We start from the raw sequence: 72,089 nt of genomic DNA, 5'->3' as shown, positions 1-72,089 counted from the left end.
ATTACAAGTTTCAGCCAATCAGATTGCAGCTCACGTGATGCGCATGATTTCATGAATTTTTTCTATACCATATTGTAGGATATCCTAATGCATGACTATATTTTATATTTCAAAGAATTTCGTCAAAAAACAAAGGAGATATAGCCATTAAAGCTTCAGCCAATCAGATTGCAGCATGCGCACATGCGCATGCTTTCTTAAAAATTCTTATATATCGAGCGGTAGATCTTCATAATGTAGGACTATGTTCAAAATTTCAAAGGATTATGACAAGAAACAAGAAAGATATTGAGACTTTAGATTCAGCCAATCAGAGCGAAGCGCACGTGCATGCGCGTGAGATCTTGCTATTTTGACCATGCTATCTTGTCTATACTACTAATGTATCCTTGCATTATGAGTTTCAAAAAATTTCATCAAAAAATAGAAAAGTTGCGGCAATATCCATTATATTGGTCATTTCACGTGTTGCACGTGCGCGCTCTTGCAAGCACGTGCGCGCAAAATGACCTTTGTTTGGCAACTCTACATAACATGCCTACTGACCCTAAAAAGGTTTCACCTAAGTTGGATGTGTAGTTTACAAGATCACTCGTGGACAAAATTTTCCCAGGAAGAAGAAAAATAATAATAATAATAACTAGAAAGTCTGCTATTGCAAGCAATAGCATATGTCGCCCCGTATTAGACAAGACTTTCATTTTTATCATCACTAAAACAAAAGTCCATAAGCTAAGTTTGAACAACCATTGAGTTATATCAGTCCTTTCCATTGGAAACGGAAGACCTTAATTCGGTACATCCCACTCATTATTTTTAGAATCGGTAGGAGAAGAAAGTAGTGCAGGAAAAATACAAGTTCATCAATTTGCAGACTTGCATAAAAGAAATCTGGCAGATGTACTGAACTGAGCCTCATACTTGTTAATTGGCAGTATCTTTCCTATGATAAAAGCTTGGGAAATGTAATTTATGAAGAAGATCAGCCGAATTATTTTGTGTATTGTAACGCCAGTGAGAACTCTGAAATTTCCCTCTTTCACTTTCATTTTAGAGGTTCTACCGAAAAACGAATCTGACATGCCACCATCAATTCGAGCATTTCTGCATTGCAGAGAGCTGATGTGTGTTATGAGATGATAAATCATGTGTGAACTTTCTCAGTTTAGCGGAATCATGAACATTTTCGGCGAGATGAATGTTTTGTATACAGTGGTGATCAAGGCTTTGCGAACCATCAGGAGCGGATCAAAGAATTTATGAATGAATAAAAACTATGGAAATGACGTACCAATTTTTTAATTTATACTTGCACTATCTAATGAAATGAATAATATACAAGTGATAGATATACAAGAAAACGCGAAATGATAATAAATGCAGCTGACAATCGTTATTTTTTTTTTATATAGATAAAATAAAATATTTATAAATTCAAGAGACAAAACAGAAGGAGAATGAATGATGGCAAAATATCACATGACGGGAACTGAATTTTATGAATGAAGATTTTAAAAAGTTACTTGTAAGTTGTATATGTTATATCTGTGTATTTTACTTGGCTGTGTGCTTCAAAAAAAAAGGGGGGGGGGTCGTCTTGAACATAGTAAATAGCCATAACGTTTGAACGGTAAGTACTAGGGCTTTCGTATTTCAAATATGTAATCCTTGTGAAAAGAACTTTTATTGGATACGACGAACTTTGACCCTTTGACCTAGACCTTGGAGAACACATGTGTACATCTGAATCTTTTTTTCTGTTTCGTTTCTATGGCAACCGTGAGCGACTCATTACAATTATTTTGAAAGTAGAAATCACTTTGACACATTGCAAGGAATAAACATTGAAAGTTTCAAAACGATTGCCTGAGTAGTTATTGAGAAAATCGAAATTAAAGAATTTTAACTTTCACCTGGTTTCCATGGCAATAATCGATTATATGAAAATTTTAAATACGAGTTGCAGAACTACAGATACTAATCATTAAAATAAGAAAAGTTTCATGACGAACGTTTAAGGGACCAGAGAGAACACTCTCGGACAAAATTTGTCGCTTTTTACAGGTTTCCATGGCAACGGTAGACATATTGGAACTGAACGACCTCACTGCACAACTACAACCAGTGATCGTCCTTTAAGGAAAGTTTCAGGAAGATTGTCCCAGCCATCTCCGAGAAACAGCCTGGATAAAAAAAACATGCGTACAATATCAATATGTCGTCCCCGACTTCGTTCGGGGCGACATAATAACTCCTGAATTTTTCTCATCAATAACTCCTGAATTTTCCCCTTCAATTCGAGCATTTCTGCATTGCAGAGAGCTGATGTGTGTTATGAGATAATAAATCATGTGTGAACTTTCTCAGTTTAGCGGAATCATGAACATTTTCGGCGAGATGAATGTTTTGTATACAGTGGTGATCAAGGCTTTGCGAACCATCAGGAGCGGATCAAAGAATTTATGAATGAATAAAAACTATGGAAATGACGTACCAATTTTTTAATTTATACTTGCACTATCTAATGAAATGAATAATATACAAGTGATAGATATACAAGAAAACGCGAAATGATAATAAATGCAGCTGACAATCGTTATTTTTTTTTATATAGATAAAATAAAATATTTATAAATTCAAGAGACAAAACAGAAGGAGAATGAATGATGGCAAAATATCACATGACGGGAACTGAATTTTATGAATGAAGATTTTAAAAAGTTACTTGTAAGTTGTATATGTTATATCTGTGTATTTTACTTGGCTGTGTGCTTCAAAAAAAAAGGGGGGGGGGGTCGTCTTGAACATAGTAAATAGCCATAACGTTTGAACGGTAAGTACTAGGGCTTTCGTATTTCAAATATGTAATCCTTGTGAAAAGAACTTTTATTGGATACGACGAACTTTGACCCTTTGACCTAGACCTTGGAGAACACATGTGTACATCTGAATCTTTTTTTCTGTTTCGTTTCTATGGCAACCGTGAGCGACTCATTACAATTATTTTGAAAGTAGAAATCACTTTGACACATTGCAAGGAATAAACATTGAAAGTTTCAAAACGATTGCCTGAGTAGTTATTGAGAAAATCGAAATTAAAGAATTTAAACTTTCACCTGGTTTCCATGGCAATAATCGATTATATGAAAATTTTAAATACGAGTTGCAGAACTACAGATACTAATCATTAAAATAAGAAAAGTTTCATGACGAACGTTTAAGGGACCAGAGAGAACACTCTCGGACAAAATTTGTCGCTTTTTACAGGTTTCCATGGCAACGGTAGACATATTGGAACTGAACGACCTCACTGCACAACTACAACCAGTGATCGTCCTTTAAGGAAAGTTTCAGGAAGATTGTCCCAGCCATCTCCGAGAAACAGCCTGGATAAAAAAAACATGCGTACAATATCAATATGTCGTCCCCGACTTCGTTCGGGGCGACATAATAACTCCTGAATTTTTCTCATCAATAACTCCTGAATTTTCCCCTTCAATTCGAGCATTTCTGCATTGCAGAGAGCTGATGTGTGTTATGAGATAATAAATCATGTGTGAACTTTCTCAGTTTAGCGGAATCATGAACATTTTCGGCGAGATGAATGTTTTGTATACAGTGGTGATCAAGGCTTTGCGAACCATCAGGAGCGGATCAAAGAATTTATGAATGAATAAAAACTATGGAAATGACGTACCAATTTTTTAATTTATACTTGCACTATCTAATGAAATGAATAATATACAAGTGATAGATATACAAGAAAACGCGAAATGATAATAAATGCAGCTGACAATCGTTATTTTTTTTTATATAAATAAAATAAAATATTTATAAATTTAAGAGACAAAACAGAAGGAGAATGAATGATGGCAAAATATCACATGACGGGAACTGAATTTTATGAATGAAGATTTTAAAAAGTTACTTGTAAGTTGTATATGTTATATCTGTGTATTGTACTTGGCTGTGTGCTTCAAAAAAAAAAGGGGGGGGGGGTCGTCTTGAACATAGTAAATAGCCATAACGTTTGAACGGTAAGTACTAGGGCTTTCGTATTTCAAATATGTAATCCTTGTGAAAAGAACTTTTATTGGATACGACGAACTTTGACCCTTTGACCTAGACCTTGGAGAACACATGTGTACATCTGAATCTTTTTTTCTGTTTCGTTTCTATGGCAACCGTGAGCGACTCATTACAATTATTTTGAAAGTAGAAATCACTTTGACACATTGCAAGGAATAAACATTGAAAGTTTCAAAACGATTGCCTGAGTAGTTATTGAGAAAATCGAAATTAAAGAATTTTAACTTTCACCTGGTTTCCATGGCAATAATCGATTATATGAAAATTTTAAATACGAGTTGCAGAACTACAGATACTAATCATTAAAATAAGAAAAGTTTCATGACGAACGTTTAAGGGACCAGAGAGAACACTCTCGGACAAAATTTGTCGCTTTTTACAGGTTTCCATGGCAACGGTAGACATATTGGAACTGAACGACCTCACTGCACAACTACAACCAGTGATCGTCCTTTAAGGAAAGTTTCAGGAAGATTGTCCCAGCCATCTCCGAGAAACAGCCTGGATAAAAAAACATGCGTACAATATCAATATGTCGTCCCCGACTTCGTTCGGGGCGACATAATAACTCCTGAATTTTTCTCATCAATAACTCCTGAATTTTCCCCTTCAATTCGAGCATTTCTGCATTGCAGAGAGCTGATGTGTGTTATGAGATAATAAATCATGTGTGAACTTTCTCAGTTTAGCGGAATCATGAACATTTTCGGCGAGATGAATGTTTTGTATACAGTGGTGATCAAGGCTTTGCGAACCATCAGGAGCGGATCAAAGAATTTATGAATGAATAAAAACTATGGAAATGACGTACCAATTTTTTAATTTATACTTGCACTATCTAATGAAATGAATAATATACAAGTGATAAATATACAAGAAAACGCGAAATGATAATAAATGCAGCTGACAATCGTTATTTTTTTTTTATATAAATAAAATAAAATATTTATAAATTTAAGAGACAAAACAGAAGGAGAATGAATGATGGCAAAATATCACATGACGGGAACTGAATTTTATGAATGAAGATTTTAAAAAGTTACTTGTAAGTTGTATATGTTATATCTGTGTATTTTACTTGGCTGTGTGCTTCAAAAAAAAAGGGGGGGTCGTCTTGAACATAGTAAATAGCCATAACGTTTGAACGGTAAGTACTAGGGCTTTCGTATTTCAAATATGTAATCCTTGTGAAAAGAACTTTTATTGGATACGACGAACTTTGACCCTTTGACCTAGACCTTGGAGAACACATGTGTACATCTAAATCTTTTTTTCTGTTTCGTTTCTATGGCAACCGTGAGCGACTCATTACAATTATTTTGAAAGTAGAAATCACTTTGACACATTGCAAGGAATAAACATTGAAAGTTTCAAAACGATTGCCTGAGTAGTTATTGAGAAAATCGAAATTAAAGAATTTAAACTTTCACCTGGTTTCCATGGCAATAATCGATTATATGAAAATTTTAAATACGAGTTGCAGAACTACAGATACTAATCATTAAAATAAGAAAAGTTTCATGACGAACGTTTAAGGGACCAGAGAGAACACTCTCGGACAAAATTTGTCGCTTTTTACAGGTTTCCATGGCAACGGTAGACATATTGGAACTGAACGACCTCACTGCACAACTACAACCAGTGATCGTCCTTTAAGGAAAGTTTCAGGAAGATTGTCCCAGCCATCTCCGAGAAACAGCCTGGATAAAAAAAACATGCGTACAATATCAATATGTCGTCCCCGACTTCGTTCGGGGCGACATAATAACTCCTGAATTTTTCTCATCAATAACTCCCGAATTTTCCCCTTCAATTCGAGCATTTCTGCATTGCAGAGAGCTGATGTGTGTTATGAGATAATAAATCATGTGTGAACTTTCTCAGTTTAGCGGAATCATGAACATTTTCGGCGAGATGAATGTTTTGTATACAGTGGTGATCAAGGCTTTGCGAACCATCAGGAGCGGATCAAAGAATTTATGAATGAATAAAAACTATGGAAATGACGTACCAATTTTTTAATTTATACTTGCACTATCTAATGAAATGAATAATATACAAGTGATAGATATACAAGAAAACGCGAAATGATAATAAATGCAGCTGACAATCGTTATTTTTTTTTTATATAAATAAAATAAAATATTTATAAATTTAAGAGACAAAACAGAAGGAGAATGAATGATGGCAAAATATCACATGACGGGAACTGAATTTTATGAATGAAGATTTTAAAAAGTTACTTGTAAGTTGTATATGTTATATCTGTGTATTTTACTTGGCTGTGTGCTTCAAAAAAAAAGGGGTGGGGGTCGTCTTGAACATAGTAAATAGCCATAACGTTTGAACGGTAAGTACTAGGGCTTTCGTATTTCAAATATGTAATCCTTGTGAAAAGAACTTTTATTGGATACGACGAACTTTGACCCTTTGACCTAGACCTTGGAGAACACATGTGTACATCTAAATCTTTTTTTCTGTTTCGTTTCTATGGCAACCGTGAGCGACTCATTACAATTATTTTGAAAGTAGAAATCACTTTGACACATTGCAAGGAATAAACATTGAAAGTTTCAAAACGATTGCCTGAGTAGTTATTGAGAAAATCGAAATTAAAGAATTTAAACTTTCACCTGGTTTCCATGGCAATAATCGATTATATGAAAATTTTAAATACGAGTTGCAGAACTACAGATACTAATCATTAAAATAAGAACAGTTTCATGACGAACGTTTAAGGGACCAGAGAGAACACTCTCGGACAAAATTTGTCGCTTTTTACAGGTTTCCATGGCAACGGTAGACATATTGGAACTGAACGACCTCACTGCACAACTACAACCAGTGATCGTCCTTTAAGGAAAGTTTCAGGAAGATTGTCCCAGCCATCTCCGAGAAACAGCCTGGATAAAAAAAACATGCGTACAATATCAATATGTCGTCCCCGACTTCGTTCGGGGCGACATAATAACTCCTGAATTTTTCTCATCAATAACTCCTGAATTTTCCCCTTCAATTCGAGCATTTCTGCATTGCAGAGAGCTGATGTGTGTTATGAGATAATAAATCATGTGTGAACTTTCTCAGTTTAGCGGAATCATGAACATTTTCGGCGAGATGAATGTTTTGTATACAGTGGTGATCAAGGCTTTGCGAACCATCAGGAGCGGATCAAAGAATTTATGAATGAATAAAAACTATGGAAATGACGTACCAATTTTTTAATTTATACTTGCACTATCTAATGAAATGAATAATATACAAGTGATAGATATACAAGAAAACGCGAAATGATAATAAATGCAGCTGACAATCGTTATTTTTTTTTTATATAAATAAAATAAAATATTTATAAATTTAAGAGACAAAACAGAAGGAGAATGAATGATGGCAAAATATCACATGACGGGAACTGAATTTTATGAATGAAGATTTTAAAAAGTTACTTGTAAGTTGTATATGTTATATCTGTGTATTGTACTTGGCTGTGTGCTTCAAAAAAAAAAGGGGGGGTCGTCTTGAACATAGTAAATAGCCATAACGTTTGAACGGTAAGTACTAGGGCTTTCGTATTTCAAATATGTAATCCTTGTGAAAAGAACTTTTATTGGATACGACGAACTTTGACCCTTTGACCTAGACCTTGGAGAACACATGTGTACATCTAAATCTTTTTTTCTGTTTCGTTTCTATGGCAACCGTGAGCGACTCATTACAATTATTTTGAAAGTAGAAATCACTTTGACACATTGCAAGGAATAAACATTGAAAGTTTCAAAACGATTGCCTGAGTAGTTATTGAGAAAATCGAAATTAAAGAATTTAAACTTTCACCTGGTTTCCATGGCAATAATCGATTATATGAAAATTTTAAATACGAGTTGCAGAACTACAGATACTAATCATTAAAATAAGAACAGTTTCATGACGAACGTTTAAGGGACCAGAGAGAACACTCTCGGACAAAATTTGTCGCTTTTTACAGGTTTCCATGGCAACGGTAGACATATTGGAACTGAACGACCTCACTGCACAACTACAACCAGTGATCGTCCTTTAAGGAAAGTTTCAGGAAGATTGTCCCAGCCATCTCCGAGAAACAGCCTGGATAAAAAAAAACATGCGTACAATATCAATATGTCGTCCCCGACTTCGTTCGGGGCGACATAATAACTCCTGAATTTTTCTCATCAATAACTCCTTAATTTTCCCCTTCAATTCGAGCATTTCTGCATTGCAGAGAGCTGATGTGTGTTATGAGATAATAAATCATGTGTGAACTTTCTCAGTTTAGCGGAATCATGAACATTTTCGGCGAGATGAATGTTTTGTATACAGTGGTGATCAAGGCTTTGCGAACCATCAGGAGCGGATCAAAGAATTTATGAATGAATAAAAACTATGGAAATGACGTACCAATTTTTTAATTTATACTTGCACTATCTAATGAAATGAATAATATACAAGTGATAGATATACAAGAAAACGCGAAATGATAATAAATGCAGCTGACAATCGTTATTTTTTTTTATATAAATAAAATAAAATATTTATAAATTTAAGAGACAAAACAGAAGGAGAATGAATGATGGCAAAATATCACATGACGGGAACTGAATTTTATGAATGAAGATTTTAAAAAGTTACTTGTAAGTTGTATATGTTATATCTGTGTATTTTACTTGGCTGTGTGCTTCAAAAAAAAAGGGGGGGGGTCGTCTTGAACATAGTAAATAGCCATAACGTTTGAACGGTAAGTACTAGGGCTTTCGTATTTCAAATATGTAATCCTTGTGAAAAGAACTTTTATTGGATACGACGAACTTTGACCCTTTGACCTAGACCTTGGAGAACACATGTGTACATCTGAATCTTTTTTTCTGTTTCGTTTCTATGGCAACCATGAGCGACTCATTACAATTATTTTGAAAGTAGAAATCACTTTGACACATTGCAAGGAATAAACATTGAAAGTTTCAAAACGATTGCCTGAGTAGTTATTGAGAAAATCGAAATTAAAGAATTTAAACTTTCACCTGGTTTCCATGGCAATAATCGATTATATGAAAATTTTAAATACGAGTTGCAGAACTACAGATACTAATCATTAAAATAAGAACAGTTTCATGACGAACGTTTAAGGGACCAGAGAGAACACTCTCGGACAAAATTTGTCGCTTTTTACAGGTTTCCATGGCAACGGTAGACATATTGGAACTGAACGACCTCACTGCACAACTACAACCAGTGATCGTCCTTTAAGGAAAGTTTCAGGAAGATTGTCCCAGCCATCTCCGAGAAACAGCCTGGATAAAAAAAACATGCGTACAATATCAATATGTCGTCCCCGACTTCGTTCGGGGCGACATAATAACTCCTGAATTTTTCTCATCAATAACTCCTGAATTTTCCCCTTCAATTCGAGCATTTCTGCATTGCAGAGAGCTGATGTGTGTTATGAGATAATAAATCATGTGTGAACTTTCTCAGTTTAGCGGAATCATGAACATTTTCGGCGAGATGAATGTTTTGTATACAGTGGTGATCAAGGCTTTGCGAACCATCAGGAGCGGATCAAAGAATTTATGAATGAATAAAAACTATGGAAATGACGTACCAATTTTTTAATTTATACTTGCACTATCTAATGAAATGAATAATATACAAGTGATAGATATACAAGAAAACGCGAAATGATAATAAATGCAGCTGACAATCGTTATTTTTTTTTATATAAATAAAATAAAATATTTATAAATTTAAGAGACAAAACAGAAGGAGAATGAATGATGGCAAAATATCACATGACGGGAACTGAATTTTATGAATGAAGATTTTAAAAAGTTACTTGTAAGTTGTATATGTTATATCTGTGTATTTTACTTGGCTGTGTGCTTCAAAAAAAAAGGGGGGGGTCGTCTTGAACATAGTAAATAGCCATAACGTTTGAACGGTAAGTACTAGGGCTTTCGTATTTCAAATATGTAATCCTTGTGAAAAGAACTTTTATTGGATACGACGAACTTTGACCCTTTGACCTAGACCTTGGAGAACACATGTGTACATCTAAATCTTTTTTTCTGTTTCGTTTCTATGGCAACCGTGAGCGACTCATTACAATTATTTTGAAAGTAGAAATCACTTTGACACATTGCAAGGAATAAACATTGAAAGTTTCAAAACGATTGCCTGAGTAGTTATTGAGAAAATCGAAATTAAAGAATTTAAACTTTCACCTGGTTTCCATGGCAATAATCGATTATATGAAAATTTTAAATACGAGTTGCAGAACTACAGATACTAATCATTAAAATAAGAACAGTTTCATGACGAACGTTTAAGGGACCAGAGAGAACACTCTCGGACAAAATTTGTCGCTTTTTACAGGTTTCCATGGCAACGGTAGACATATTGGAACTGAACGACCTCACTGCACAACTACAACCAGTGATCGTCCTTTAAGGAAAGTTTCAGGAAGATTGTCCCAGCCATCTCCGAGAAACAGCCTGGATAAAAAAAAAACATGCGTACAATATCAATATGTCGTCCCCGACTTCGTTTGGGGCGACATAATAATAATAATAATAACTAGATGAGATCTCGTTGCGAGCAACGAGTAGGTCTTCCGTTGAATTTCTAGATAAGATGAGATGTGATTTTGACTGAGATATTTGTTTAAAGAGAATGATATTGAGTTTTCCCTAGTTAAAGTTAAAGTTTCTCATTTTTATCACGATATTCTGAACATCTTTTGTTTGATAAGGCTTATGAAAATACTCCCCCTTTTCGAGACATAAAGCATAAAAATTATAGCATTTTGGTCCCTTGCGACCCCTAATTACGTAACATATGATAAAAATATATTATTATATATTGTTGCAAATCGTTAAGATGAATAGTTTGGCCTCAGTAATGTATAACAACCTATTGATCATTAGAGAGTTATAGATAAAAGACTTTTGGCCCCTCTGAGCCCCTAATTTGAGGGGTCAACCCCTTTTTCTTGATATTAAATGAAAGGTCTTGTGATTTTGAAGATTTTTTGTTCAACAATTATTCAGAGATTTCTTTTCGTTGTGGAGATATGTTAAGTGGAAATATTTAGGGGCCACTCCTACAAGTCCTTAATGGGGCCGTTTCACAAAAATTCAAAGTATGCATATTGTTAAAAACATTATTCTGACCATCTTTTGTTCAATATTGCTTATCAAAATATTCCCCCTTTTTGAGATATAAAGCGTCAAAGATATGACATTCTGGCCCCTTATGACCCCTAATTACGTAATATATTATTAAAATATCATCATATATTGTTGCAAATCGTTAAGATAAACACTTTTGCTTCAGTAATGTATAACAAAATATTGATCGTTAGAGAGTTATAGATAAAAGACTTTTGGCCCCTCTGAGCCCCTAATTTGAGGGGTCAGCCCCTTTTTCTTGATATCAAATGAAAGGTCTTGTGATTTTAAAGATTTTTTGTTCAACACTTATTCAGGGATTTCTTTTTGTTGTGGAGATATGCTCAATGAAAATATTTAGGGACCACTCCTACAAGTCCTTAATGGGGCCGTTTTACAAAAATTCAAAGTATGCATATTGTTTAGAACATTATTCTGGCCATCTTTTGTTCAATATTGCTTATCAAAATATTCCCCCTTTTTGAGATATAAAGCGCCAAAGATGTGATATTCTGGCCCCTTCTGACCCCTTATTACGCAAGATATGCTTAAAAGTTTATAATATATTGTTCCAATTGGTTTAAAATTTAAAAATATCGAAAAATCGAGCAGAAAAAATGATAAAATTTTTTGGTCACATGGGGGATCGAACCCGGGTCGCCTGCGTGACAATCCAACGCGCTAACCATTTAGCCATTGGGATCGCCGCTTCGCGTTTTCAAATGCATATATCTCGAGATTGGCTTTTTCGATTTTCAAACAAATTACATATTTCGCTTCTGCAAAAGGGTCTCTATTCAATTCTAAAACAAAAATATTAAAAAAGAAAAGTTGAAAAATTGCGTTTCTTAAATTCGTTTCCGGTATCGACCGGAAGTAATGACGACGCACGAAAAGGCGATTCTGCAACGCTATAAGTCATGAACTATCATCTCCAATTAATCTTCAGATCATATCTTAAGCAGTTTTCGCTACTTAATCAAGACAAAATTGCATTTTAAAATCAGGAAATTGTCCATATCTCACGACCGGAAGTGACGGCGTCAACGAAAAAAATTTCCAATAAGGTTCAGATCAGTACCTATCAGATGTGAAAGTTTCATTAGAATCGGCCCAGTAGTTAACGAGAAATCGCGTGCACAAAATCGGTAAGAAAAATAATAATAATAATAACTAGATGAGATCTCGTTGCGAGCAACGAGTAGGTCTTCCGTTGAATTACTCGATAAGATGAGATGTGATTTTGACTGAGATATATGTTTAAAGAGAATGCCATTAAGAAATCCTTCATTAGATTTAAAGTTTCTGATTTTCATCATGTTATTCTGAACATCCTTTGTCCAATATTGCTTATAAAAATGCTCCCTTTTTCGAAACATAAAGCATAGCAAATATAGCATTTTAGTCCCTTGCAACCCTTATTACGTAAAACATGACCAAAATTTTATAATATATTGTTGCAAATCATTAAGATGAATACTTTTGCTTCATTAATGTACAGTAAGATATAGATCATTAGAAAGTTATAGATAAAAGACTTTTTGCCCCTCTGAGCCCCTTATTTTAGGGGTCAGCCCCATTTTCTTGATATCAAATGAAAGGTCTCCTGATTTTGAAGATTTTTCGTTCAACACTTATTCAGAGATTTCTATTTGTTGTGGAGATATGCTAAATCGAAATATTTAGGGGCCACTCCTACAAGTCCTTAACGGGGCCGTTTTACAAAAATTTGAAGTTTGCATGTTGTCTAGATCATCATTCTGACCATATTTTGTTCAATATTGCTTATTAAAATATTCCCCCTTTTTGAGATATAGAGCGTCAAAAATTTGACACTCTGGCCCCTTTTGACCCCTAATTACGTAACATATGATCAAAATCTAATCATATTTTGTTGCAAATTTTTAAGATGACTACTTTTGCTTCAGTAATGTACAACAAAATATTGATCATTAGAAAGTTATAGATAAAAGACCTTTTGCCCCTCTCAGCCCCTAATTTGAGGGGTCAGCCCCATTTTTTTGATATCAAATGAAAGGTCTCGTGATTTTGAAGATTTTTTGTTCAGCACTTATTCAGAGATTTCTATTTGTTATGGAGATATGCTAAATCGAAATATTTAGGGGCCACTCCTACAAGTCCTTAACGGGGCAGTTTTACAAAAATTTGAAGTTTGCATATTGTCTAGATCATCATTCTGACCACATTTTGTTCAATATTGCTTATTAAAATATTCCCCCTTTTTGAGATATAGAGCGTCAAAAATTTTACATTCTGGCCCCTTTTGACCCCTAATTACGTAACATATGATCAAAATCTTATCATATATTGTTGCAAATTTTTAAGATGACTACTTTTGCTTCAGTAATGTATATCAAAATATTGATCATAAGAGAGTTATAGATAAAAGACCTTTTGCCCCTCTGAGCCCCTAATTTGAGGGGTCAGCCCCATTTTTTTGATATCAAATGAAAGGTCTCATGATTTTGAAGATTTTTTGTTCAACACTTATTCAGAGATTTCTATTTGTTGTGGAGATATGCTAAATTGAAAAATTTAGGGGCCACCCCTACAAGTCCTTAACGGGGCCGTTTTACAAAAATTTTAAGTATGCGTATTGTCTAGATCATCATTCTGACCATCTTTTGTTCAATATTGCTTATTAAAATATTTCCCCTTTTTGAGATATAAAGCGTCAAAGATTTGACATTCTGGCCCCTTCTGATCCCTAATTACGTAACATATGATCAAAATCTTATCATATATTGTTGCAAATTGATAAGATAAATACTTTTGCTTCAGTAATGTAAATCAAAATATTGATCATTAGAGAGTTATAGATAAAAGACTTTTGGCCCCTCTGAGCCCCTAATTTGAGAGGTCAGCCCCTTTTTCTTGATATCAAATGAAAGGTCTTGTGATTTTGAAGATTTTTTGTTCAGCACCTATTCAGAGATTTTTATTCGTTGTGGAGATATGCTTAATTGAAATATTTAGGGGCCACCCCTACAAGTCCTTAACGGGGCCGTTTTACAAAAATTCAAAGTATGCATATTGTTAAGAACATTACTCTGAACATTTTTTGTTCAATATTGCTTATCAAAATGTTCCCGCTTTTTGAGATATAAAGCGTCAAAGATGTGATATTCTGGCCCCTTGTGGCCCCTTATTACGCAAGATATGCTTAAAAGTTTATAATATATTGTTCCAAATGGTTTAAAATTTAAAAATATCGAAAAATCTAGCAGAAAAAATGAAAAAAAATTTGGGTCATATGGGGGATCGAACCCGGATCGCCTGCGTGACAATCCAACGCGCTAACCATTCGGCCATTGGGATCGCCGCTTCGCGTTTTCAAATGCTTATATCTCGAGATTGGCTTTTTCGATTTTCAAACAAATTACATATTTGGCTTCTGCAAAAGGGTCTCTATTCAATTCTAAAACAAAAATATTAAAAAAGAAAAGTTGAAAAATTGCGTTTCTTAAATTCACTTCCGGTATCGACCAGAAGTATTGACGACGCACGAAAAGGCGATTCTGCAACGCTATAAGTCACGAACTATCATCTCCAATTAATCTTCAGTTCATATCTTAAGCAGTTTTTGCTATTAAATCAAGACAAAATTGCATTTTAAAATCAGAAAATTGTCCATATCTCACGACCGGAAGTGACGTCATAAAAACGATCAAAAACCTATCAAGATCGATTGATAAGCTATTACATATGAAAATTTCATGTAAATCGGCCGAGCCGTTTCCGAGAAATCGCGTGCACAAAATTGGTTGGAATAATAATAATAATAGAGAAAAAGAAACCGAACGAAAACAATAAGGTCTTCCGTTGGAAACGGAAGACCTTAATAATAATAGGGAAAAAGAAACCGAAGAATAACAAGAAGGTCTTCCGTTGGAGACGGAAGACCTTAATAATAAGAAACAGAGTAAAAACAATATGTTCCCAACTTCGTTTGGGGAACATAATAATAATAGGGAAAAAGAAACCGAACGAAAACAATAAGGTCTTCCGTTGGAGACGGAAGACCTTAATAATAGAGAAAAAGAAACCGAACGAAAACAATAAGGTCTTCCGTTGGAGACGGAAGACCTTAATAATAATAATAATAAGAAACAGAGTAAAAACAATATGTTCCCCAACTTCGTTTGGGGAACATAATAATAATAATAATAATAAGAAACAGAGTAAAAACAATATGTTCCCCAACTTCGTTTGGGGAACATAATAATAAGAAACAGAGTAAAAACAATATGTTCCCAAACTCCGTTTGGGGAACATAACAAGCTAATTCAGAGAATTCGTGTCCCCCGCTTAGGGAAAAAGTCGGCTCCCCGGACTGAATTTGTAGAATTATTAAATGTATACATGTATATTGAAGGAAATAAAATACATGTATGTCAATATGCATATAAAGATTTGATTGCTTATTCTTTATTATGTGTATAGAAGATTTTTTTATATGGAATATTTATCACACTGTAATGATGATTTTATAACCTCATAAATTTTTCATTTCACATGCTGAATACTATCATTTAGTAAAAAAAAAAGTATTTAAAAAAAAAAAGAAAGGTTTGACCGAGATTCGATCCCGGGACTCTCACATTTGGAGCGAGAGACATAACCACTAGACCACGGAGTCGCCTTATACGAAACGAAGTATATGCAGAATTGAAGTCACATACATGTATATATTCATGTTTTCATGTTCGGTATTCTCAAAATTTTACACAATCCATGGTGTTTGATTTATTTAGCCTTTATTAAACAGTTATAATAGATGTAATAAGAACATAAAGTCCGCCGAGAACCTGTTTTATACGCAATAACTCTCCTCATGCCCCTGCGCTAAAAATAGCGACATGTAATACTATAAATACTAATAAAACAAACGGGGCGGGGCACTTTGAGAGGGGCGAGAGACATCCTAGGGAGTTTTGGTATAAAATTACATTGCATAAACTCAAAATCTTCTTGAAATATCGCCCGGAAATGATAGTGTTACACACAGACAGAATGTATAACTTTACGACCTTGAACTTTGACCTTTTGACCTCAAAATCAATAGGGGTCTTCTTTAGGCCACAGGGAGTTGTTATGTAAAATTTCATTGCGATAGCTCAAATGGTTCTAGAGATATCGTGTGGAAACGAAAGTGTCTTAACAGACAGAATTTGCTTATTTATGACCTTGACCTTTGACCTTTTGACCTCAAAATCAATAGGGGTCTTCTTTAGTCCATAGGGAGTTGCTATGCTAAATTTCATTGCAAAAGCTCAAAGGGTTCTCGAGATATCGTGTGGAAACGAAAGCGTTACAGACAGACAGAACGACGGACGGACGGACGGACGGACGGACGGACGGACGGACAAACCCAAATTAATATCCCCCACTTTTCAAGCGGGGGACAAAAACAGTCATAAACCCTCCAATTTTATTCAAAATTTCGCCAAGTGATGTTTCATGAAAACTGTAGCGATGGGCAAAATATCGTTCATCATTTTGCGCTGCAACTGTGCAATTTTTGTCCCCCGCTTGAAAAGTGGGGGATATTAATTTGGGTTTGTCCGTCCGTCCGTCCGTCCGTCTGTTCTCACGAAATAATGGTTAAGTGACAGTTTTTGTGCCCATTTAAGATTTATGTGACTCTTTTGTTTTATGTGACTGTCACATACAAATTTGATTTTTTTTAGCAGAAATGAGTGTTATGTGACTTAAAAAATCATTCTAAAGAAGTGTCACATAAAAAAATACGGACAATATTGTCCGTATATGGACGTCCGTCAAAAGGTTTTGAGATTTACCTCCCTTACCCCATGTATCATGTTTTGCGCCACATAATTTTTTTGGAACAAGCTAATTCAGAGAATTCGTGTCCCCCGCTTAGGGAAAAAGTCGGCTCCCCCTGACTGAATTTGTAGAGTTATTAAATGTATACATGTATACTGAAGGAAATAAAATACATGTATGTCAATATACATATAAAGATTTGATTGCTTATTCTTTATTATGTGTATAGAAGATTTTTTTATATGGAATTTTTATCACACTGTAATGATGATTTTATAACCTCATAAATTTTTCATTTCACATGCTGAATACTATCATTTAGTAAAAAAAAAAGTATTTAAAAAAAAAAAAAAAAAAAAAATGGTTCGACCGAGATTCGATCCCGGGACCTCTCACATTTGAAGCGAGAGACATAACCACTAGACCACATAATCGCTTTACATGAGGTGAAGTATATGCAGAACTGAAGTCACATACATGTATATATTCATGTTTTCATGTTTGGTATTCTCAAAATTTTACACAATCCATGGTGTTTGATTTATTTAGCCTTTATTAAACAGTTCTAATAGATGTAATAAGAACATAAAGTCCGCCGAGAACCTGTTTTATACGCAATAACTCTCCTCATGCCCCTGCGCTAAAAATAGCGACATGTAATACTATAAATACTAATAAAACAAACGGGGCGGGGCACTTTGAGAGGGGCGAGAGACGTCCTAGGGAGTTTTGGTATAAAATTACATTGCATAAGCTCAAAATCTTCTTCAAATATCGCCCGGAAATGATAGTGTTACACACAGACAGAATGTATAAATTTACGACCTTGAACTTTGACCTTTTGACCTCAAAATCAATAGGGGTCTTCTTTAGGCCACAGGGAGTTGTTATGTAAAATTTCATTGCAATAGCTCAAATGGTTCTAGAGATATCGTGTGGAAACGAAAGTGTCTTAACAGACAGAATTTGCTTATTTATGACCTTGACCTTTGACCTTTTGACCTCAAAATCAATAGGGGTCTTCTTTAGTCAATAGGGAGTTGCTATACTAAATTTCATTGCAAAAGCTCAAAGGGTTCTCGAGATATCGTGTGGAAACGAAAGCGTTACAGACAGACAGAAAGACGGACGGACGGACGGACAGACGGACGGACGGACGGACGGACGGACAAACCCAAATTAATATCCCCCACTTTTCAAGCGGGGGACAAAAAGTCACATAAATTTGTCAGTCACATAACCTGCATTTCGTGGGTCCGTCCGTCTTTCTGTCTGTCTGTAACGCTTTCGTTTCCACACGATATCTCGAGAACCCTTTGAGCTTTTGCAAAGAAATTTAGCATAGCAACTCCCTGTGGACTAAAGAAGACCCCTATTGATTTTGAGGTCAAAAGGTCAAAGGTCAAGGTCATAAATAAGCAAATTCTGTCTGTTAAAACACTTTCGTTTCCACACGATATCTCTAGAACCATTTGAGCTATTGCAATGAAATTTTATATAGCAACTCCCTGTGGCCTAATGAAGACCCCTATTGATTTTGAGGTCAAAAGGTCAAAGTTCAAGGTCGTAAATTTATACATTCTGTCTGTGTGAAATACTATTATTTCCGGGCGATATTTCAAGAAGATTTTGAGCTTATGCAATGTAATTTTATATCAAAACTCCCTAGGACGTCTCTCGCCCCTCTCAAAGTGCCCCGCCCCGTTTGTTTTATTAGTATTTATAGTATTACATGTCGCTATTTTTAGCGCAGGGGCATGAGGAGAGTTATTGCGTATAAAACAGGTTCTCGGCGGACTTTATGTTCTTATTACATCTATTAGAACTGTTTAATAAAGGCTAAATAAATCAAACACCATGGATTGTGTAAAATTTTTAGAAAACCGAACATGAAAACATGAATATATACATGTATGTGACTTCACTTCTGCATATACTTCATACCGAGTAAAGCGATTCCGTGGTCTAGTGGTTATGTCTCTCGCTTCCAGTGTGAGAGGTCTCGGGATCAAATCTCGGTCGAATCTTTCTTTTTTTTTTTTTTAAATAATTTTTTTTTAACTAAATGATAGTATTCAGCATGTGAAATGAAAAATTTATGAGGTTATAAAATCATCAATTCAGTGTGATAAAAATTCCATATAAAGAAATCTTCTATACACATAATGAAGAATAAGCAATCAAATCTTTATATGCATATTGACATACATGTATTTTATTTGCTTCAGTATACATGTATACATTTAATAATTCTACAAATTCAGTCAGGGGGAGCCGACTTTTTCCCTAAGCGGGGGACACGAATTCTCTGAATTAGTAGCAATGCCCAAGCAAGGGGGAGATAACTTTCCAGATTTCCTCAGCCTCGTTTTGATTCCGTATCAAAAAAGAGCTTAAAAAGTACGGCTTAATACACTACTTTCCCTCGTGTTTTCAAACGTTTTGATGACCTTTCTATGAAGTTTGAGATGTCCCCTAGCAACATCAACCCTGAATGTTTGAAGTATGGCGCGATTAGTCGTTTTAAAAATAGATTGAAAAATTTAAAAATCTCTAATGTTCATATACGGACGAGTACAGTGTCAAAACATGCAAAAATAACTTCTTCTGATATACCACTACAAATGCATATCACTTACAGGCAAGTATTCAACCGTTCTTGTTCGCCACACGAATTTTCTAAGGCCTACTGGAGCAAATTCGGATTGTAGCAGCCAGCCAACACGTGTGTAGAAAAAATGTACACAACGTGAATTGAACGTCTGATGGTCTGTTTACTTCATTGTCAAGCTGATACAATGTTATATTCTTGTTTTTGAACTATCCTGAAGCATTTTAATAATGAAATTCCGTTCAAAGACTATTTCGTGCGCGAAAACGAAAGTAGGGTTCATCTCAAAGTGAACAAGAATAAATTTCAAGATTGACTTACATTGGTGAAGAAAACAGTGAAAGTCAAATGAAAACTTCATTTAAAATCATACTTTGATTTTTATTGCTAAGTTTATTTCTTTAAATGACAACACAGCATACGAATAATGAGACATAAGCTATTCTGTATAAATAAAGAAAACAAAGGAAGACAACTCTTGCATTTCACATTCTGTGTCATATTTTCTTCTATGTCTCAACAGTGGCACGAGAAAATTATGAAATTTTAGATAAAATTAACAAACTGGTACATAGGTTATATTCTAAAATTGTTTTGATCTAGTATTCCTGCATTATCTGCTTTTAATCTGCTGATGTACACTTTCCAATCATTTTCCTCGGAAAGATGGATAACTCTGTAAGAATTCTGCATTTTTTAAACATTCATTAAAAGCTCAATTTTCACCCGATTTAAGAAATGATTTTTGATATGGAATCAGTGGGTCATACTTTACACAATGGACATAAAAAACTAACAATTTTTTGACTCTTTAAAAATCATTGGGCATTGCTAGAATTAGCTTGTTAATATCAATATAATCATGATAATTACATGTAGATGTAATGTGAACGTACGTGCGAAAACGAAGCATGCTCCGTGAAGCATGTTTTATCAAAATAAAATAGCTACAACTATCTTTTTTAAGGATTACCGGAAAACACCAAATCTTTGTACATTAATTTGAAAATAGGTAAAGTTTACATATGGAGAGTTTTAGTGGTTAGGACTTGTCCGCGAACTTTTCAGATTCTAACAACCCTCGTACATGTACCTTAATGATATGTAAAAAAAAAAATACATATCAATAAGATATATACATGTACATATTTATAATCCAAGAGCCAAGTACCTGTGGACGATTTGAATAACTGAATAAGTTGTCATTTTTGTGCGATTTCTTTCCGGAAAGATTACTTCCGATCGTTTCTGGTAAACTGTTACAATACAGGTAAGTGTTTGAAATATACCGCACAAAACGTAAATAATTCACCTGGGGAGTTCGACGTGTGTACAAATAAACTCAGGATTTTTCTGTCTTTTTTGAACTGAAAGGAAAGAAAAAAGTGAAAAATGTTTATCACATAAACAGGTAAGCTTTTAAAACAAAGTCTTCCATGATTTCTTTTGCCAAAAAAGTCTCTAAATACTGACAAGGGACTGGGAAAAACTGATCTCAAATATGTTTGTCTGGTTGGGACAGAAAAATAGGTCAAATCGTCAAACACATACCTCTGCGTATTGATTGGGTTATATCTTTCTATCTGATAATAACGTTTTTGTAAAATTACTAATGTGCAGGTATATATTCAAACTTGGAATCATAGGATTTCACAAAGAAAGATACGATTATTTGTGTGAGGAAAATATAGTGGCGGATCTTACATTATATACAGTTATGTAGATGGAATGTCAGGTATTTTTCAGGGCGCTTTAATTAATGATTCACTACAGGTGTGACTTACCTGGGAAAAATAGGATCCTCGCTTATTCTATTGAAATTAAATTCCACATGCTTTAATGATCATCATTGTATCTAAAATGTAGTGTGGGAGGTTCACATTATTTATTGAACAGTTGTTGAATACCTACACATGTATACTATATACACATGTTATATATGTACAATGTGTTACACAGAGTGGAATTTGGTCGAGAGAGAGAGAGAGAGAGAGAGAGAGAGAGAGAGATTTGTTCTATTAATCTATTTTATTAGCATGAAAATATAAAATATACTCTAAACATTGACAAAATTATCACCATGATCACCATTAAGATTGAACTAATAAGTTAATTTTAAACCATGCAGTAAATTTGTACTGATTGTTGAAGCAAACCACACAAATTTAATGTTCAGCATATCAGAGATAATTTATGAATATCTTGGAAATAAAGACAAGTAAGAGAGCTAACTGTAGATGTAAATTTTTTAACATTATATATATTTCTACTTTAGAAAATTTGAAGGCATTTATGTTATTTAGTCTGAACCAGTGTAGATGTAATTTGTAAATTTTAGAGCAAAATGGCAATTTAAAGTGTGAAAATGTATTTTGTACTTTAACTAGCGCAAATCGACCCTGTAAAACCTGCTAATCAACTCAAATCTTGATAAATGTTTGTGAAATTGATGTTGACACTACACAATTTGTCTCTTTGTTCAGTTTGGTCAGTTTTCAACCCCCTGGAGACATGACAAATAAAAGACCAGATTTATTGCTGACCTAAAAAAGTGAACCTTTTTTTACCCTATGGGTCAAATAAATACATGTAAATAAACATTTAACAGAATTAGGAAAATGTTATAATGAAACAATATCCCATGGGATATGTTATCAAAATAAAAAAAGAAGACAAACCAGAAAATAAAAAACAATTTTTTCATCATCTTAAGTCATGGTCTGCCCAGTTCCAATTATACAGAGTATCTCCCTACTCTGCCCCCCCCCCCTCCTCTGACCCCCTGCCATTTCCTTCAAACAGTGTCAGAGGTACATTGTACCAAGTGAACATAGGCGTTGGAACTGGGGATGGGGTGGGGGACGACGGGGACTTAGCCCCCCCCCCAACTTTTTTGCAAAGATAAAGAAATTATATAGGCATTGGAAATTGGGGTTTACCTTTTTTTGTTGGGTTAGCCCCCCCCCCCCCCACTTTCAATTAGTCCCACCCCCTCCAACCCGGCCACTTTCAATTTGTTAATTCCGATGCCTATGTTGTATTCATTGGTTATGATGCTAATACTTTATTTTGTTTTACAGCCTCACTATGAATAAACACCAGGAGGCGCTGATCATAGCGCGGGAGGAGGAGGTGATGAGACATGGTAATGTCCTCTACGGATTGGTCAAACCACTCAGGGAGGGGAAGGAACTCCTGCTGGAATCCTCCGCCGCCATGGTCAACGTTCTACCCAGAAAGAGGTAACTTGAAGTCAACCTTCACAAAGCTTATCATTAAAATGATAAATTTGTCAATATCCGAGTATACCCCTGCTTGAAAAGTGAGTGCATGTGTAGACTGCTCTGGATGCTGATCCATTTGTATTTTATATTTTAGGGTACCTATCTTTTAACCACAACTACTCTTTTACCACTGAATGAAACTTAATTGATTAAACCTTTCAAAGAATCTTAGTTACATCGTGCCACTGTGCACCTCCTACTTTACGTTTTGATCCAACACTTATTTCGTGTCTCATTGAGCAAAACATGGACTTTACCATTATAATCATGGGATTCATAATCATATGGGAGGCAGTGTTCACGGTACCTCTAGTTTTGATAGTCATTATAGAAACCCTTATGCTTTAAGTTTCAACAAAAATGTCTGACATGTGCTTGTAATTCCAATGTATTATACCTTTTCTGTTTACTAGGATTTACCGGATGGGTAGTAGTGATGAATTGGAGACCTTCCGAGCTGAACTATTAAAGCGCCCTCTAGTAGTCCAGCCCGTTGTTTTGGCGGGATCCGGATTTCAGTCCATCAACTGCTTCTTCTCAGTGCAGAGAGGTGAGGAATTAAATCAACTAGAATCCATAAACAATGATTGACATTCTGATAAGATACAGTGGAATATTTTTTTTTTATTTTGGGTGTCGGTATTAATACTGGTTTGTCACTTTGTGGGTATGTGATTTTGTGGGTTACTCATTTAGATGGTGGATTCATTGAATCAATATCTTTACAAAATAAATTAATGTTGAACATCATATTCATCAAGATGAACTTGAGACTTTGTAACTAAATAGTAAAATATATATATTTGTGTTTGTAGAGAAATGGACGGTGATGATTAACCAGACCCACCCTAAGATCCTGGGTCGACTTCTGATGGGGATAGATGCGGCCAAGCGGATCATGAGACGAGGGGAACCTTTTGTACTAGAGGTACAGTAGAAAATGTGAAAAACAATCAAACCAGTTGTAGGTGATTTATAAAACACACTTATCCTGAATATGTTATAATGAGAATTATTCACAATACCTGTAATATTGTAAATAAATGTAGTTTACAGTAGCAAACATCTTTTTTCTTGAATGTGCTGGGAAAACTTAATTAATGTTTTGATTTGAAGATTTATCAGATTGAATTATGTCATAAAAATTTGAAAATATGCAAATTATTATTTGATTAGGTAAAACAAGTGAAATTGATATATATATATATATATATATATATATATATATATATCAGAAGTATAATTGTTCAATGAATTTTACATGATTTAATATTGGGGTAATGGCTACATTTATTCATTTTTTTTATCTCTTCCAGTTTATGTTCAGTGATATTGTACGTCGGTTGTACTATGATGTAGTTAGGGGTGGTACCAGTTCTAGATATAAGTACACAGACTGTGAATTCGGAGACCTGGTGATTCGTTACCCAGGAGATTTCAGACATCAAGGAATCAAATGGGAAATGAAGGTAATGTGTATAAAAATTAGAAAAATGATTAAGCCCTTTTATCCCTCCTACCAAATGAAGTCCCTAAGCCCACATACCAAATGAAGTCATTAGCCCACATACCAAATGAAGTCCCTAAGCTTACATACAAATGAAGTCCCTAAGCCCACAAACCAAATGAAGACCTTAAGCCCACATACCAAATGAAGTCCCTAAGTCCACATACAAATGAAGTCCCTAAGTCCACAGTCGTCCCCACATACCAAATGAAGTCCTTAAACCCACATACCAAATAAAGTCACTAACCCCACTTACTAAATGAAGTCCCTAAGCCCACATACAAATGAAGTCACTAAGCCCACAAACAATTGCATTCACTAAGCCCACAAACAAATGAAGTTCCTAAGCCCACAAACAAAAGAAGTCCCTAGGCCCACATACCAAATAAAATCCCTAAGCCCACAAACAAATGAAGTTCTTAAGCCCACAAACAAATGAAGTTCCTAAGCCCACAAACAAATGAAGTTCTTAAGCCCACAAACAAATGAAGTATAATCAGACTACTTGGTATCCCATAGAGAAAATACATGGATATTCTTTAATTTCTTGATTAAAGTATATATTTCACAAAATATCCCTTTGAAAAAAATGTTGGGATACTCCAAATTCCTTAAGGTTTTTCCACCCTCACAATTTGTATGGTTCACAGTATAAAAACTGCATTTATTTTTATTTATTTTATTTATTTTATTTTAATATGACCAATTATTGCAAAAAATATTATGGATCGCCATATTATTTAAGATGGGAGACATAAATAAACAGAAGTGTATATCAACATGAAAACATTAAATTTAAATAATTTTTTTTGAAAATGGTATTGTAAATATAAGGCCATATAAAATTAATCTTTAGATTCTCATCCCCGCCCGCCCCGATGTTTTTTATTTTCATTTTTGGGTATTTTCATGTATTTTTATTCAGTAAGAATTTGGGTCAAAGTTTAAGAGTTATCTCCCGTCTGTATTAAAAGTCGCGTTTCGCCATTTATAGCAAAAACGCCATGTGAAGAATGGAGAAAAATCGGCAATAAAAGCAGTTTAAATGTGTAAGGAAAAGATAATTTGTCAGTATAGAGATGGCAGAGAAGAAAAAATAGCATAAACACATATAGATACCATCACTGGCAGGAGCAAGTATGTAGAGAGATTGTAACTAAGTAAAAATAGACGAGGAAAATGACACCTGGTCAAGTTATATATAACGATCTCCAGCTGTGTGACTTAGCTTTGAAATAAAAAAAAATCTATAACATCTTAGACAGACTTAAGAGAAGGCCAAGATTTTTCAGTAGAATAATTATTAGAACATTTATTTAGATTTTGCAAAATAAGAAGTCACGCATACACAATTTATTGGTATCTCCACCTCATTTTGTTCAGGATGTGCCGTATAATGTGTACTTGATAATTTGTTAATTAACAATAAATATTTAACTTTTAAAGCAAAAATTTTCTTTAAATATTTAAAAGAATATGAAAAGAATTAAATCTATTCATATTTGCATTAAGGTAATAAAAAAAATGTGTACGGGGCGTCCATTGTTTTGTTGATACTTAGGCCTATATATAAATTAACAATTATAAAAAATAAAAAATAAAATCCGCCCACCCGCCCCAATTTTTTTTGCAAATTAGGATGAGAATCTAAAGATTAATTTTACCTGGCCTAATGTAAAAACTGGTTGAAATGCATAATTCTGATGCTAAGAGTTCCAAAATACTTGGTACTTATAAGATACTTTTGAAATGTGAATATCAGAGAAACTATTTTACAAAATAGTACAAAATAGTACAATAAAGAAAATGTCTGAATGGAGATATCTGAGAAGGAGTTATTGCCCTTGTCACAATTTTTCAAAGTTTGAATACTGGTAATTGATTATATAATGAAAATATACATTTTAAAAATTCTATTACTTAACATTATTTATCATTACACCTATAGAAAAGCATTTTTTTCTCAAAAAACTTTGTTCTATTGGGTATGAATTTAATTTAATAACTGTTTTTGCAAAAACCTATGATATCATAGGAGGATAGAAATACCTTAATGAATGGACATTTCAGAAATAATATTCCAAATACTATTAATCATACTTGAATTTCATTTTAACTGTTCAAATGTTCTTAAAATTATTTCAACTACTATCAAAATTTAATTTATTTGCAGGCTTCTCGAATGCGTTTTTCATTTGATGACATCACTTCTTCAGAAATTCGAATTCGGGATTATGAAGAAGCAAATCGTGAGACTCGAGACACACGTATTATCGTGTTACCCCGTGGTGAGTACCGAGATATATGAGTCATATTGTATTTATGTTTAACAGAATGGGTCTTATTACGTTAGAGATGGGGGAAAAGCACAAGCTTTCATAAATATCTTGTTGTTTCATTTTTCTTGAATGAAGAGTGTAGAATGTCAGTACATCTAGAAACTATAAAAAAAAATTATATTTTGATACCTCTTTTACCCTAGATGAATTACAAGTTATTTTACCTGGATGGACATTTGAGGAGGAAATTGCAGAGGAAAAACCTTACAATTACGAAAATTACCAAATATGTGAGGAACAAAATTACGCGCCAATCCCTGCACCACGTGACACGTCAAGAGAACAAACAGGACGAATCAGGGGTCGTTCTAATCGGAACACTAACGCTAAAAAATATGAAGTGTCGGTAGAGCTACATGCTCCTACATCAGGTGACATGACTCAAGAGACTAGTTTTGTTTCAAACGATTACAGAGGAGTGGCAGCATCTTCTGAGCCTCGAGGGCCTTATAGCGGAAATAGATTTGTTCACAGATATCAGGGAAGCGGAAGTGGCCGTTCGGAATCCTCTAAAGCAGACAGTGGTTACGAGGGTGAGGTTGACAATGGCGGATTTGACATCCAAAGAAACGCTAGAGGGAAAAATTCTCACCCTCGGAAATTTTACATGCCAGAAAATACCAATTCAGTGCCATATGACAATCCTGCATTTACACATGATCATGACAATCCGGCATTTGCGCGTGATTATGACATTCATCCCCCCTACAATGGCTACCCAAAAGGTAGTGATGAGGGGTCACACAAATACCAGACAGATAGGTATAACGAAAGTTATCACAACCAAAGGTCTCCCAGAAACATTGTGTCACATGATCATGACGTCATAACAGGTGCACGACAATTTCAGACGATAGAACAACTGGACGCCAGAATGACTCTACACCAGGACTACGCAATTTCACAATCTAGTGTTATTTAATACATGTTGATAAGCGCTTTCTTCTTTAAAACCAACACAATGTGTTGATTATTGTTGATCTACAAAATTTAAATACATACATATATCCATATTATACTGATATTCAAACTCATATAATTCCAATTTGTATCGGGTATATAGTAGGCTCTGGAAGGGGATATCGTATTCACTGTACTATTTTTAGTTTATTGACTCATTTATTTTTATTGGTAGTAATATACATGCATAATTTTGTATGAAATGTCATTATACCTAATTATGTAGACTAGCCCATCTTAAACAAAACTGTCTGTTTTCCTCAAATTTTTAACACCCCCCCCCCAACCCCCGGAAATGGCCAGTTTTTGTTTTTGTTTTTTTCTCATTCCGTCAATAGATGTTGAAATTTTCTAAAAAAAAAAAAAATTTCCCCACATACCTACATACCCTAATTTTTTTCATGTTTACAAAGAGTCGGGAGAGGACAAACAAACTTTTTGTTAAAGATGACTACCCTACTAAGCCTTTTTATTTACATCTACCAGGGGTATTTTGTTCTCCATTTCTTTCATTCCCAGTATACATGTACTACAGGTACTTGTTTCGTATTAGGGGCGTCCCTACTTTTTTTTTACCAAAATATGTATAAGGTTGTCCAGTACATACGAAACAAGTGCCTATGCTGTGTACTTCTGTTAACCTTGAAAATCTGACACAGTGTTATTGTTTGGTCATTATAAATCAAAGTTTGTGAGGTCCTATCTTTTACCCTGATCCAGTTCAGAAAAGTTAAATGAGTAAAAACTTCAATGGTCACATTGAATACTAATTCCAGCTGAACTGGGGGTCTCACGATGTTAAAGAAATCATCAATTCATAATCAACCAGTGAGCTGAAAATTGTGTATTTGAAATTCTCTTTTCACATTTAATATTTCTAATTTTTGAAAAGATAATTTTTAAAGTGTTTTAATTGTTATATATAGAGGGAATGTTCTTGTCCTCAAATATTAGCGTTCACAAAGGTGTACACTGTACAGCTGCATGTCTCTATGGATAACATTTTATATTGAATGTAATTTATTAATTTATAAGAGAAAACAAAGGACTATTGGGGTTTAGGATAACTAGGTAAAACATATTATGTGTTAATTTTACATATAATCTTACTTGCGAAATATAGAATGGCCTCTATCACGGTTTTGGAAATGAACATTTTTATTATAAGGGAATTTTGAAAATTATTCAAATATCTGTATAGAAGACACTTTAATTTTCATACGGTTACTTTGTTATACATATGAGGCCAATACAATGATTTTAAATCAAATTTTGTACCGTTCAACAATACTTTTTTAAACTGTGATTTACTAATTATTAAATAAATTTCAAAAAAGTTTTGTCTTGTTTCGGTGGAAGTAATAGCGTGCAGTTATTGTTTGAATAAATTACAGGGGCGGATCTAAGATATTTTCCCAGGTGGAGGGGGTCCACAACAAATAATGAATGACTTGATAAAAAATACAACTTGTTTAATCCTGAAAATCTTATATGTATAATTATATCTAATTTCTTCAATAAATGTGGAACTCGGAAATTACTGACCTTGTTATTAGTCATTTGCAAAATTATCTTGTTAAACACATTCTTATTGTACACTTGAGTACTCTGAAGTTGACACAAAAGAGATGCTTGAGTTTCTGATTGATAATACCTATTTGGTTTTTGGAGACCAGGTCTTCCAACAATCTATTGGAATTCCTACAGGCCTCGTTATTAGATCATTTTTTGTATTCAAATGAAGCAGAATTTGTCCAAAATCTTATACGTGAAAAGAATAAAACACTTGCTGTGGCCGTCAACTCGATATTTAGATATATCGACGGCGTATTGTCAATCAACAATGGTAACTTCCATTCTTATGTCGATACGTATACCCCGGTGAGCCTGAGGTAAAAGGTACACTGTACCACAGAGTCTGACACAACTGTATCATATTTGGATATTTTAATTGAATGAGACGTTAATGGTAATCTAACAACCAAGCTATCTGATAAACATGATTACTTTAACTTTACAATCGTCATTTTCCCTAGCTTGTGCAGCAGTACACCTTCATCACCTGCATACACAGTTAATATAACTCTGTTGATTGGATATGTTAGAGCATGTTCTACGTATGAACAATATCTAAAATGAGCTTAATTAAGTCAGGTAAATCTTATTTCAAATTTATGTGAGTCATCTTTCCCTGTGTAGGAATGAACAATTTAAAATGGTGTAATTTGATATAATAGCGTACAACTTCTACTTTACTTTTTCATGGACACAGGTTATGGAAAAAGTAAGTTTTTGCAATAATTGTTGATCCCGCCAAGAGTGAGAGATAGAGATCAGAGAGCAAATACCTTTTTGGAGTAAAAATCCTAACATGATGTTAAGGGGGATGTACGGCCACCTTTAGTGCAGTGAGAACGAAATGTAAACATTTCTTCTAATGGCTAAAATACATTATATTTTGATCAAATTTTAAGTCTTTATGATAAAGATACAATAAATATGCATAACTGAATGCATGTTGTGCATATATAATCTATACTTTTGCAGAAAAATGCTTTTGATATGCTCCTTAGAACTGCGCAGCTACAGAATTCAGCAAAGCCTTAAAAAATCCAAAAAAATACGCAAACTGTGCATTAATGTTCTCTCTACAACCATTTGTTGAGAAAATGTCTAAATTTTGCACTTTTAAATGATAATTTCAAGTTCAAAACAATGTATCGTTGTTTTCAAAAAGAGTGTAAAGAACCATGAAAGTAGTTCATGGATAGCAGCACGTGGTCTATTTTTAGTACAGAATTTTGTTTTCCAGACCTCTTCTTAATATGGAGGGACATAACAATCTTTAAATGTAGAAGAGAATTACAGTTGCAAAATATTTCAAATAATATGAACACTTTTAAAAGAGGAAATGTGTTATAGTGTTTCTTTAAGTTATTTATTATTTAGTATTTTTATTGTACAGTTGTTAAATAGTGTACGTATTGATAAAAAAATCTTAAACTCTTTGATTCCAGGTAAGGAAAAATGAGCACCATTAAAGTTAAAAATTAAGAGTTTGTAAGTTTGCCACAGATAACTTATAATATCTATCAAAAGTTTAATTATCACCATTGAAACACAAAGAAATTAAACACATAAAATCGATATGAATGACCGTGTTTTAGTACCTACTAGTACGAGGGGTGATCAAAAAGTTCGCGAACGATCTCGATACATGTGTATCTATAAAAAAAATTCAGATTAGAAACAAATTTGGTGCAGACATAGCCAAACACAAGTTCTGTAAATAGCATATGCTGAATAAAGTTTTGCTCACAATGTGAAAATGACGTCATTATGCAGCTACTTGTCACGAAAAATGGTTGTCTCAGTGGAACTCGTTCAACAAACGACTAAAATATTTATGGTATATCTTAAAAATGCCTTTGAAGTAGCGTATAAGAATTTGTTCACAGTATATTAAGACAAATGATTTCCTATAAATTCAATCAATGATTGGATAGAGCGTTTTAGTGAAGGAAGGCAGATGGTTAATATGATACTTGTTATGTTGCCTGGTGAAAGCAAGTTTGAAAAGGGATGTGTTTTTAATTAAGCAATATGCTATCAAAGACCTCCAATTTACACTTTGAAAAATACTTGAATATTTCAACAATAATACAACTATCAAATGCCTAAAATATCGTTTACTTTTTGATCACCCCTCGTATACAATTTCATTACAGCGGAGCAACATTGGAAAAGGAATGAAATCATTCAGCGTGGGTTAGAGGATTTAATGAATAAAAAAAAAACATTTTTTCTATTTGCCCGTTTTGTCAAAATTACAATTTAACAGAGTAAAAAAAATGGACATAATTAAATATTTTATACCATCTTTAAAATGTTTGGTGGTCCTCCCAACTCAGAAAAAATTATTGGGTCGGTATTTATAAGTGAGAAAAAATTTCCTTAAAATTTAAACATATTTGTTAACGTAAGAAAAAAATATCGTGTAATGGGATGTAAAAAAAAAATTGAGTCGGGCCATTTCTAGACAGTAGATCGGGAGAAAGGGCAACCAAATATTTTTATAACAAATGGTCTTATGAGGCTAGTACATGTTCCATCACATAAGTAGTAATGCAACTTTTTGTAAGTAATGTAACTTTTTGAATCTTTGTCACTATTTTGAAAAACAAACATAGGATTTTCGGGGGGGGGGGCTATAGCCTCTCACTGTTTTTTGCGATGATAGACAAAGCATATGCAATGGACCTTTCTTTGCAAACATTGTTCTTGCTTTTAAATTTCAAAGAAACAGCTTCGTGTGTTCAATGGGCGAGAGCTTACAACGTTGATAACATAATGAGACATGATGCTTTTTTATGTCCAAACATTACTCCATACAATGTGTGGGTCATTGCAAACAATCTAGCTATTTATATGAGGTGCCTGAAGGAAATCTTATAACTGCCTATTTTTTCTGTCTAACTGCTGAACAAAATAGACATATGTACCAACTTTTCGAATGTAAGACATGTAATTACAATTTGTTTTTCATGCACTGCATATTGTTTAACTTTTTCAAATTAAATGCTAAGCATCCTCCTTGCAGTGCCCCATTTGAAAATAACTTCTATCGCCACAGAAAAAAGACCCGACGTAAACACATATGTTTAGGACATTTTTTATCTTTTTTCTTGAGTTTTAAAGAAATCAACAAATTATCAAGACTTGTTCCATGAAAAATTAAATATAATCATGGTAATAAACGCATCTATCCACAGCAGATATATGCACAGGCCAAGCACGTGCTCAGTGGAATAATATTAACAAGGAAATTCGAGCTGTAAACAGAACAGTTTTTCCCGATTTGCTGGAGTGGGGTTAAAATCGCGTTTTTTCATTATTCAGACGATGCGATGCAACAAATAACAGTAGTAAGTAATATAACATAATGATTATTACTTAGCAATTTCTTGTCTTGATGTTATTATGGTCGCATTTATTCTAAAATCAATGTTATTCGAACTCCGTGTGACAGAGGAATGGCGGACGAAATAAACACATGGCCTCAGGAAGACACCCATATGAAAAATCAAATTTTCAAGAATTATGGATAATGACAAGAAAAAAGCGAAACAAATGGTTGTAGCCATATTATCAATGAATCAAACTAACTCCATTTTCAATGCATTTTTCATCTCGTGAATGCTGTAGCTGCGCAGTTCTAACATGATTAATTTCCTCCTAATTAAAACAAAATAAACTTAATTATTTACTAATTTTGGTCTCTAACAGTAGGTTATTAGTGCATTAACACTTTGAGTAACTTTGGGCTAGTGTAGTAGTGTATTAAGCGCATTCTTGGTATTTCTTATTTTACACCAGACTAGATCCAATATGGCTTGTACATCCCCCTTAAGCAAAATTGCCTGATTCTTGAAAATAGACCGCGTCAGTACCTGTAATGTCCTTGTACTAGTCCTCTCGAGCTCCGGGAGTCACATTTATCAATTGGTGCTAGTATTCAATATGAATTTTAGAAACAGAGAACTACAGAGGTTTAGCATTACCTCCAAATGGATTTATGAGTTATGATCGACGGATATTTGGATGCACTAGCAAACCCTTTGATTGTTACCCGAAGAAAGTATAGTGTCCACAACCTTGTTTTCGGGCCTATTATACGGTATTTATATTATTATACCTCATTATAAATATTCTAAACAACGCATTATCTGATTGGTTCTAAGTTTTCACGTGATCGGGTCGTAAAACTTCATATTTCCCGGCCGTCAGCATGATTTTCATCACATTCCACCTCTTCGGATACTTAGTGCATTTTCCCGCAAAAATTATCGTTCGTTTAAAGAAAACTACCGAATGTATAGTAGACGTCACAATAACCTGGTTTACGTCATAAAATTGATGATAATGTGTTGACCAAAGAGTTTTAGTAACGTTTTGTTAAAAATGAAAGTGAATTTGAGAGCGGTGCCGAATTTGAAAGTTTATGTTTATTTCAAAGGTTTTGCTTGTTTCGGTATAATAAGCAATTCATTGCATGAATGTTCGGGAAACATGAAGACTTATTCAGCCAAGAAATATCATATTCCCCTCGGGCGAAGCCCTCGGGGAATATGATTTTTCTTGGCTGAATAAAGCCCTCGGGGAATATGATTTTTCTTGGCTGAATAAGTCTTCATATTTCCCTCACTATCATGCAATAAATGTATAATATATTTTTTTTTTATCATGAATTAAACAAACAAAGTAAACCCCTCCCGGAAAATACCAAATTTTATTCTAATTTCTTTACATTCATCAGTTATTTCCCTTTTATAAAATGCTTGCACTCCATGCATCAACATAATGCAAGGTAATGCAAAGTAACAAAAATTTAATGTAATGTAACATATATCATTAAGAAATAGATTTAATGTATCAAGATGTAAACAAAAAAGAATTATAATATTCTTTTGTTGTGGATCAAATTAAACAATCATGTACATGTAACTTAGGTCTGTAGACAAAAATTACACTAACGCAATATGCATATTACGTGTGATTTATTTGTTGCTGAAAATTAAATAAAAAATGAATGTTTAGTGTCAAAAAAATAAAAATTGAAAATCTTAAATATGTATTGCACATGTATAAATAAATGAAGTGATCATTGACTTTTTCAACCCATACTTGATGTGAAGTGTTATGTACATGTATGTAGGATTCGCTGTAAAGTAACACATGTAACATGTAGGGTGAATTCACCATGCATCGGATACCCTTGTACTTCAACAAGTTCTAGCGATATCGCTACCGACGGAAAATTATCAAAATGGAGTTTAACATTTAGTTTGTGATTAGAATATCAATTTGGGACACAATTATATGCCCTTTATTGAGAAAATATCCTCAAAAATGGAGTTTTTAGGAATAAGTCAAAATTCACCATGGATCGGACATTGTTTACCATGCATCGGACAGACGGTATTTTAACCGGAAAAATATCGTACCTTTATTATAGTTCTTTAAATTGCTTGATATGGATATATTTTTGTCTTTTATCAAAGAAATAACCCTCAACTTAAATTTAATTGACGATATCATTGCACAAATGTAGAACGATTCAAGAGACCTCACTCTGCCTTAGAAATGCTTTAAAATGCTTATAATGCGGTTATTCGCGCCTTTTTTCATGGTTTATCATACTCTGGTTTGTAGAAATAAATTGAGTCAAATTCCAGACGTCATATATCGATAACTTGTATTTTGACTGAAAATATAGAGTTTTTATTTTCTTTTTCCGCAAAAAACAGCTATCAGCTGGGTTCTGTATGAAAATGGTAGCGCTTACCTTTGCATCGGAAAGTGTCCGATGCATGGTTAATTTGTGTCCGATGTACGGAGAAATGAACATATTAGTGAAAACCAGCTCTAAAAAGAATTATACAAACATTGAAGTGAAATTTCTTTAAAATTTATGTAAAATTACCAATCTTTGACTTTATCCACCAAAGTCTGACCCTTTCCGTTGAAGTCGAATTTTAAGAACGATAACTCTAAAAATCGCAAAATCATAAATTTCTGGTTATTCCCCTTTGATGATGTAAAATATGACGTAACTTCAAGGCCATTCTCGAGATATTTTTATCACAACATGATAATAACAATCGGTATCATTAAAAAATTTAAATCTTCAGCTTTAAGACAGAAACAAATAAATACACGGAACTCTTAAGTTGAAAGCGAATTTATTGTCTAAAGTTGTCCGAAGCAAGGTATGTGTCCGATGCATGGTGAATTCACCCTATTTGAATTTGGAAATTACGTGTAAAAAACATGTTGATTCAATATTTTAATTTGTTACAACTAAGGCATTGTATGGCAATATATCTTTCATATTTATATTAACTTATTATTATTGTCATTTTAACTTTCAATCTTACTTTTCATAATTACACATTTTTACTTCTACTGCTTTTTTCTTCGATGTAATTTTTAAAGTATTAACATAAACAAATGGGATCTACAAATGTAACACAGTATATAATACTATTTAGTATTCATTTGCATACCATGTTGCCGTATTCAACTTAACTTTCATTTTTTAAAGTTGCAATTCAAGGGGATCAAAATATTCAAAACGATCTATAGGCCGCATCTGGTGTATACATAAAAAATGAAATTTAATGGTAAACAAAAACTTGGGGTGTATTTTACGTTTCAAGCATGCATGTATCGATTTACCTTGAATACTAAACGCATCCCACAAAACTATTAGAAATTACCACAAAATTGCCCAATCTATATGTTTCAATTCAAGCATTTTATAATAAGTACTTTTAAATCCAATTTAAATCCAATTAATTAAATGGTAAGTTTCTTGGATTATCCAAACTGGCGCTATTAATCATCAGATGATAAACATAAATTTTATATTTCTTTTTCCTTCTCAAGGATTCAATTCTTAAATATTACAAGCAAAAATATTTAAGTGGCCCTGGACTTATACTACGATATCGACTTATAGGCGAATTCGTCCTTGACACAGATTCCGTTATTTTTATCACAGTTTTCAGTCACTGTCTGGTTATTGTTTATACACGGTGATGTCTCTGTCTCCGTTATTTCAGTGTCTACAATTCTCCTTTGAATTTCATTTTCACAGTTTGTTTCATTTTGGAAGGATGTAAGCAACGTTGAATCTGATTGGTTAATAGGATTATCGTCCTTTTCGCTTTTATGTGATGCATTCCCATTGGACGTCGGTTGTTTAACAGAATTTCGTGTCCGGGACAAAAATGTTCGTGTTGTTCTGATACTCCCGGTCCTGTCCGTAATGTGCCGGCGCCAAACTTTTCTGAATTCCGCCTGTACCTGGAGATAGAATGATGAACATCGCAGGTTATAATGGCAAGAAAAAAAACGGTCGATCTCTGTTGTTGTAAAATTATAACAACACTTATTTTGATTGATGATATTTTGTGAAAAAGGGGATGGAAATAAAAATATGGACAAACTCTGGTCTAATAGATGCCAAATTCTTTTTATGGAGAGATGGTTTTATTTTTCTTAAAACTATCAATCACTGTTACAAGTGAAATAAGGTTCATAATAAACTTATATAAAAAGTCATTGCAATAATAATAAACAGGCATTCTTACCTCAGCGTTCAGGAAACAGAAAAGCATCGCTAGGATAAAACCCTAAAAAAAAAACAAAGGTAGGTTATTGAAATTAAAAAAAAAATCGAAGTTAGAAGCCGATTGTCCTAGTCTTATCCGATAAATTGCAGAACCATAAGTATGTTTTGCAAGGAACCTTAACATTTAAGAAACTTGAAATTCAAATCAATTACACCTTACTAATATAGTTTAACATATTTGTATCGAAGTGCCAAGGATAAACGATTTGAATATAAAGTGGCGTAATTCATTAAATGCGATCCATTTAAAACTACAGAATGTCGTAGTTTTTGTTAAGGCACGTAATTCGTTATATCCGATTTTAAAATTAAAAAAAAAACGTCATTTTCATGAAAAGTGACATAATTCGTTATATCCGGTACATTTAAAAAAAATTACAGGGATGATAACTTTTTAAAAAATGACGTTATTTGTTTTATCCGATAGAGAACTTTATTCGGTAATAAACAATATTTGCCCCCCAAATCAAACTTTGATAGAGATATATTAATTAAAATTAAGTTCTTAAACAAGGGAGTATATGCTGACCTCAAAGCACTGAATATTTTCATAAGTAATGACGTCATATGTACGTAATGACGTCAAAAACATGGCGTAAATTTCAGTTTTTCATGAATTTTACAGAAAAATGTAAATATTTCGTCGATATTTTGAGTAAAATTCACCAAGCGCATGTGTGTTCAGGATCAATATTTTGATATAATGTGTAGAATGATAATATCAATGAAATACGTCAATAATGTTCCTGATCAAACTTGCGCTCTTTGAATTCTAAAGCTAAAATTGTTGCAATTTTGTCCATTTTGTCCTCTTTCTGAAAAAGGATATAAAATCGGACTAGTTTGTGACATCATAAAAACAAAAATTGTGAATACACTGCTTTGAAACTATAATATTTTCTTTTAATTTATATTTCTCATACAATTTATTGAATTCAGCACATTTCAGGAAGTTTTCAAAATTTGACTTTTGTGTTTTTGTGTTTTGACTTTATATTGACAAATATATGCAATATACCGCATATAGTTCTTTAAAATGACAGGAAAGTAATTTTTTACGTGACGTAATCTGTTATAAGCGATAAATTTAAAACTACCGGTATATGAAATGGAATCTACTTCGATCTCTGCATAAAGCGTATTATACGTTACCTGAAAGGAGTTGAAGAATAATTCTGACCACCACAAGATGAAGTACATCATGGACTTCTCATCTAGATAGCCGAAGCTTGACATGAGGTAATTAACAGAGTATATGATGTAATAAACCCCGAACAGGGGAATAAGGATCAACGTGGACTTAGCCAAGCGTCTGAAAAACAAAGATAAAGCATCAACTAATGAATTTATGAATTTTTTTTAAAAAGGAAGAAATCAATATCGTTATGGGCTACAAAAGGGGGACTATGAATTATATATAAAATTCTATGAAATTTAATATTTATCCAAAACTATATATTTTTTTTAATTATACATAAAGACTACACTACCTTGGAGAGTAAGATACCTATACAAAATTTTATTCACAAATTAGAGTTTATGAGAGATAGGACAAATTTTCAGTTTAAAGAAATCGAAAAACGTTTATAATATAGTTTAATTTCGTAAGACGTTTATAATTCATTTTCATTTCTTACGTAAAAATAAAAACAAACTAAAGTATCTTTATTTTCAAAAGGCTAGTCTTATAGTTATTGTTTTAATATAGTCGTAGTCATCTATGCCTAAAGGAAAAAGACATAGCTATAAACAGTATTGTTTTGATACAAAAAAAATTAATAAATGTGATAATCCTTTAATGTAATTACATGTTGTTTACGTAAATATACAACATAAGAACCTCTACAAGGCATGCGTAAATTCTGTTTCCCATTGAAGACATAACATTCAGAAATGAATACTCAGTAAGATATAACACAAAACCATATATACATGCATATTCTGTAATATATTTACTATATTCACTGACGTAAAAGCTATATATAGAGTCTATGTTTGACTCTATTTTTAAGGTAATCAAAATTAATTTATTCCAGTTGCTTGCGCATTAAGGTCAACGTCAGTCTGACCGGATGTCTATAATTGTTGTTTGGAACGATTGACTGAGAACTCCTAATGCAAAGTCTTTCGTAAAAATTAACACAAAATCGCTACTTTTAATGTATATTCTTATTTGTCTTAAAACGTTTATATTACACAAAAATACACCATCACAATCTATATATACACCTACAAAACAACATATAACTACATTGTATGCACATGTTAAACATATAAGTACACGTGAACTAAATTTGGTTTTTAAAACAAACGAGAATAATTTGCCCATATTTATTATGCCCCCGGAATGGAATAACCGGTTTACCTGTATGTTTGTTTGTCTGTCTCTCTGTTGTCAACTTAAACCTAGCCCATACCATTTGAGTGGGTATGGCTATGGTTTCAGATTTCACAGGTGCAATTTTTGTGACAGGTTCTTTCTTTGGGTACCACCAAATTTGACCTCTTGACATTGACCTTGGAGTTTGACACATTTTTACTTAAAATTACCAAACTTTAATCTTAGCCATAACATTTGAACAGTTGGTTTTAGGGCTTTCATACTCAATATGAATGTATTTATTTATTTTGACAAGACCTTTCAGTGGGTATAAATATTTTTGACCTTGACCTTAGAGTTTGACTACCTTTTGAAAAAATTCAACCATGGCCATAATTTTTGAACAGCTAGAACTAGGGTTGTTATATTTCACAGGTTTCTTATTACAAGACCTCCTTTTGGATACCAACAATTTTAACTTTTTTACCCTGAAGTTTGACTTGGATTTCAGAAGTTCGATCCTCATCATAAATTGCCATGGGGGGGGGGGGGGATAGTGTATTTTAACCGGTTTTCAAATAACTTTTATAATATTATTTACAAAAGTGTCCGGCCTTTTCTATGTTGATATATTCTACCGTTTATAATGCGCCCGGATCGATAGATCCCGGGCGTATATTGTTTTTGTCCTGTCTGTTTGTCTGTTTATCTGTTTGTCTGTCTGTCTGTTGTCAACTTTAACCTTCACCATAACTTTTGAACCATAAGAGATACAGACTTCATATTTGGTATGCATACTCCACTAATAAAGTCCTTTCAAATGACATCAAGGTCAATGACCTTGTGACCTTGACTGTGACCTATATGCTAAAAATAGTTTTTTCCACTGTTTGTCATAACTTTTGAACCATAGGCGATAGGGACTTCATATTTGGTAAACTAACTTTATTAATAAAGTCCTTTCAAATGACATCAAGGTCAATGATCTTGTGACCTTGACTGTGACCTATATGCTAAAAATATCTTTTTACACTTTTTACCTTAACTTTTGAACCATAGGAGATAGGAAATTCATATTTGGTATGCATACTCCACCGATTAAGTTCTTTCAAACGACACCAAGGTCAATGACCTTGTGACCTTGCCTGTGACCAATATGCTAAAAATAGATTTTTTTAAACTTTGTTGCCGCCGGGCGCATAGTGTTTCACAAACACATCTTGTTTTTAACTCTTATTTTTAATAATATGGAGGCCTACCGGTATATACAAGACTAGTATTTACAATACTTGTTAAATTTATATTTATTTAATATATAATATATATAAAATATATAAAATTATATTATAATAAATTTAAATTTGCTAAATTACCCGGTATATTAAAATAAATGCAGGCTTTGTACTTTAAACCATAATAAATGTGAGAGTGGAAAAACCTTAAGCATTTCTTCGTGAGATTTTTTCTAAGGGTCAGATTTGTCAATGAAAGTATTAAAAAATGAAAAAAGCCACAAATCAACAACAATCAATCAAAGCAAACAATCACTAGTTTTAATGGAAAGTTTAATTTGATTATTAATGTCATTGTTATAAATGAATAAAAGATACAAAAGACTTATGCATCGTAATGGTATCTACTTTTTAAACAGTAAACTACAAACTGCAGTCCTAAGATTGGGGGAGGGGTGTAAAAAAACTGAAAATTTGTAATAGACTAATAGAAAGACTGATGCATACACCGTACTTATGTAGCTACTTTTTTGATATTCGACCAATACAAGTATAGAATGAAATGAAAGTGTAAACAATTCACTAGGATGAACACATTATACCAGTGTCTCCAGATGTACCGTTATTTGTCCACTAACCATTGCACGTGCACAAACATCTATGAACATCAGGTGATATGCATCGCTAGACACCTAACAACCTATTAACTTAAAACACACCCAACTTCCTGTTTACCTGATCATGTGACCATCAATGTGACTAAAATAGAAACAAAATGGCGTGGTAACATTCTATAACAACCGTCAAACAAAATTGAAAAGAACTGTAATTAAACTTAAAAGGAAAAAGAGTCATATGAAACAAAATAAAAAAATGGAAGCCATTTCAGGACAGTCATTTTTCCACATAAAAGGATTCTGGATGCTAAGAAGGCAAGCTGGTGGTAGTCGTGAAATACAATAGATTTCCCCCACTGCTATTATCACGTGATTTCTGAAATATACACACCTGTACCGGAAGCTGTTTGTCTGATGCCCGGATGATGCATGAAGTTTGGTGAATAATATTCGAACAATGTTAATGAAAATAATAAACTGTATCTGAAAATGAAAAAAAAAAAAAGTTCTGCATGTCTTCAAGACAGAAAAGTTTTATTTTTCATCAAATATTTTACAATGGGCATTTTCTAGTGATTGTTTGTATCGGATAAAAAGATTTAGTATGCATTATTAATTATATGTGATGATCATACTTATGTTCCTTTTTTTTCTACGTTTATATTTCTTTTTCATTAATTCTAAGCAACAATATTTCTAAGTTTGACATACAAAATTAATAATTTTTTTTTTAACAAGAGGCCCATGGGCCTTATAGGTCACCTGAGCATTATGCAACAACTTTCCAGTGATTAAACTTGATTCATGTTTTAAGCCAGATGCTATGGCATTCACAATTTTGAAAGAGGCACCATTGATCATCATTACAATACACTTAGCAGTTGCTTAGTTTGTTTACTTAATACCCATACGCAGGGTAAGGGAACACAAAATGCATTTCAACTAATCAGTAATATTCAGCAATAATCAGTAGTGCCCCTACCATACATGAACCCCTGACCCTTTGGCCTTGTTATTTAATTAATACCAAGGAGCAGATTTCAAACCATTCATTCATTTTCAGTATATAAGTACAGCCCCCCCCCTCTATGGTACCCCTGACCCTGGGGCCTTGAAATTCACAATTCTGTAAGATATGGGCCCTTGTCTATCATAACTATATTCATCATAACTTTATTTGTAGTTCATCTGCTTAATACCCTGGAGCAGAGAAGAAAATTTTTAAAGATTGAATGTATTTTCACTATATAATCAATAGAGCCCCACCATAACACCAGAACCCCTGAGCCTGGGGCTATAAAATTCACAATTATGGAAGAGGCATTCTTGCTCATCATAACTATGTACTTAGTTAGTTTATTTATTTCCTAGGAGCAAAGGAGAAGATTTTCAAAGAATTCATATATTTTCACTATATAATCAATACAGTCCCACCCTAACCCCTGACCCTGGGGCCATAAAATTCATTATTATGGTAGAGGCACTCTTGCTCATCATAACTATGCACTTAGTAAGTTTATTTAATACCCAGGAGGAGAATTGAAGATTTTCAAAGAATTCATGTATTTTCACTATATAATCAATAGAGCCCCGCCCTAACACTAGAACCCCGACCCTGGGTCCAAAAAAATACACAATTATGGATGAGGCATTCTTGCTCATCATAACTATGCACTTAGTTAGTTTATTAAATACCCAGGATCAGAGAAGAAGATTTTCAGAGAATTCATGTATTTTCACTATATAATCTATAGAGCCCCCCCCCCCCCCAACACCAGAACCCCTGACCCTGGGGCCAAAAAATACACAATTATGGAAGAGGAATTCTTGCTCATCATAACTATGTACTTAGTTAGTTTATGAAATACCCAGGAGCAGAGAAGAAGATTTTCAGAGAATTCACGTATTTTCACTATATATAATCTATAGAGCCCCGCCCTAACACCAGAACCCCTGACCCTGGGGCCATAAAATTCACAATTTTGGTAGAGGCACTCTTGCTCATCATAACTATGTACTTAGTTAGTTTATTTGATACCCAGGGGCAGAGAAGAAGATTTTCAAAGAATTCATGTATTTTCACTATATAATCAATAGAGCCCCGCCCTAACACCAGAACCCCTGACCCTGGGGCCATAAAATTCACAATTTTGGTAGAGACACTCTTGCTCATTATAACTATGTACTTAGTTGATTTATTTAATACCCAGGAGCAGAGAAGAAGATTTTCAAAGAAATAATGCATTTTCACTACCTAATTATTTAGCCCCGCCCTAGCACTAGAACCCCTGACCCCAGGGCCATGAATTTCACAATTTTGGTAGAGGACTCATTGCTGATTACAATCATGCAAACAGTTTGACTGCTTGATGTCCAGGAGTAAAGAAGAAGATTTTTAAAGATTGCATTAATTTTAATGGTTTTGGCCCCACCCCTCAGGCCCCAGGGGGGCAGGGATCATGAACTTCACAATTTTTGTTCCCCTTCACACATAGATGCTTTATGCCAAATTTGGTTGAAATTGGTTCAGTGGTTGCAGAGAAGAAGCTGAAAATGTTCAAATGTTAACGCACAACGCACGACGCACGACGCACGACGCACGACGACGGACGAAAACGGATAGCAATAGGTCACCTGAGTTTACTCAGGTGACCTAATAAAATACACTGTTCAAATGATAAGTTCAAACATTAAGGTATATATGTTTGATATTTTACCAGAACTGTGGCCGTAATTGGTCCGTATATAATTAACGTAATCAGCTGGTTCCTCTGAATGTTCCAACAGCTGGAGATTAAAAGAAAATAAAAACTAAATTATAATCAGATATATTTCCTATTGTTATACGTAAATAACGAAGCCTTATCGAAATTTATCATATTAAGTGCATGGTAATCCGTTTAACCACTGTTATACAAACTCGCAAAGCAATAATAAGTTCCCAACAACTTCAACAACGCATACTAGTAATTGATAAGTTTACATGACTTGAAGATATCTTTTAATTTTTTTAAATTTAAATGTTTGGGGCCATAAAAATAATCCAATCTAATGTTTGAATCATGTATACTCACAGTTCATTGAATTCAAAAATCCGAACAAGAACCCATGGTACAACAAAACTTAATGGAAATACTGTAAATGGACACACTATTTATTAAATAATTAATCATGTAATGTTAAATTACATACGACTTGGTTCTTGTATTATTAAAACTGAATCTAATCGAGAAGAGCAAAAAGTAACGAAAACATTGTAAACGGACACAAGAGGAATTAAATTATAATAATCTATTGTAAACTAACATATTGGAACATGAATCTATTGCTTAAAATCATCAAAACAAAATTTACCAAAAGAAGTACCTGATAAAAACGGCGAAGGTCTGAAAAAAGCAAAGGTATGCAAGAGCACAAAGACAGATTTATATGCAATTTTCTTAAATATTAGTGGTATTGTTGTTCAAATTCGTATTTGAGGGGACAGTTTAATATCTGGAGGAGTATAGAAAGCAAATTTTTTTCCAAAAAGATCGAAAGGTTCATTAGAGGAAGGACCCAGAATCAAGAATCCGCTATATTGAATTTCTTCATGACGCCGTCCAAACCCGCATGCCCTGAAGAGTAAAGGGGTTTTGGGATAAACAGAAAGTTAATGTTTTTTCACATTAACAATATTTGCCAGATTTTTGACTTTTTGACTTAATTCTATTTCCAAACTTTAAAAAAACATCTTTCAGGAGGAAAAAAAACAAGTCCAGGAAATCATTGGATCTGTCATTTTCCAGTATACTAAGGGTCATACCCAAAAATGAGTTCTAAAAGCAATCAGAAATTGGATAAAAAATGTTACAGACATGTGTTTGAATTAAAAGAGATTAATGAGTAAAATCATGAAGACTTAATCATTGAAAAGCGTCGTTTGCTTCTTTCTGAGTACCGAGGACATTATTTATTGAACAGCCCTCGTAAGTACATAAGAACTTATAACGTAACTTGTATGGAACTGAAATAAATCCAGCAATACTTACACCATCCTAGTAACATGAACCACTTAGTTCTGTTTTTCTCCGTGAATACAGAGACAGATATCAATATCTGGAGGTACAGCGCCTCCACAAAAATCCACATGTAGCTAGCCGCCAATGTATAGTTATACAGAGAGAAAAATAACCGACACTCCCAATGCTGGAATGACAAAAGTGTATACTGTGTAATTTTAAAATAACTGTAAAAAGAATGTAATAAAAGTGTTAATTTAGTAATTAAACAGTGTTGTAAAAAGAAAGTAATAAAAGTGTAAACTTGGTTGTAAAATAGTGAAAGAGAAGGAAATATCTGATTTTTATTGAGATTGAGATGGACTTATATAGAAACCCCTTCCAATTTCTTTAAGCAGATAAAAATAATACTTACAGTGACGTCATCTCTAAATTTAATTTGACCATGGTCATAGTACACGTCACCGGGAAATCCTACGAACTCTACCAGTAGATTTTCCTTGATGAAGGAGACAATGGCACGCAGAATAAAAGACACAAACAGGTTGATATGGATGGCGTTACGAGCACAGTGGAGCTTCCTACAACATTAAATAAATGTACAGGTGTGTACACTCTGTATAGAATCCGAATAGGGCCATGCAATTCACTAGATTACACCATCGAGCATCGACTTAAACGTCGATGGCGCGAAGAACGATGATACAACTGCGCGATAATGCGATGACGATGGTAGGATAGTACGTGGGAGCAAAATTGAATATCGCTTCATCGTCACCGCACTATCGTCATTGTGCTATCGCTACATCATACTGTCGCATAGTAATATGTAGCATTTCATTGGAATTAAAAAAAAATGCCTTTAATCCGCGTTAAAAAAAAAGAATAAAGCAAACATTAATATTCTCTTCTTGTAAATCTTAGTTGTGATGTTGACATATCATTAAATGCATGAAATATCCAGGATCAAATTCACTCTGTCTAGTACACATATAAGGAAGCAGAAAACTACTCACTTGAAGTAAATCATGATGAACACGGCTATCACTAAGGACGCCAGGGAGAGACCGTACCCGATGTTATACATCAGACGAACCGAGTCCGCATATTGCTGAAAGTTAAAACAAATAACAATCAATTATTTAAAATAAATTTTTATTAACACGCGCAAAAGCTCAATGGTTAGGGATAACTTGTACACAAAAAATAAGAAGACATGCAGATAAAAATTTCAAAACGTTTTTTAGCGGGGAGGGGGGGGGGGTGAGAACATATATACTGTAAATCACTTTTTTATTCGCGAGAACTTTACTTTCGCGTTATCACGCGAGAGAATAAGCTCGCGAAATTTTTTATCTCGCGTATAATAGTAGACCTTAAGATTTTATTGAGAAGTTACAGCAATTCTTGAAATTAATGTCTCGCTAATAAAGAGTAAATGACAGTCTCGCGAAAATAAAGTGTCGGGAAAATTTACTGATCTACAGTATAAAGAACTTCTTGCATGTACATAATAAAAGTGATGGACAAAAGAGCAGTTTATAAATCACTGGCTTTTCCACTTTAACAAAAGGAGTGTTTGATTTTATAACTTTTTTCCTTCTTGTCAGGCTTTCATGTGTATGAATAAAGAATGTGTTTTGAGATTCAGAAGTTAACTATTCAATTTACTCTACTCTCGAGGTGATGTTTACTATAGATGAAAAGTATATCTAAAGCTATATATTTTAAGAAGCACAAGTCACTTGTCTTCTATGATAAAAAAGAAAATAGTCTTCTTTACGTTTGTCGCATAATTCCTATATTTACCTCGATCAGGGCCGGAACTGTACGAGGGTCCTCGTTGGTTTTTGACCCGATGCATTGGGTAAAGTTGGTCCATGTATTGTTGTTGAGCGGATTAACAAACCAAGAACCATCCTCATTACATTGTCTTGAAGCATTATCTGTAGTTAGAATAATGAAAATACTTTTTTAAAACGAAATTTTCTAGTTGTAAGGCCATATATTTATAATAATTGATCTTAAATCTTGCGCTGCAAGGCGTCCTTAAATTGTAAGCATTCTAATTAATAAAATCAATTAGATTTCTTCTGGAACTTCCTTAGCAATTTTTATACAGGAGTATAGAGGGATGCTGGGTTCTAATCGAACACGACGTTCTCTAGTATGTTTACGTTATTCACTGCAGCCAGTGGGATTCGAACTCGAGACTTTAGAGCAAACACTCCTACCATTGAGCCACGCAGTATTTTAGACTCAGTAGATGACTTACTACTGGTATCGATGTTCTTAATGTGACTGGGGCAGGGCTGGATCGCTAACTGACCCGCAGGGGTGGGGGGCCAACACATCACCGTGTCCCAGGCTCTTCTACAATGGATCCCTGTCAAAACAGTTACAACATAAACTAATTAGTCTACAATTATGTATAGATTAAAAGGTAAAAAAAATATACACGTACATGTACTGTATACTGTTAAAAAATAGCCAAAATATAATGCGTCCTCTTAGTCTCTATGTAACAGTATAAAAATTGTCATAACTTAGTTTTAATATTAAAAAAACTGTTTCTAAATATTCTTGAATTTGGTGTATGTATAAAAACAGTTTTATTTGATATGAAGTATGATTATTATATACCGCATATTTGATTTTGTCACACAAAATGCGTTGTTATCGAAGCTCTTCCCGTTTATTATATGTCATTATAATTCACCTCTAAGTGTTATTTTGTGAGAAACTGATGGTTGTATCATGTTGTATATCATGTTGTAAATTTTGCAATTACCTCCCCCTAGTAAATTCAAAATTTACAACATGATAGTTGAGTCAACTCGGAATTTACTTATCCGTCCGTACATTGTCGGTTCTTAGTCACTATGTTTCCTAGTTATCTCCCTTTTCTATGCATCAATGGAAGAGGAAGGTGGGTGATTGAAATTATCCAATCTAATTTTAAGCTTTACTGGTCAGAGACCAGAGGAGCTTATGCGATAGTAATGCGTCCGGCGTCCGTCCGTCTGTCTGTCCGTCTGTCTGTAAACAATTTTTCAAAACGCTACTCCTCCTACAATTTTAGTCTGATTTCAATATAACTTGGCACACAGGTAGATTACACTAAGATACATAAAATGGTGCATCGGTTTTTGATGTCGATGAACGGTGTTGCCATGGTTACTAAAAATAGAATTTTCTGAGAAATTCCTTTAAAATGCTACTCCTTAAAGTTTTGGTCTGATTTCATTATCACTTGGCACACAAGTAAACTACACTAATTTACATATAATAGTGCATCGGTTTTTGATTTCAATGAACGGTGTTGCCATGGTTACTAAAAGTAGAATTTTCTGTGGAATTCCTTTAAAATGCTACTCCTACAGTTTTGGTCTGATTTCAATATAACTTATCACACAAGTAGACTACACTAAGATACATAATTCTATGCATCGGTTTTTGATCAATACAAACCAGTAGAGCTACAGTCTCGACAGAGACTTCTGGTTGTGATTATGAAATTGTCTATCGCTATATCAGGTTTTTAAAGTTACGTTCCAATTGAAATAAGTAACATTGATTATTTCCTTGTCATTTAATTCTTTCGATGGCTAGTATTTGATTGGATTGAAACAGATCAATTTGCCTACTTGTAAAAATGCTTCTTCTTTCAATCTTTGTTATGAAGTATAAATATTCATTATTACAATGCATTTTTTAAATATGACGAGTAAATTATATGATGATAATGACATCTAATGTAATACAATATAATAAAATAAATTTAAACAACATATGTCTATATATATGCAACGTTTAATAACAAATTTTAAAAAAAATGTTTTTGCTTTTGTTTTGCTTGTTGTGACATAAAACTCACTATCACATGTTATGTGATTTTACTTGATTTATGGACATGGATTATCGTCAAGGAGTGAATAACTCGACATTCTGATCAGATTACTCTCCCTTTATAGAAAACTACAAAGTAAACCTCCGTATTTAAGACCGACTTATCTATACCAGTACAGAGAAAGTTATGGCCCCTCCCGATGTTCAATGTTTTATGTGACTTCTTATTTTTTTCTTCATTTTCTTTCACTTTTTCAGTTACATGTATACCTTCAAAGGAAACATAATCTCTTTGATATCTTTATAGTTTTGATAAAATCTGATTCTGTAGAGTTAGTTGCCTTAACATGACCCTTTATATAAATCTTTAAAATATCCTCCTAACCAAAGGATTTCGATTCTGGAGGAAATGTAAAAAATATGAATGGCTACTAACTGCTATGGTCAGACGGACAATTAAAAACATAGACAGACAGACGGACAGGCATACAGCCCCACTGGGATAACATTCTTAGTAATCATGAGTATCAGGTTTCAGATGAGCTAACTAGCGCATGAAGTTACTATGGATAGAATATTTTTAGATCCACAGGACAGGCGATTTCCTAAAAGATATACGTAAGATGTCATAAATAAACACCGCATCTTCCTCATTCTTAAATTTATAGACGAGCTTAGTAATTGGGTAAATTCTATACACTCTCATTTCTTTTATATAGTGTAATTGTTATAACACAAAAATATGTTCATCATGTTCATATATATTTGAAATAGTACGGGGCGAAACGTTTCGAAAGTTTGGTGTCATATTTTCTTCAGATTGAAACCAACCTTAAGGATTTCTATAATTAAGCAATGCTGAGAGAAACTAAACACAGATCATTTATAATGGGGAGAAAATAGTGTATAATCACAAACCCGTTCGTTTTTATGATGGCTAAATATTGACAGCTGATTTCAATTTAGCGGAACACAATAAACGTCATCGTTGCTGAAATCTGGTTTCGATCTGATTGGTATAAAAAGATTTTTAACCCCCTGTAAAACTCATCTTTATGTAGACATAGGAATCATTTGCAAAAAATTCTCATACAAAAATTACTATACAGTCACTTGCACGCACTATACCTGTTTTAACATCTCAGTGTCATAATCTCATGAAAATCTGACATTCTGCCCCCCTCTCTCTCTGCATTTGTCTTGCTGTGAAACTTAAAGTTTTTTTTTTTTAAATTATATAACACTGAAACTTTAATTTGATAAAAATATATGCATCAGCATGAATGATTTAAAAGAGAAATGCTGGTATTCTAGAAAACACATTCCCAGTTCTGCAGAGATTACGATCTTATAACTCTAATTTAACAGATATATTGTCTTTTCATAACATTTTTTTTAAATGCAGCTCGTTGACTTTGGGACATAATTGATTTTCTTAAACAATCCACGATTGTTCATGAAATAAATTAGATGTAATTATTTTGCAAAACATCCGACAGAAAAGATATTTCCTGCAATTAACAAATTAAGGGATTAAACGAGAAAAAGAACGATTTTAATACATATAGTTATCTGCTTATTGATCCGAGGGATGTTTGAATGATGTAAAAAAACATTACGAAATATTTGTTGGGCGTTTCTTATAGCTTCAATAAGTATTAGGTGTATATATTGATATTGTATATGTGTAATTTATCTATAGAGACAGTTGAAATTCTTTTTTAAAAAAGCTTTCTTCAACGGCTGCATATACACAGGGTCGTCAGCAGGTCTTCTCTAGGGTAGAAGCTAGGGATAGTCAGGGTGGGGTACCCTCCCCTAGGCTTGATATTTTATATGAATATATACTATTTTGGTTGGTTATGGTGCGTTCTGAAAATCTATTTACCAAATATTACACAAATTTTAACAGCAAAACTCTAATAAGATCTTATGGATCAAGTTTCTACTTTTGAAAAGGGGGATGCGGTTACACCCTGGGATCCCCTTGAACGACCTTGATACGACAAAAATGACAACTTAATGTTCCGTTTTCCTTGTAAGACTTAGAGTTTTAACCCTAATAGTGATATCGAGACAGAACTGAAGCTTGACTTTTCAATGAACCCGATCTCATTTGTTAAGCTACCAGTCTCGCTTTGTACATTGAAATTAAAGAATTCCGAATATCAAATAAGATTGTTTTTGAAACCCGTTACATCTGATTATTTTTAAAGGTACGTTTCTTTTTCTCTTTGTATCAAAGATAATGGTATATTATGCATGTAAATTATTCATTAAGATGCTTACTATGATAACATTCAAAGTTTATTTTGCATTAAAATAAGTCAGACAGGTACATGTATGATTGAGATGAATAACAGAATCCCTACTATTTACTTACAAAACAACACTGTACAGCAGATATACATGTAAGACACTAATCCCAAGATCACAAACCATTTCACAAACAAAACCAAAAAATGTGCAGTTTTCGAAACACTAATGTGCCCCCCCCCCTCCCGTAAAGCAGCGTATGGCGAAGATTTTATGTTTCCCAAAGGCGGATTAATTTCAAACCTCATCATGCTCATGGTCAAGATATCAAGAAAATGTTACAAATAGAAAGGTATTGTAACAATAAATTAGATTGTGAAATATAATTTCCCAAGCAGAAACGATTTGAAATTTATGGCAAAGGTTAAAGTCTTTAAATGTAGGTCAAACTCTAAAGTAAGGGTCACTGAGTCAACTTTTATGGTACCCAGGGAAAGGTCCTGTTACAGGAAACACACTCGTGAAATATCGAACCCTTGTCATCAAATATTGAAAAGTTAATGTAAACTAGGTTGAAAACAAAAGTCAACATCAAAAGATCATCTTTGATAATGTTCGAAAGGGTCTTCTCACAAGGGGAACATCTTTGAAGATTAGAAGACTAAAACTACTTAAAAATTATGCCCAATGTTACATTTTGAAATAGATCAAACTCGGGTCAAAGTAGTCCAAAATTATCAAACTGAAGGAGAATCTTTTCACAACAAGCTGTACATGTATTTGTGAAACACTGATGTCTCCTTGTTGAAGTTTTTCAGGTCCAAGTCAAACTCCAAAGATCAAGGTCAGAGGGTCAAAATTGTTGGTATCCAAAGGAAGGTCTTGTACACAAAATACATCTGTGAAATATGAAAGACCTACATGTGTAGTGCTACCTGTTCAAAAGGATGGCCAAAATTGATTTTTGCTTTTTGAAAAAGTGGTTCAAACTCTAAATGTCAAGGTCAAAAGACCCATCAAAAGGTCTTGTCACAATGAACACACAGATGAAGCTCCAACTCTTTAAAGGTATTGGCCAAAGTTAAGGTGTGTTCATATTTTGTAAAAATGTGCAAAATCCAAGAGCAGGATCAAGAGGTCAATTTTGGTGGTACACTACTCATAACGCATAAAACCTGTAAAGTACGCATGCCGTAACACATGGCACAAAAGTAATGGCAAGGTTAAAGTTTTTGTGGGCAAATAGATAAGCAGACAGACAAACGGACGGACAGGGCAAAAATTATAAACACCCGCATCTTCGATTACGGGGCATAATGATTACACATGTGAAATAATTAAAAAGTTCTGGAACCAAGTACACTAAAGTCTTCGACTAATATTTCTACAAGAAAACCGTGGATCCATCATACATGTAACAAAAGCGATAGGAAGTGCATGGATAGCATGATTTAAATGTAACACTGTTGACCTACAATTAACCTCAACCCTTGTCTACAAACATACAGTTTTAGCTTTAGCAAATACACAATAAAACATCTGTCATTGGTGCGCGTTAAAGTATTCCCGCCTTTTCCGTCTATGTTGCATAATTAATCCATACTTACATTGTATATATTATAATAGCTGTCTTATCCGCCGGAGGACTTACATGTATAGCTTAATCTTAGTCAATTCCACATATTACAGTTGTCACATGTGAGTCATGTTTTATCCTTACCTACAACTAACATACACATTCAAAAGATTACAAACAGTGTATACCTAGAACTATACCGTAGCTGCCTATACGCAAGTACGCAAGTGCGTACACATCATTTTCAAAAAAAAGAAAGAAAATAAAAGAAGAAGAAGAAAAGAAAAAGAAAAAAAAAAGATTTATTCGGAGAGAAAAAAAGGCACTATAATCCGTGTTTCAAATTATTTTGCGTCTTATTGTTTCGATTCAAATTTTATTCAGGATGTCTGTGCAATCAAATTCAAAGTCTTTTATAAATTCAAATTCCAAAAACTTATTCCAATATTATTGAGGAAGAGAAAATATAATTGAACCAAAATGCTCAACTGTAAATCCGTTGGACTACTATATAAGATTTTCAATTTCCGTTGAGGTAATAAATAAATGTAGTTAAACAAAAAATGGTAATATTTAAAATACGCTGAACAAAGTACAGAGTAAATAATAATAAAGATCATGTTTGAAAATCTTATTTTGCTGATGTTACCATTTTATAGAATTATTATTTAAGCATTCTCACCTTGTTTAAGCCATCAAGATATATAAGTAAACAAAAGACCCCCTATCCCCGTTTATATTTTGAAATATTTAAACTCCAATGATAACAGTATTGAAATTACTTCTCTGTTTATCTTGTCACGTTTGGAAACTTTTTCCCCCAAAATATATTTACCAATATATGCGTAAAATAATTTGATTTAATTATCGTTCTCTTTCTTAAGTACCCATTAAAGCATTAACTTAGCTAAGTATTTGCTCGAGAAAAGAGATGTAGCCCGATTTCTTTTGCGGGAAAATGACTGAAAAATTTCGTAAAATCCAGGAGCTTCCGGGGGCTTCGCCCCCTGGGCCCTCACCAGACCCCTGACCGTTTTCTGAGTACACATTATTTCCATGCTGGCTACGCGCTTGGCTTGAACTGTGATTGATGAAATTCATGGTTAGGTAATATTATCTTTAGGGTTCCAAAATTATGATTTGGAATAAATAACAGGAGGCTGCTTAGGACTGCTCTTCATGTGTTTTTCCTCTTCATGTAAATATTGAAAAACAGCAAAATTATTTTACGAGTTGGGGAAGGGGGGGGGGCTGATTGCAATATTCTATTTTTTATATAATACTGAATTATATGCTTTACGAGACAGTAATCTTTACTAGATTGTAAATTACACTTGATTGCAAGTTTTTACTTGATTGTTAATTGAACCAGACTGTAAATGGTACACAATAGTAAATCGTACTGTAAATTGTAAATTTAACACAATATTGTAAATCTTATATTTTTACAGATTATAAATTGCACAAAATTGAAACTTATTTTGTAACTAGATAGTAAAATATTTGGATTTTAAGAACCCTTTCTACGCTGCACACTGGAGAGTATTTGCGAATTAAGTCGATGGAAGAAGAAAAATAGAGTCGCCGCATCATTCATAAAAATGCAGAGTTTAGACAGATATGTTATTCCCTAATGAAAAATATCACTTGTATATGTATACATATAAATCGATTAATTTTGAATTTTGTAATCAATATATACAAAACTATATATTTATTTGTACATTTTACATGTATCACATCGCCAACGGAGGGGGGGGGGGGTATGTGGTTTGAATTAAAAATTTAGTAAATTTAGTATTTTTTTTTTCAAATTATCTTGTCTTCTATTCGTCCTATATAATCATATTTTTTTAAATTTAAGTATATAATCAGTAAACATTAATTCATCCTTGCTAAATATTATTTTCCGATAATGTGGCGGCGTGGGGTCGATAAGGACGCGGGTCCTATAAGATGCACGTGTTTGTTATGACCCAATGACCACATAAAAGGTGACGAAATGGCGTGAGAATGACCATAAACAACGAATAGCTGTCCGACTGGCCAGTGAAGGACGGGTTTGTAATACGTTAATCGTCAACACACAGGAATACCAATGAGCTTATTTCCTATTACACTTAACATTATTTTATGATTAGATTTAATCAAACTTATCATGCATTGTAACCCTTTAAGTTTCCGATTTGTGTCTCACAGTTGAATAGTTTAATGACAGTTTTTTTTTTCTCACAGGAATTCGTTCAAGAATAAATTCTTACAAAGCTATATACTTTACTTTTAAAAAAGCATACATCTTTCAAAAAAAAGTTTCTATTATCTGAAAGAAAAGTCTACCTCAAGAAAAGAAAACATTTATCGCACAGTTAATCCTCTAAAGTCAATTAAAAATCGTAGTGACCGTATTTAAGCTGATACCAAAAGAATGAGGGGAAACACTTGATAAGGACAGAAGATATTTAAATATATGATCCTTGTAGTGTAGTATTTGTGTTTATCCTTTAAGTCAGATAACACCTTATTTATTCACATTGTTTACCTAGCTCTAATTATGTTCCCCAAACGAAGTTTGGGAACATATTGTTTTTACTTTTTCTGAATTTTTTCTTTGTTCTCCGGTACTTTTTTGTCCGCGAGTGTTCTCGTAAACTACTCATCCGATCTAGGTGAAACCTTTTTAGGGTCACTAGGTACGTTATGTAGATGTGCGGAACGAAGGTCATTTTGCGCGCACGTGCGTGCATGTGCGCGCACGTGTAACACGTGAAATGACCAATATAATAGATTTAGCCGTAACTTTTTAAATATTGGATGAAATGCTTTGAAACTCATAATATAAGGATATAATAGTAGTATAGACATGATGACATGGTCAAAATAGCAAGATCTCACGCGCATGCAGGTGCCCCTCGCTGCGATTGACTGAAACTAAACGTCTAAATATCTATTTTGTTTTCTGAAAAAATCCTTTGAAATTTTGAACATAGTCTTACATTATGAAGATCTACAGCATGATATATAAGAATAATCATGAACGCACGCACATGCACGTGTGCTGCAATCTGATTGGCTAAAACTTTAAATGCCTACAACTTTCTTGGTTCTCAATAATACAGGGTGAAATTTCAAATATGAATAGATATAATGATTGCCTACATTATACTACTATCAAAAGTAAATGCATGGACGTGCATGCACATGCGACCGCACACAATGTATTAAAAGACAGTATACTTCAGTGTTTGATGTTCATGCAGAATTAAGAACTTCTAAATGTCAAGACATGTAACATACTGAAGCATGCAGAGCTTTTTACCCTTGACCTTGAAACTTAGGTCAAGGTCACTGGTAACCTGAATAAAATGTTGTTATTAGCTATTTACCAAAATCACCTTGACCTATGAACTTGAAATCGACCTTAACCTTTGTCCTTGGCCCAAGGGTAAAAAGAAACATGAAGTACATGTACATGTATCTAGAAACACCTTTCAGAGTTTATTTCGGTTGACAGGTTAGAAGTTAAAGAGGTGGTGGTTTTTAATGACCTTGACCTTTCATCCAAATGTCACAATCAATCTTAAGTTCTTGGAATAAGATACAAGATTCAACTCCAACGTTAAATAGGGTAAGAATAAATATACCCCCCCCCCACCCCCACCCCACACACACAAACAAATCAAATTAATGGCAACGTAGAGAATCACTGTTAAACTCAAATAACACCTCGGACCCACATAAAATTTCAGGAAAACTGCAGAAAAGAGCTCGAGGAAAGTGTATTAAAATATTTCATTTGAGTTTCCAAAGTATATAGAAATTATTAATTTATACAGAAAAGATTACAAATCCTGTCGTGTTTAAAATTAAAGTGCAGATGACCAAAGTTGGCATATAAGCCTTTTATAGCCTATTTATTCAGATGTCGTTAATAGCATTCAATTCTACTGATTTGAAATAATATTTGAATACCAAGCATCCTTTGTTTAATTTTCCTTTAAAATTTATTTGAATTTTTTTAGAATTACGCAATCCCCAGAAATAGCGATTTTCGGTATATTAAAAATCAATATACATGTACGCTCCTTCGTAAAATAATCAGATATTTGCATTCATGAAAAAAATATTAATAAGAAGGTGTTAAACAATATAGGTCACATTAGCTGACACGAATGTCTTTTTAAACATCTCTTGTAAAACCCAGAGTAGCCCCTTATGCATTGGAAAAAATGAATAGTTCCGGTCAAAAAACCATTATATATTTATTTACAAAGTATATAAAATTTACCAGGCACAGGTATCAGAGTTGTCAAAATGGCCTGAGAGGAAATATTAAAAAAATTCTGAACAGAAAGGAAAATCCCTTTTCCATGTATGTATAACTACTATTGAATAAGTTCATTTTGATTGGTTAGGTATTGGCGTGATACCCTTAGTCGACTTTAACCCTGCCTTGTCGTCGGAATAAAACCAACTTTGAGCCCTGGGTTAAAATAAGTAGAGAAATAAAATGTGAATCGATATATTAAAAATATGACATATGCTTGAAAAATGGTAAATTTCTATATGTATTTTTTTCTTTGATTCGCGGGATAGAAAGATATGTTAATCGCTTAATCAACATGCCATAATCATCTTGCATATGCATGTACATGTACGTGTGCGCGCATGCAAAACGTTAAACAATATATCCTTGATAGTTGAAATCATTGTAACTTTTATGTTCTTAAATGAAATCCTGGGATACTTAGCATGTTTATAAAAGGTCTTAGAGGAATAAGGCACGATAAGGGACATGGGGAGCGTTTGGGGAACATCTGTAACGGTCCCCGTTACAATTAGCACTAGTTTAATTATTGACATAACACGCGCCGTGACATATAATGGCGGTTATGGTCCAACCTTTCAACACGTGCGAATGTCACGGTGTCCACTGGTCCATGACCAATGGCTAGTACTGGGATATACTGGTCAGCTTGTTGTCGTGTTAAGCCTAATTTGTAATCAAAAGTATATTAATTATATCCAATAAACCAATTTATCAAAGTATATTTTCCACAGGTACACGTGGACAGGAACACCCCCAGCCCCTCCCATAATTTTTAAACCGTGTTCTGTTGAACATTTCTTCACAAACTATTTTATTTCAATATTTTATTTTGTATACCAAAGGAAAATCGGAATGAACGCAAAATATCCATTTTAATAAAAAAAAAAAATGTCACACGTAACGTTAAAAAATATCTTTTTGACCTCATGGCCTTGACCTTGGAGATTGACCCACCTTTACCAAGAATTCCCAAACTTTAACCTTAACCATAACTCATGATTAGTTGGTACTAAGGCTTTTATATTTCATATGTGTATTCACTGTGACAGGATCTTCAATGGGTCAAAAAAAAAGACTTGACCTCTCACCTTGAACTTAGAGTATGACTCAGTTTTAAAAACTTTTGAACTGTTTGAATAAGGGCTTTCATATTTTACAGATGTATTCCTTGTGACAAGTCCTTTTCTTGGATACCAACAGTTTTGACCCTTTGACCTTGACCTTGGAGTTTGACTTGCAATTGAAAACTTTAACTTTAACCCTTGCGTTTCGTTGGCATCAGTGTTTCAACATCTTGTTTTTAAAAATAGTTTTCTTTTCGGTGTTAGCAATCATATGGTTTAATCCGCCCCGTTTAAACTATGTCTTTTTTAGAAAAAAATTGGCTTACGATACCCCCCCCCCCTTCCCCTCCGCGCACACCCATTAAAGCATGAATTACAAGAAATATATCAAATTTCACATTAAAAAATCAAAGCACTTAAATGTGTTTTAGTAAAATACACACAGAACTGGCAAAATTACAGAAATATGTTTTAAATATACATAAATGCCTCAGTATCAAAGGTGAATACAAACTGTGAAAATGAGGAGGAGGGGGGATCTTAGTTGTTGATGAATTCGGCACGTATCAACAAAATTTATCAGTTTAAGGTGAACGACCCACGGACCGTCATTAGGTTTGAGTTTTATCATGTTTTATCGCATTTCCCGCTCGTCACATGCAATTATTGTAATGCAATACGACTATTAAGATATAGTGCAATGTTAATGATAGCTGAATTGTATTTAGATGTATATTTTTTCAGTAAATTGTATTGATTAGTTAACATACCTATATCATTGATAAATTACATGTTCTATTTATCTTTTTCTTTCTTGAAATTAAAAAAAAATTGTATTAGCGCAAAACTTAATAGTCATGAAATTTAGAATATCACGGTAATGCATTTTTTGTATGTGACAATGAATATAAATCAATAAAAGGTAAAATATAGTTTTATTAAGATGAAAAAAAATAGTCCTATTAATTTCAAACAAAGTAAACATCTATGGAAAGGTTGCGGAGCGGAGATTTATAAACATATATACACAATATTGATAGGACCTGTAAATAAAAAGATAAAAGTACACACAATAATATAAACATCGACAAGTCGTTAAAAACACATCAGAAAAACGGCATGTACCGTTATCGGCAATACCTCCTCATCAATCATAGCGTTAAGTTAGAGAATCTCTCTCTCTCTCTCTCTCTCTCTCTCTCTCTCTCTCCGACCCGCTCTTTCTCTTAATCTCTTGTTTTCTCTCTTTCTCTGTAATTCTCTTTCTCTCTGACATCAACAAAATTACTTTCTCTCTCTCCGATCCATCCATTCTTTCTCTTTAACTCTCTCCCTCAATCTATTTCGGGTCCTTTCTCTTTCTAACTCGAGCTCTTCTCTTACTCTCTGGACCTTTTCTTACTCTTTTACTCTCCCTCTGTCTCTAGATAGATCTCTGTTACTGTCTCCCTTTCTTTCTGACACAAACACACAACTCTCTCCGACCTGCTATTTCTCTTACCCCCACCCCCTCTCTCTTATACAGAGAGTAACTAAACCACTCACCAACATGTAGGCTCTGATTGTGTTTTTCGGCTGCTATCAGTCCTATACATTCCAGCTCCTTCCTCGTCAGGGCTTCTTGTTGGTCCTCGCTATGGAATAAAGTACCAACCTCCTGGAAAAATTTAGAGTTTGAAAGATTTCTCATTGTTTTCAGGAGCATTTACGACAAGGATTTCACTGAAAGGTATTTTGAACTGTGCCCAAAGTATTTCCACTCGATGGGGTGATTAGTGAAAAAGAACAAATGTCGTATACTTAGATACTTCTGATGTTCAAGTGTTTCTGCACAACACGCGTCACAAATATATTCTACTTTGGAAAAAAGCATGCATATTCTTTCAGAGAATTGCCGGCACTCATATTTTCTATTTTTGATGATTATAAGAAACTGGCTAATTAATAGGAGAAAAACACCAGATCACTGTATCTGTGTCAACCACTTATTAACAATAAGAACTATTTATTTCCACACTGAGAGAGCACTTGACGAAAATCCTTGTAATACCCCCATCAACTGCAACAATATACACGAGGCAAAAAGCGATATCCCCTAAATGGAATTCTCCTCTTCTTTAATTTCCGTTTAAAGCATTCCAAAGTTAAAAAAAAAATAAAGAGAATTTAAAAATCAAGATTTAAACCAAACAAACATGACAATATTTCCTCTTCGGAAAGTCGACGCTTCCACACAAAAACGTAAAGCTACGATGTATTTGAATGAAATAAATCCACCACGCATGTAGGGCGTAAGGGCGCAGCAATACTGTCGACCGATTCACGCATACTACACTATACAAGAAAACCCCACAGTATTAACTGTTTATGTGTCATATAATCTTAAGACGTGGCTTTATATCAAATCACAACAAAACCTAAACAAGATAATGCGGTCTAAATAAACTGTTATTTTACGCTATCAACATCTTAAAGCGAATGTAAATCACTCTTTTTTTTATTTTCAAAAAAATTAATACTTTAAAAATAAGGGTTTTCCCCCTTTTTTCACGTTTCCCCTTTTATAAATCACGACAGTCCTTTATATCCTTTATATTGTCAAGGATGAAAATTAGCATTATGCTGAAAATTATAGCATCAACTTATAAAACTCCCTATATCAGATTTTTGTTTATATTTAACACACAATTTGACTTTTGAGTATTACATAACACGAACCTTGATAATATCTGTTTACCTCTAAGTTTCATTTTTTTTATTTGTTTAAATAGAATTGAGTTACAAATCCTATATCCCACTCTTTCATAATCTCTCTCTCTCTCTCTCTCTGACGTCACACGCTTGATGAAGTTTATGATAAAATATTGTCCTGATCCCTGGTCCGTTAACTTCCTGTCAGCTATAAATGATTAATCCCTCTCTCATTAGCTGACCACTTCTCTAGACAATATACACACTAAAACAGCCATTAATATAACGGGGTCTTAAAGTCTCAGGGAGGCGGATCTAAAAATGATCAGATTATAAATTATTGTGTCACATCCCCCCAAAAGTTCCGGGTTACTTCAATGGGCTATGATTCGATAATTCCCTTCAAAGGAAAATGGGAGGAGGTGTTTTGTACTTCTAAACTTATGAAAATTCTTTTCCTCCATCACAATTAATGGGAGCTATAAAGTCGTATTTCCAACACATTAATTTCATTAAAGAAAACTTCACCTTTGCTTTTACTATCATTTTCATAAAAAATACAATTTTTAATACAGTGGTGCATGATAAAGTGCAATGTTAATATGTAGTATGTGAAAGTCCATATTAACAAAAATACGGTAATACACATGAATTAACATAACAACTATAATTTGTATACAGGCATGTTACATGTGTATGTCGTGCGTTCACTAATCAGGCATGCTGTTACATACTGAATATGACGATATATGTGTTGAAGAAAAAAGGAGAATAATATTTTAATTATACCCTTCTCCCGAAATACAGAAATTTTGGAATGTATTGTAAAATTTTGTTTTTAAATGACATCGCCTGAGATTTATTAAACTTAATACTTTTTTGGGATGAGAAGACGCTCATTTCAAAGTATTCATTACGATCTTTAATAAATAATAACGGAACTGTATGATAAATTGACAAAAATTGTATGTGACATCTCTTGATGTTCGTCGTTCACAATTCTAGTCGGTGATCGATCAAACAGCATGGTTTGTTTACAACTCTGTTTCCATGGTTATCGTGTTAGACATTCCTGTAATCAACCAATGACCTTAACGTGAACTAAGCAGTATGAACTATGCAGGGGGGGAAAAATGAAAATATTTTATATAGAGTTGAAATATGTTCACTAAAATAAGGAAAATTCTAATATGGAATTAAAACTCTTCACTTAGCACTGTATTCCCTCCATGAGAATACGAGTATATAATTTTTTATATATTTTTTTTGTCAAGGAATTTTTGGAAGTTGATATTGCCCCAAATAAAAATATATGACTGGGCCCCCTCCCCCCAAAAACTGAAATTACTTCATACGAGTCTGAATTATAACCTACTGAAAATTAAGAAGAAACTGAAAAAAATATACCTCCCTGCCCACCCTCTTACACAAAGTTTCATTTCATGTCAGCAACATTGAATGTTGACCAAAACTGCCTTAAAGTTTATATTCAATTTTCCAATTAAACATACATTTTTTTCTTCTTAACTAACGAAAGAAAAATTGAAATTCCAGAATCTTTTTTAATTCTAACAATTGGCACCATGGCATTTTTCTCAGAGATCCAGTTCGAAATAAGAGAACCCCAAAAATACTTTAATAGTGAAGAAATTTCTTCTATGTAGAACGTCGAACCACGCTAATGGAGTACTGATATCTCCTATCTTCTGTTTTAGGGCAGTGTCCTCCATTAAAAAAAATTGTCAGGGTTAAAATGTCGACGCACTTTATATTCTCTTTAAAACTTTTTATTTTAGAGAAAGTGCCAAGAAAATTCATTTTAGAGAGAGAGAGAACCCCATTGCTTGAAATATATTAAAATAATCTTTCAGATTAAATGTCATATATTGTCTTATATACATGTTTTTATTGCATAATTATTCCTCTGTGTTTGGAGATAAAAATAGCCCATAAAACCCATTTATCGACGTTTTAGTCACACTTGTTAGTTTTATCACGAGATAATGTACGTTCAATGGAGTCACTAATCAACAATTTTCATGCTTTAAAAGTTATAGAAATTCAAAGACAGAAAGGAATAAATCAATTCAGCGTAAAGGGGTAGTGCCCCTCACAAAGCAACTCATGTCCTATCACTTCACCAATATCGATATCATTGACTTCCCTTCAAAGTTTTAACGGTCCTTCGGATGAGACCGTATAAACGGAGGTCCCGTGTAGCAGTAGGTGCTGGCACGAAAAAGATCCCTCACTGCTCAATGGCCCTAAGTGCCGAGTATAGAACAAATTTTGTAGCTCTCCACCGGCAAGTGGTGGCGTCTCTATATGAGTGAAAAATTCTCGAGAGGGACGTTAAACAACATATAATCAATCAATCAAAGTTTTAACGATTGGGAGGTTACATAGTCTGTATTGTTAATTTCTTACTTCTCCGAATTGTTGATATTGCAAAATCGACAACTTTGATACCATATCGTATAAACATTGTATAGACAATGCAATATTGACTCGAAGTCGACCTGATATTGTCCAACATCCGCGATGTCGACGATGTAAGGATAACACATAACAAAATTGATAGCTTCTGGGATGGTTCTTTTGTTTGTTCTTTTGTTTGTTTGTCGTTTAATGTCCCTCTCGAGAATTATTCACTCATATTGAGATGCCATGATCTCTAAATTGCCGGTGGAAACTGCAAATTTTGTGCTATGCTAGGCACTCAGGGTAATTGAGCAGTGGGGGATCTTTTTTTAATTTTGCCAGCACCTACTGCGACACGGGACCTCGGTTCCGATTGATATCTTGTTGTTTAACGTCCCTTTCGAGAATTTTCTTCTAATGTGGAGGCGCAACCATTTGCCGATGAAAACTGTACATTTTGTCCTATATTCGGCAATCAGAGCCATTGAGCAGGGAGGGATCTTTTTGGAGCCAGTACCTACTGCAACACAGGAACTCGGTTTATGTGGTCTCATCCGAAGGACCGGTGTCCACGTCCCACAGTGGAATTCGAACCCGCGACGTAAAGATAAGATACTTTTTGCATGACTCTAAAGCAGATACTCTACTGCACCACGCGGGCGACTCTCGGTTCCGAGGGACAGACGGAGAATGATTTCAAAGTTAAATGAATCATTGTAATAAGACTACCGAGGTGCATTTCTGAGAACTTTTTAATAAAAAATTAACCTATTTACGGAAATTATTGAGTTTGATATAATCGGAAAGATCAGAAAAATATACACATGAAATGCCCCTCGCTACAAACTCAGTTTTAAGTTCATAATTATAATTGTCTTTATTGTGAAAAAAAATTGGAAGATGCTCTACAGTTATCAATATCGTTATCATAACCGAGAACGTGTTTACTGCTCTTAACTTGTAAATTTTAAATTTTGTCAAAAATAAAACGCCCAAATAAATATTAAAGCATGAAATGATGCTCATTTAACGTGTAGTTTACTTCAGCTAAGGTTCTGGTGATGTAAAACAGAACGATTTAAAAGTAAATTTATGTCAGACACGTTATTTCCCGATTACAAGGCATTCGCCACCCAAAGCAGTTACATTAGTTAGAGGAAATTGCATAAATTTTCATTTCACCTTTTTGCTATCAGAAATCACATGTTTCTTATAGGATATATAATAAGGAAATGCTGCATGATGATCGTGTGCTTACACGATAACCTATACCCTGGCACGAAAATGGCCTCGTAGCATTAACCATTAATAAATTCAGATAACAGGTATGGGAGATTAATATTTTACGTAACTCCTAAAAATGAACAAGAGGCCAAAGGGCCATATTACACACCCTATATATATTTAACCCCGGCCTTACTTCTAAAAACATGACCAATAAACATTTAACATACACTACCATAGGATGCTTCTATAAGCATATATATGGCTAATCATACTTAAATATGCAATTCTTCAAAGAAAGCTACATTATACATTTTCCTATGAATTATCTATATCTATTGTGGCCTAATCTTAACGCTAGTTTTCAAGATTTCAGCAAATCTGAATCTACACCTTCGTAGAATGCTTCTGCATAACTAAATAAAATAACGTACATGTAAATCATAACGTAAATGGCTTTGCTGTTCTTGAGAAGAGGAGTATCAAAACTTTTCATATATTTCCTTAAAAAAACTTTTCATATATACAAGAATTCAAGAAAGTACTAAAAACCCAGGCGCGGATTCATAAATTTTTTCCAGGGGGGGGGGGGGGTCCACCCCAGTCAAAAAAAACATCCAATCCCAGAAATTTCTTAACAAGCAAAAAAAAAAAAAAAAACCTCCCGCCCAAACGTCAAAAATCTATTTCTTGGGGGGGGGGGGGGGGGGGGGTAGTGGTGACTTCTATTGCCTCAAATCTTTCTTTTTACATACCCATTTCACACATATTCGCATTTACCAGGGGGTCAGCGTTTTCCAGGGGGGGGGGTCCATGGTAACTTTTTTCTTGTTTTAGTATGTACTTTTTTTAACCTGGTAAATTCCAGGGGGGTCCTGACCCCCCCCCCCCCCCACCCATCCCCGACCCCCTCTAGATCCGCGCATGAAACCCATACCAGTGTATAAATCAGGTATAATTGGAATTACTTTTAGTTTTCAATTTAGGAAATAAAGGTTAATTAAAAACATTTTAGGCAAAAATTGTAATGTATATATGTATGGGGCTGTGAAGTAAATACATTTTTACTATGAATGATAAAGCTACACCTGTTTTAAGATTTGTTTATTGTTTGGGAATTTTTTCAAGCGAAAATTAGAAAAATACAGCATTTCGAATGAGTCCTGATTTCCGTCAAACTTGAATCTAGGCTACTAGATGATAGATACTAATCATGGCTTTGTCGTCCTTTAGATTTTTTCCATATGTATAGTCCTGTATAAAATTTACTCTCTGTTGTAACCCCTTCCTACTCCTTGGGGCCGTAGAACATTTCTGTATCTACACAACTTCAAAAGGGGATAATATAAGGGACATCTCTTTCTGATCTATAATTTTATTGATTATCTCCCCTTGGAAGGTGAGATGACCCTTCTTTTGAACATTTTTCCCTTTATCGAATTACGCTACGTCACTGTAGCTTAGTCAGTAGAGTGCTCGCTCCGTGTTGGCCGTTTTTGGAAGGTCGTGAATCTCGAATGCGGCTGATCTCAGTCGATAAGAAGTAGGTAGCAACTGTTACATCGCCATGCGCTCGGCATCTTGAAGTGAAAGTTGCGGGTCCTGCGGATGAGACTTTAAAACTTCCCGTAACACGTTGACGTTGACACGATAAAGATCCCTCACTGCTGAAAGTCTACTCTAAGTGCTTTGTTAAAGGTCAAAAGTTAAAGCCCTTCACCGGTTTATGTTGACGCCTTTACATGAGAGAAATATTCTCGTATGGGACGTAAAACAACATACAATCAATCAATCAATCAATCAATCAATCAATCAATCAATCAATCGAAGTACTCTTTGTGACAACTTTTGTTTAAAATTGACATGTAGTGCAAGAGAACAATTTTACTTAAAGTTAAAAAATGTGAAAAGATTACTGAAGCATGGATAGACAGCCAGACGGATGTTGGGTAATGGGTGAACTTAAGCTGTTAGCTCAGTGGAGTTAAGAAGATAACTAACAGTGATCGATGTTAAACATTCAATTAACAGTGCAAAATGGTAATAGTGAAAAATGACTTCAGGGGTAGAATCAGTCGGAAAAAACCCTCCATAGCTCCCCCTCCACCCCCCAAAAATAAAATTAAATATATAATTCTAAAAGAAAGATTTTAAAAAAGAAAGCAGAAGGCAAACAAACAAACTAAAAAGGTGAACAAACAAGAAACATATTTAGCATTTTTCTTTTTTCTGTATTGTGAGCCTGTTTTAGCCTTTAGCACACAACATATGTGTTACATGAGATTAGCCCCGCGCCCTCGGGTGTGAAGGTCTGTTCTATTCTCCAATCAAACGCTAATCCCCTATGTTTCATTCAAGCATAAATCAATTATAATCCTGAAAGCCAGAGTAATAAACATCTGAAATGTCGATACATGGACAGCACGTCATGTTAACCGAGAGGTGAATTACAAATGTGTACATGTAATTAAGTCAACAAAACGTCGATAAAGTCCATCTTAATTCAATATTTTATACATTAATAATGATTTAATGCACCAAATTCGCCGTTTATGGATTTTGTCACCTTTCAAGGATATATTTTTGACACATATGGGTTTATTTTATTCAAATATATAACTTAAACTATATGAAATCGAGAAAAAAAAATGCAATTTTCCATTGAATGTAAAAAAGGACATGTTCAGCATTTTAACTAGAAATTGAAAGCTGTTAGAATTAAATTAAACACAAGGGCTATAGTAACTTGTAAATGATAGCACTTTTCCTTTTTTACCTCTACTAGTCAGAGACCAGAAGAGCTTATGCGATAGTAATGCGTCCGGCGTCCGTCCGTCTGTCTGTCTGTCTGGAATTTTTTTTTCAAATTGCTACTTTTCCTACAGCTTTGGTCTGATTTGAATATAACTTGGCACACAAGTAGACTTCACTAAGATACATAATTCTATGTATCGGTTTTTGATTTCGATGAACGGTGTTGCCGTGGTTACTAAAAATAGAAATTTCTGTGAAAAACTTTCAAAATGCTACTCCTCCTACAGTTATGGTCTGATTTAAATAAAACTTGGCTCACAAGTAGACTACACTAAGATACATAATTCTGTGTAATGGTTTTTGATTTCAATGAACGCTGTTGCCATGGTTACTGAAATTGAAAATACTGTAAAAGTTTATTAAAAGCTACTCTTACAGCTGTAGTCTCATTGCAATATCTTGCCACAAAAAAGGTCATTTAAATCAAGCATCATTATTCTATTTATTGCTGTTGTAAAGTTTTGAGTTCCAACTGCTACTTTTCTCTTCATTTGTTAATATAAGTACAAACCAGTAGAGCTTCAGTCTCGACAGAGACTTCTGGTTTTTATGATCAAATCAAATTAAGTATGCACGGTCTTTTTACACATCAATTCAAAAACCTAATTAAAATGATTTTATTCACAGATATAATGCTTTATAAATATTAACGATGCAATTTCAATATTTGTTTAAAAATTTGTTTAAACCCATAAAATAAGTTTATTGTTAAAGTTTTCAGTTCTTATAGTTCTTAGAAATGTCTTTTAATGGTTTTCATTAAGCCTATGTTTAGAAAATAAACGTGCCTATCACTCAATGGGTTGGTGTAAATGTATTAATACAGTCGCAAAACAATCTTAAAAGTAGTCTGCAGTGCATGGCTTACAAAATTAAAATAACTCCGAACCCGATGTATTAAACTATTGAGTGGTGTTCCTTAGTTTTACGCTAATAAGCCGTCCCATAGAAGATTGATATTCTCGATTTAACCTCCCATAAAACATTGCCTTCCTCTGATAAACGAATCTAGCATTTCTGATTAAAACAAAATCCTTCCCTAGTACGTAAGAGACAAAATCGATTGTCTGTTTGTACAGGAATGTCAAAAAAACACGTGAGCTATTTTTTATGTCCCTGTTTTTAAAGTTTTAAAATATTCAGATGCGTAAAGATAGTGAAAATGCAACATAAATTAGATCCGAATCAAATACAATCAACTTCATCAATCATAAAAGCATGTTTTATTCCACTACAAACTTGAACAAGAGATGTCTTTGCAATGAATCTTGTCATAAGAAGATTACAACAGAAATTAAGGCCAGAAGTTCATTGGAAAAATACAAAACTAGAGCAAAGCATACAGGAATGTCTATAAAAAATCAGAAATGAGATAAGCGCCCATGGAAAAGTAAGCAACTTTTGACGATCTGTTCGTCTCACTTTGTGCTCCTTGTCATGATCAGGTGAACAGTAAATACGTTGATAAGTGTAAAAATGTCTTATTATTTTTTGCCATTGAGAAGTGAGCATCCCTGTCGGACCGGGCACACCCGCCCTATGCTCCCTGTTATGATCGGGAAATACCGAAAAAATCTGTCGTCAATACAGTATGTAGATAATGGACTTCACTTGAATATTCACACCTGAATGATATAAGTATTCTAATAATATTAGTTTTGTAATATGTTATCTTGTATTTCCAAAGTTTTACATCACTGATGTTATTTTCTGGAGAAGTTAATCAAGAGGCATAAAAAATTTATAGAACATTTAGAACATAACCATTTAGCTATGAAGAAAAACATATTTGTCAGGATGTTTGTTGTTTTTAGGAATCCAGTATAGGTATATGATAATTTCATTCCATTTGATAATTGTTGGGAATTAAAAAAAATCAAAATGACCTTTGACCTATGATTTTAAGAATTTCTTCCTTTAAAAGGGTATCTTGAGTAAAAGTTGGATGGATTTTCTTTTGCAGAATTAAACCCAATTTAGTTCCCGTAAAAATCATTAATATGACGATCCTTGTGAATAATCTTCGACCCTTACATATTGAACATGTAAATTACCTAATTCTTTTTACAACTTCTTTGTTAGGTCACCTGAGTGACCTATTGCTATCCGTTTTCGTCAGTCGTCGTGCGTTATAACATTTGAACACATTCAGCTTCTTCTCTGCAACCACTGAACCAATTTCAACCATATTTAGCCTGGCACAAAGCATCTTTGGGTAAAGGGGAACAAAAATTGTGAATTTCATGATCCCTGCCACCCTGGGTCCTGAGGGGTGGGGCCAAAACCACTTAAATTAATGCAATCTTTAAAAATCTTCTTCTTTCCTCCTCGACATCAAGCAGTCAAACTGTTAGCATGATTGTAATTAGCATTTAGTCTTCTACCAAATTTGTTAAATTCATGGCCCTGAGGTCAGGGGTTCCAGTGCTAGGGCGGGGCTAAATAAGTATATAGTGAAAATGCATTATTTCTTTGAAAATCTTCTTCTCTTCTCCTGGGTATTAAATAAACCAACTAGGTACATAGTTATAATGAGCAAGAGAGCCTACCAGAATTGTGAATTTTATGGCCTCAGGGTCAGGGGTTCTGGTGATAGGGCGGGGCTCTATTGATTACATAGTGAAAATACATGAATTCTTTGAAAATCTTCTTCTCTGCTCCTGGGTATTAAATAGACTAATAAAGTGCATAGTTATGATGAGCAAGAGTGCCTCTACCAAAATTGGGAATTTCATGGCCCCAGGATCAGGGGTTCTGGTGTTAGGGCGGGGCTCTATTTATTATATAGTGAAAATACATGAATTCTTTGAAAATCTTCTTCTCTGCTCCTGAGTATTAAATAAACTAACAAAGTGCATAGTAATGATGAGTAAGAGTGCCTCTACCAAAATTGTGAATTTTATGGCCCCCGGGTCAGGGGTTCTGGTGTTAGGGCGGGGCACTATTATTATATATAGTGAAAATACATGAATGCTTTGAAAATCTTCTTCTCTGCTCCTAGGAATTAAATAAACTATCTAAGTGCATAGTTCTGATGAGCAAGAGTGCCTCTACCAAAATTGTGAATTTAAGGCCCCAGGGTCAGGGGTTCTGGTGTTAGGGCGGGGCTCTATTGATTATATAGTGAAAATACATGAATGCTTTAAAAATTTTCTTCTCTGCTTCTGGGTATTAAATAAACTAACTAAGTACATAGTTATAATGATCAAGAGAGCCTCTACCAAAATTGTGAATTTAATGGCCTCTGGGTCAGGGGTTCTGGTGTTAGGGCGGGGCTCTATTGATTATATAGTGAAAATACATTAAATCTTAAAAATTTTCTTCTCTGCTCCTGGGTATTAAGCAGATGAACTACATATATAGTTATGAGCAAGTGCCCTAATCTTCCAGAATTGTGAATTTCAAGGCCCCAGGGTCAGGGGTACCATAGAGGGGGGGGGGGGGGCTGTACTTATATACTGAAAATGAATGAATTGTTTGAAATCTGCTCCTTGGTATTAAATATTTTTGAAAAGCAAGGATGCCTTTTCAAAAATTGTGCAATGTGCAGATCTAGGCCTAAGGGTCAGGGCTTCATGTGTGGTAGGGACACTGATTATTGCTGAATATTACTGATTAGTTGAAATACATTATTTGTTCCCCTACCTTGCCTATGGGTATTAAGTAACCAAACTAAACAACTGCTTATTGTATAGTTATGATGATCAATGGTGCCTCTTTCAAAATTGTGAATGCTATAGCATCTGGCTTAAAACATGAATCTAATTCAATCACTAAAAAGTTGTTACATAATGCTCAGGTGACCTATAAGGCCCATGGGCCTCTTGTTATAATTGAGAACGAAAGGACATTTGATTTTCATATAACTCCTCAATCGCTTAATGTGAGATTTCAACTTCAATCCACCTGGTTAACATGTAAGCTTCCGCAGAATTCAAATTCAAAGTATAAATTCTTTGACGTCAGTTAAAAGATCAGGTTTGGCAAAGTTAATTAACCCTTTTTGAAAAAATGCCCTCATTATAAATGAAATTGATTGATAAGGATAATTTCTTTATTAAGACGAGAAGACGAAAACACATACCCTAATCCACTTTTTCTTCAATTTTCTCTGTCTAAACGTTTATGTTTGAGGAGTTATTGAACTTTTTACAGGGAGTAATTATTAGTTATTTTAAAAATAAATCGAACCTTAGTAGACAACATTTTGACAAACCAAATAGATAGACACAATTAAAGTACATACGTTTATTTTAATCATAATTATGTATAATAATAATATGATTATACAAATCTTCATACCTAATATCATATCCAACAAATATTCTACTAAAGTTCTTACGAAAGCAGTTCAAAGTCTCGTTTTAAAAGAACTTCTAAATATTTTATCGTGAAAGCTCATTTCCTATTCAGAGTAAAATATATCCTAGGATCTGGTTCTTATATCCTACCTGACGAATTCTTATCCTTTAAAAATAAATAAAAATAACTCGTTTTACTGTGTTTTGTGATGTTCAGATAGAAAGCTATAAAACACAACAAAATCATCGCTTTTGAGCATCATTTATTTGAAATTCCTTTTGGATTTTTCGCCACTCTTCTAGTGATTACATGTATAAGCAAAGAAAACACGGATAAAATCCCCAGAGAATTCCTAATTTACCACAGTTTTAGACCGTGTCTGTAAAATGTGATTTAAAAGAAAATAGAATTTATATTGGA

At 33.8% G+C, this 72,089-nt stretch overlaps 2 protein-coding genes across 3 annotated transcripts; one reads left to right on the top strand and one right to left on the bottom strand.

Moving 5' to 3' along the window:
• Positions 1-20,971: 20,971 nt before the first annotated feature.
• Positions 20,972-28,033, top strand: LOC134257438 (uncharacterized). Its single transcript, XM_062740056.1, has 7 exons — positions 20,972-21,100; positions 22,770-22,931; positions 23,387-23,523; positions 23,789-23,901; positions 24,290-24,442; positions 26,654-26,768; positions 26,963-28,033. The coding sequence occupies exons 2-7, from the start codon at positions 22,777-22,779 to the stop codon at positions 27,739-27,741; spliced, it is 1,452 nt and encodes a 483-aa protein (XP_062596040.1). The 5' UTR covers positions 20,972-21,100; positions 22,770-22,776; the 3' UTR covers positions 27,742-28,033.
• A 7,971-nt stretch (positions 28,034-36,004) lies between these two features.
• Positions 36,005-60,665, bottom strand: LOC134257435 (secretin receptor-like). 2 transcript variants are annotated; one of them, XM_062740053.1, is made up of 13 exons: positions 59,763-60,665; positions 47,421-47,531; positions 46,955-47,091; positions 46,162-46,256; positions 45,561-45,726; positions 45,176-45,332; positions 44,219-44,279; positions 43,862-43,931; positions 41,536-41,627; positions 41,263-41,286; positions 38,128-38,287; positions 36,935-36,976; positions 36,005-36,647 (listed from the first exon to the last, which is right to left on the bottom strand). In XM_062740053.1, the coding sequence occupies exons 1-13, from the start codon at positions 59,920-59,922 to the stop codon at positions 36,282-36,284; spliced, it is 1,641 nt and encodes a 546-aa protein (XP_062596037.1). In that variant the 5' UTR covers positions 59,923-60,665; the 3' UTR covers positions 36,005-36,281. The 2 variants fall into 2 exon arrangements, with proteins under 2 accessions (XP_062596037.1, XP_062596038.1); XM_062740054.1 differs by lacking the exon at positions 41,263-41,286.
• Positions 60,666-72,089: the final 11,424 nt, after the last annotated feature.

The sequence above is a fragment of the Saccostrea cucullata genome, unplaced genomic scaffold (assembly GCF_032062105.1).
Source record: "Saccostrea cucullata isolate Sc308-1 unplaced genomic scaffold, CSIRO_AGI_Scuc_v1 ctg5601, whole genome shotgun sequence".
NCBI classification, from domain to species: domain Eukaryota; kingdom Metazoa; phylum Mollusca; class Bivalvia; order Ostreida; family Ostreidae; genus Saccostrea; species Saccostrea cuccullata.
This window is presented reverse-complemented; position numbering and strand designations above follow the sequence as displayed.

Coding starts and splice junctions, on each gene's coding strand:
- LOC134257435 (XM_062740053.1), bottom strand. CDS start 59,922: ATGCTCCTGAAAACAATGAGAAATCTTTCAAACTCTAAATTTTTCCAG. Junction 47,532..59,762: donor CAATCAGAGCCTACATGTTG/GTGAGTGGTTTA, acceptor CTGTTTTGACAG/GGATCCATTGTAGAAGAGCC. Junction 44,280..45,175: donor GTTCATGTTACTAGGATGGT/GTAAGTATTGCT, acceptor GTCCATTTACAG/TATTTCCATTAAGTTTTGTT.
- LOC134257438 (XM_062740056.1), top strand. CDS start 22,777: ATGAATAAACACCAGGAGGCGCTGATCATAGCGCGGGAGGAGGAGGTG. Junction 23,902..24,289: donor GGGAACCTTTTGTACTAGAG/GTACAGTAGAAA, acceptor TATCTCTTCCAG/TTTATGTTCAGTGATATTGT. Junction 24,443..26,653: donor GAATCAAATGGGAAATGAAG/GTAATGTGTATA, acceptor ATTTATTTGCAG/GCTTCTCGAATGCGTTTTTC.